General features: G+C 45.4%; 1 protein-coding gene and 1 long non-coding RNA gene across 2 annotated transcripts; both read left to right on the top strand.

Annotated features, from left to right (window-relative positions):
• The first annotated feature begins 27,472 nt into the window (after nucleotides 1-27,472).
• LOC142777418 (uncharacterized) lies at nucleotides 27,473-33,048 on the top strand. Its single transcript, XR_012888078.1, has 2 exons — nucleotides 27,473-27,995; nucleotides 30,379-33,048. It is a non-coding gene; the product is annotated as an uncharacterized LOC142777418 (long non-coding RNA).
• Nucleotides 33,049-34,108: 1,060 nt separating this feature from the next.
• On the top strand, nucleotides 34,109-59,192 carry LOC142777419 (uncharacterized). Its single transcript, XM_075881779.1, has 7 exons — nucleotides 34,109-34,311; nucleotides 36,723-36,909; nucleotides 38,846-39,071; nucleotides 40,606-40,660; nucleotides 47,183-47,295; nucleotides 48,587-48,932; nucleotides 55,320-59,192. Exons 1-7 carry the CDS (start codon nucleotides 34,288-34,290, stop codon nucleotides 55,704-55,706), a joined length of 1,338 nt encoding a protein of 445 aa, XP_075737894.1. The 5' UTR covers nucleotides 34,109-34,287; the 3' UTR covers nucleotides 55,707-59,192.
• Nucleotides 59,193-72,089: the final 12,897 nt, after the last annotated feature.

The following is a 72,089-nucleotide window of genomic DNA, read 5'->3' as shown; positions in this document are numbered from 1 at the left end:
ACACCGGCGTGTCCGAATTTTGTTAAACGAGAAACTGTGGCATCATGCTTATGCATGGCAACTGGTAAAAAAAAAAACTTGCGCAAATAAGATAAGCAGTTGTTTCCAGCTGTGAATTTATCGCCCCAAAGGGGCAGGGTATTGTGCGTATCGCTGCATCGGTTTGCCGAAATTTTTCGCATGGTAAAGATAAGCACTGTGTCTGCTGCTACCAGTAAAAAATGAAGCAACTAGAAATATCGCAGTTATTCTATGTATGTATAGGAAGTGGCACAAAGCGAAGAATGTATACCGAAACGACTTGGAAATCTATACGGAAGTGTTTGTTTGGCCAAATAAGTTTAGCCAAATTTGTTCCGTAGTGCACACAAGATCGCAAAGGTCTGCAGTGTGCAAAGAAAAATGCGGTCAAAGGCATTGTACACAAGTTAAGTGCAAATATCCTTCTTTTGCCCACATGCACATCGACCAGGTCGATGTATTAGCACGCTTCTCATCGAGCATCTAAGTCCATTGAATGGAGCTTCTGATCTTGCCTCTCTAAGTCAATAATGCAAATGTAATCATATCTTCGAAAGCAGTGATTTTGTCACTGTGCTTTCAACAATGCAAAAAATTTCGGAGGCATATCATGTCACAAATAACGGCACAATCTGTCCAAGTCAAACTTCTCTATCATGTAATGATAGAGAAGGTGAGATTCATTAATCAACTGTAAACACGGAGCTTGTTTGTTTGAGATTTGTGCCTGGGGGTGCAGCGTGTGTCATAAAGACACATTGTGCACCCCCATTTTTTAGGTACTTTTCTTTTTTTTAACACATGCAATACTTCTATAGTTGTGAGTGGGTGCTAGATGGTGTGTGTATTCTCTTACTTGTCCGGCTTCTTTCTTTTTCCGCTCTAAGTATTATTCCAACCTGATACTGTATGTACCAGGACGGGGCAGTATCGAAGATACATGTATCTGATATACTATCTTAGATACTCTTTGAGTATCTTGTATCTGTATTGTAATATGTCTCTCAAGACGAGTATCTGTATCTGTATTTCTTTTACATTCGATAATGTATCGTGTACCTTAAGATACAATTTACAGAGGTCGGAATGCTATACCTTGCGAAACATTAATCACTGATCTAACTACTCTGCTCAGGCTGGTGCTGGTGTAACTGAGGCACCTGAATAAAATTAAGGGCAATGACATTTAATCTTTTCGTCCCACTCCGACAGTCAGGGTAGACGATGAGGTGTGCGGGTCCCTTTCAGTGAAGCAGGTCTTGTGTAGTCCTTTTGTTTTTGAAATTTCTTCCCTCGGTAGGTTTGTCAGAGCCATGAAACTTAGCATTGCCACTTAAAAGCGCCGCGTACCTCCGTGCGTGCGGTTATGACAGCACCAGTTCTGGTCCCGCTTTCCAGCGTCGAACTATAGCACCGCTGGCACTGATAATATATCTAAAATAACAAGCACTTACCTTTCAGACGATATCTTGCCGGTCCATGCCGCTTTCCTTCTGCTGTTTCTATTGAAAGAGCTTTTGAAATTTTAATATGATTGTTACCACAAGTGCTTTCTCATTTGATCTTCGCTTGCATCTTATATTCACGTAGTGTTCTGAACTGGTTTTTTTTTTTGGTCCCGTGAATGCAGTATGCCTCTTGTAATGTAAAGCCAAAATAATATCTCTGTTTTATCCTTAAATAGACAACACAGTGGGTCTGAAGCGTTTCTGAGATACACTCGTCCTCTCGCTCAAAAAAATTGATTGCACCTTAGTGAGCATATAGATAATGAACGATTTATGCCAGCAGATATTCAGAATAAGAAAAGTAATAGCAGCCTTAAGCGCTCTATGCAGGCCTCCCTATATACGCAATGTTCCATAAAAATTATCGCTACCAGCATTTTTGCTGCTGTACACCAGTGATTCGGCATTGCAAGACGGTCATTTATGAACAAGCTGAAACTGCACACTGGTATTTGCACCATCGTGTGAAGGCCTCTAATTGAAACTCGTGTGGCAATCCGCAAGCTGGTCGGCAAGCTCATCAGCGGGCGGCTCCCAGAATTCCAGAACTGACAAGCAAGAAGCACAGTCGGCAATTTGTCTACAGAAAAGGGTGGCAGACCAGGCTAGTTGGTACTCCATATTCAGAAACATGATAGCATGGAAGCAAACAAAAGGGAAGAAAAGAATAGGTTCTTCAGAAGTAAACTGTTTAACTATGAGACAAAAGTTTTGATATACCAATAAAAATTTCATTAAAATGAAATAGGACACATTTCAGAAGTCTTAAAGCCATCGTTTTTGTGCACATGCGTTCACTACTAGATTTTAGGGGTCTATAACAAGAATTTGCGAATGTGTTGAAGTATCTTAAACTACTATTCGCAAGTATCGTACCAAATGCAATTTTTGCAGAAGTATCTTGTATCTGTATCTCCAATACTTTTTGTCCGAGTATCTTGTATCGTAGCGGGATACATTTTCAAAGTATCCTTGCCCAGCCCTGTGTAGTACTAACAAAGGTTAGTAAAGGCTTATTGTTCATTTTATACATACAGTAAACCCTCATTAATTTGAAGTTACTGGGACCGTGAGTCGAGTTAACTGGGTCTCAAATATCAGGAACTTACTTTGTGCTCATCGACAGTGTTGATAGACGATTCAAAATTAATGTACGAATCGTAGACCACTCCTGCAGTTCGTAGGCAAATGGGTTGTGTATGTGTGTTGCAAGACATACACACAGACACACACCCCCCAAAAAAAGCAGCTGACATTTCTGAGCCACTCAGCTGGTTCAACAGTGAGGCTGAGGAAAATTATTGAGAGGCCATCACAGCTAAACACTGAAGTTGGTGACTGAATCGTGCAGTAATGTGTTGTTGTTTGTCAAATTCAACGTATCTAAAAAGTTCTGCCACGGCGCAAGTGGAAGGCTTAAACGTGAGGCCCGCGTGCTCATTGTGACGATTTCTGCGGCATACCCACGGTTCTCATGAACGCTTGCATGACCGTTGGTAGCACTCATGTGCTTGAACATAGTCTGTTGTTTTATTGTTTTAACAGTTATTGTGTTGGAGTTGAACGCCGATTTCTCTTTCGTCTACATGTGCATTGGCCAGTCTGTTTGATGTATTAATTGAATGGAGACGACGTAAAGCACAATAAATTTGCACCATCAAGCTCATATGAGTGAAATTTCAGAGGTGATATTCAGAGGCCGGGTTTATAGGCACTAAAAAATCGGGTTTTAAGGCATGAACAACAGGCAGACAAACCTAATTATCGGCCCCCAATATATTAAACGTAGCCACAATAAATTTTTGCAATAATTCCCATTTTCGAAAAAATACGTGTGGGACCTATGTCTGCAACAGGAAAGCAACAATCCTTTACTTGATTATGGTGCAAAGGTGCAGTTTAGCATAACTATGCTTTTTTTCCACAGTATTTGCAGAACACGATCTCTCCTTTTATTGTCCAGCATGGTTAGTTCAGTGTCAATCGTCGATTAAACACACTTCCTGGGTGTCTTTATTTTCGACATGGCTGAGAAGGGCAGCAGGAGCAAATAGCCAGACCGCTAATAGGCCTGAAGGGTGTTGTAGCACTGTATTAACCAGGTATAATAGCACACGATCAATTTCTCGTCTGTCTGTAAACACATTAAAGGGCTCTCACCAGGTTTGAGCATTACGAGCAGGAAAGAGGAATGCATGCACTGGGCGCTCACGGTGTCATCTGCCAAGATTTGCACCACTACGCGCCTCATAAAGAGGTAAAATGGCAGACTCGGCAAGGAGTGGTTCTCCGTACATGAAAGTAGTATGTGACACTGTGAGAAATATTCGATGCTACGTGTGTAATTTATATAATCTGTTGCTTGAATAGAAGTATCAAGGTTGATAGAAATATTAAAACATACAAATTAAATCTGTGCATGTAATGCATTGCCTTTAATGCCTTATGAATACCATCCAGATGTACCCTATGGCAGTAAAGGTATATTAACTGGCACTCTAATAATTGCGATCAGCTGGGGATGGCTAATGCTGCTATGTAAATTTTAACCGTAAGATCCTAATTTTCAGTTTCTTTGAGCTATAGTAATATCGTTTAGTTGTCAACCTATTGAACTTCGAGCTACACTTCCATTATTGAAATGAGGCTTTATGGTAACAAACAGTCAAATCTTTTCAAACAAGCCCTCAAGGTGCTTGGGAGATATGTTCCATTTAACAGAAATTTTGTTTACAGAGACAGATGTACTTTATGAGTACAGCATCAAAGTACAAAGCCAGCCAAATTGGAAGCGGTCTGTGTGAGTGTTCCTTCTGTTTAACAAGCTGCTTACAGTTGCAAAGATTTCACTGTGATTGAAAAGTATCAGATTCTGTTTACTCTGTGTTGTGGTAAAGATAGCTGCGTAGGAGGAACATCGTTGATAAATGCCATTTTAAGATTTTGAAAGCTTGCAATGCCTAGGGGAACAGCACTGATTATACTTTCTAAGCTCTGCAAGTACACAATGTTTTTGAACACAAGATTATTCTGATCCTTGCTGAAACAAATGGCTCTCCACTTTCAGAAAGTCTATGGGCTGTTGCTTTTTTTTTCTACAATTTTAAACCACATATTTGAGCCAGCTATTGGCAAAATTTTCTTATTCATTTGATCACGCATTATAAGAGTTGCCCTTCATTTCACTAAATGCAGGTGCACATTTGGTTTGCATCTAGCTAAAAAAACTTGGACTGACAATGTTTTGATTGGCTTTATTTCATTGTACAACTTCCATTGCTACCTGCTTTTTTAAAGTGGCTGCGATGCCTTAACATTGACTGGTTGTTTTCTCCAACTTTTCCTTGTTCCTTGTGAAATTACCCGGTGCCCTCCAGTGCCTGCATTGACTGTGTATAAGGACTGATGCTATGAATCTGTGGCTTTGTTTCAATAAAACATAGCATCAACAATTTTTTCCACATTATCAAGCTATTGTTGGAACTAGGTCGGGACTTTTTTTAAATATTTGCTATCTTCAGTGTTATATTACTTAGCAATGCTCAAATAATGGTTCATCAACTGCTGCAGAAAAGGCTGTAAGTGAATTTTCAAGACATTTATTAGTATAATGGGCATGTTAGTGAAGCAAAAACACCACTATTGAATTTTAATTTCCATGGCTTTGTCTGTAGAGTTCAATAACCCAGCACTTGTGTTGATTGCATTGCATGGCTTATGTTTGTCTACCAATTTGGAAGTCTAGCACTGGCAGGACAGTTCATGCGCAACTACTTTATATTAATGGCAAGGGTAATTCATATCAATACGTGCACTATATTTATGCGAGAGTTTAGCTGTGCACCAATTTAGCCTCTGTTAGAGTGGTTTCAAGCTTATTCCTCTTGATATTTATGCTAATGTTTAGGTCTCCAGGGCCTTTGTTTGGAAGAATTCATTTCATTTTTAATTCTTTTTATCTCATGTAACTGTACGTGTTCATAATGTTAGACAAAACAAAAAGAATGGTCTTAAAACATAATCTCCAGTCTTTAAACTTGAGTGCGAGAAACTAGCTGCTTGTGTCCAATGAAAATTTCATTTCCATCAGACTGGAATGTTCCTTCAGTTTATTAGCTTTCTCACCTTCTTTTTCATCTTCTCTCTTGCTCTCTCTCTTGTTTTGAAGGTATACTCTTATGCTCCATGATCATTCTATCTCAGATCGAACAGCAGAAAAAAAAAGTTCCGACTCTTGTACTTGATTTCTAGTAAACATGTCAACCAATAAATGGGGGCATTGTTAAGTTCTATGAATAGTAAGAAGTACAAGACTTTTTTTATTAACTTGCCTTCATTTGGTGCCATTTGAGTTAGATGCACAATTTTTTTCTTTCACTTCAAATATTTTGGGACAGTCTTACTAATATTGCAGTTTCTTTTTGAGAGATGGAAGATAGTCAAGTGCACTGCTCAGTACTCGGTTGTAAAATTAAGCAGCTATGATATTTATTTTATAAGTGCTTCAAGGTTTACATTTGTTGCAACAAGAATGTCTAGGTTCAGCTGTTTGACTGCACAATTTCATGGAGAACAGGGCCATTAACTACGATGTTGTTTTCAAGTAAAACAAATTCTGGTGTGCAAGGTGCCAGTCATCCTCCTCACCCAAAGCCACTGCTGCTAGAGAAAGGCAGGAATGTACTTGAGGAGTGTAGTGCCCAGTGGCATATCAACTCTCTTGCGAGTTGGGGGGGGGGGGGGGGGCAAACCTACCTCACTCGTCAGCCGGAATTTATATATATATGATATGCTATAATGACTAGGAGACGTGGCCTGGCTGTTTCGTCATGTGTTTATTCTATTGCTATTCTTCCTTCTCTACTTCTACCATTGAGCTCCTGCAGTTTTCAGAGTTCTGCAGTTGTCCGAGTTCACATGCAAACCTGGGAGCGTAAGTCGGCATTGCTTACAGTCGCGATGGCGAGTATAATACATGCAATGTCATGGTTGTTATAGCAGAGACCTCACTAGTGAAGAAAAGTTGCTTGGCACAGCTGTTTTGCGTGACCTCCATGGAAGAAAACTTTTGAGACACTGAAGGGCAATGTAATTAGGTACGTATTATCGAAACAAAGGTCTAATTACACGGGAAACTCAGACATTTTCTGTGGCAAGCACCTACAGGCGATTTCAAGCACATTTTTCACCACTTTTCATGCCTACTCAAAGACATAATATACTCTCAGTTAACGGAAATCTCTCGAAAGGGACCAACTGACTGGGACGCACGATGAGATGAAGAGACTGTGAATTATAATGACAAACTCAAGCATCCTTTCCTCTATTTGAATACGATTTGTATTTTTTATTTTCATTTAAAGGTATCAGAGAACCGGTATGCCACACAGCCCTGTGAAAGACACTGAAATATGGATCACATCGTCTGTCATCTTGCTTTATACAGTACACTCATTAAATGGGACAAGAAGGGATTAGCAAAGTGTGTTCCATTTGACAGGAGTTTCATTTACTGAGAGATAAATATGGGTGCAGTATCTAAGCACAGGACCAATCGTATTCTGATCAGTGGTTTCATTTAAAGGGACACTAATGTCAAATAACAATTTACGTCAGAGTGAAAGCTCAATGTATGACAACATCTAAAATGACTATATTATGAACAACAGTGCCCTACTTACCGAGAAATTAAGATAAATGCACAAGAACATAAGCGCTGCAGTAGGACATTTTCAAAATGATATCTATGACATCAGATGGACTGTTTACAATTAATCACTAGTAATCGATCTAACTGCACTAAATAAAGAACCTTCTGTGCATAAGGAGACGTAATAAAATGCTGTTAGTTAATGTCTGTTTAATTCATGGAAAAAAGAACCGCCGGACGTTACTATGGGAAATGCGCAAGCGGTTTGGAAATTCAATTTTGGCCTGGTTACATGGGACAGGCGGTGCCTTCTCGGGGCGCAGTTGAAACAAAAGCGTCTGCAATCTCGAAGCCAATGGCGGAAAATTGATCAATAACCGTTGTTGCTGCTATGGCTCTTGCTGCTTTCGGTCTGCTGCTACTAGCACAGTAAAGCAGGGCAACCTTGTGCATGGCAATGTTGTGCACGGGAACAGTGACGTGAGACGGTCCGGTCGGCCGCTTCTTGAGGCAGGTAAATTGAAGTGCGCTAAGCCGATGCGGAGCACTAAAATGTGATTTTATTTCAAAATAGGCCCTTCCTTGGCACAAAAGTAACATTACGAGGTTTCTGGACCGCCATTTCAACAATCAACGTCAACTTAATAGTTGGCTTTAGCGTCCCTTTAAGCAAAAGTTACGCTTAACAAACATCCGTTTAACACGAATCTGCTGCAATTTGATGCTTTTATGCACACCATAATTAGACAGTGTATATCATTATAAATTCCCAATTTTATGCTACTGAAAAAATACAACATCGCAGAAGAAGGCCCTGCAAGCGCTTAGTGCGATTTTTGCAATAGACCAGCCTTTCCTAACGACGCCAGCCAGAATGCCCTTCCTGTGTGTGCATCCCCCCCCCCCCCCCCAATCTCTTTTTTTTCTCCTTCTCCACACCCTCTTTCATGCCCCTATTTCCTTGCTCTAGTGCTGGGTGGCAAACTGGATCTAATATCTATTTAACCTCATAGCCTTCCTCTTCATTTCTCACTCTCTCTCGCAATATTCTTTGTGCTGCTTACAACGTAAAAGGAGTTGCACGCTGAGAAGTGGTTTCGTGGCAACTAGTAGAACTTATCGAGCGCGTGGAGCACGAGCATGCGCCTAGAATTGCCACGCACGTACATTAACTACTCTCGCACTCGCATCTCGCTGTTTGCAACATGCGAGGGTGTGATAATTTCACAGTGGCCACAGATTGAAACGCTTTGATTATAAATTTTTCATCGTGTTTACCGCATTATAATTCCGTGATTAGACACTCTCATAGGTAAGCTTTTCATTGTGCTAAAGAAAAAGAAAAGGTACCATAAAATTGGTTGATAGTTTCTTTAAATGTAATCATTACTTAATGAAACAACCACTCACTAACATGAATAATTTTGTACTTGAACTCTGCACTCCTGTTCATCTTTCAGTAAATGAGACATTTCTTATGCCAGGGGGCAGTCCTCTGAATAAAAAAAAAAGAGACTCCTGTTAAGCAGAAAGCATCTTCCTGGTCTCACCAGTTTTGATTTAATGAGAGCTTACTGTAAATGATTATTTATGTACAAGTAACAACATTTATATTGCACACTTATAAATGTTGAGATCTCTTATTGTTTGTCTTCTTTGTCATGTGACGACCAATGATTATGCTACTGAAAGCAAGTAGGATAAACAGGCACTGACCGAATTCACGATCACAAGAACATCATCAGTAACTGTATTATTCATCACTGCTATGCCCACATCCGCAATGTCGGAAGATGGAAAAATATTTCATGCTCTCCTGGTGTTTATCTGCGGTTGTCTACACAAAGTTTCACTTTCGTCTTCATTCACATGATGTAGTACCTGGGACGCTACACGCCCGCTCTTTAGAACACTGCTTGCCTACATTGATTCCTAGTCTTGTACTGGGCCTAGGCAGCTCTAGGCATCATTAATTATTAGCCATCCTGGACACAACGCCATTGGGTATCCATTTGATTGAACGCTTGTTTTAAAAGCTTGAAGGTCATTTCAAAAACTTTTTGCTTAACAAAGTACGTTTTCAGTATTATACCCCTCCTAGGTGTACTAACTCGGTTATAAACATGATTTGCTGCATCTGTACCCGAGTGCAAATAAGGCACGACACGTAATGAAGTAAAACCAAAGCTATTGTTTGCGGCTATCTTCTTAAATTCATTATAATATGAAAAAAAAAGAGAATGTTTTCATGCTGGATGAGACTGTTGTGACGAGGTTTATGACGTCACCATCACAATGAATGGTCATATGCACTTAGCTCGTGACATACAAAAAAATGGAACGACAGTTGCATTACACTAACTTGATGAGGTTCTCTATCGACCTCTCTTTCATTATGATGTCTGCATGGACAGCGCAGAAAGCCAAGAAAACATCACCAACTGATGCCAATGTTTCTCAGAGCACTCAGCATTAGTCAAGTGACTACTTGATATAGTGAAATAAAAATGTGTACCACAAGTTCACCTGTATTATAACTCACTATAGGAATAGCCTAAAGTGGCACAAGCTTGCACCATGATTGTGAAAGTATTTTCTTGACATCAACAGCATGGATTGGAGAGCAAACGCGTGCAGATGGATTAGGTGAACATTTCAAAGTTGTACCACACAAATATTGCAAAACTTTGAGCAGATAACCGGCCACACATCGTACAAAGACTGGTGAAAGGTGAAGAGACATAGAGTTCATGAGAGATGATGACAGGGAGTGATATAGTTAAGAAAATTCTCCAGCGAACTAAAACACGTTTATGCTAGGAGTAATCAAAAAGGTTGTAGAATATGTTTTTCACAAAGCTAATGGAATTGTGATGACTGTTATGAAGGTGCTTAGTACTAATAGTAGCAATCATATCGAATTTTGTGTTTCGACGCAGCCTGTTGTAAAATTGTAAAATTCACACTAGAGCACTCAGTGCATCAGCTGCACTTAGTGGAGCTGATGCACTGGTTACACAGAGTGATTACATACAGTTCAACCGACGGACGATAAAGTTACAAAACCAGAAAAGGAATTCGTGATTAAAGTATGAATCTGCCTGCGACAAGTACAGTAAAATCTCAAAAGTTAAAACCGTTCCAAAAAGGCCGAATTTTCCTGACTGCATGGCTGGTCCTGACAATCTTGTACAGACTTCAATAGGAAGAAAGGACCACAAATTCGAACTCCAAAGCCACTCAACTGCCTCTGTATCTTTACGATTTGCTACAGCAACTTTGCTTATGGGCTGAAAGATTCCCATGGCAGTGGTCAGACACTGACTTTGTTGCGTGGATGATAAAACGAGACAAACATGCCTTGTGCATCTTCACTGTTAGTGAGTAATACGCGTCACACAAAGGTGTTTTTTCAACTGCCTGGTTATTCCGTTTTTGTTTTTACACTTCTTTTTTTCTTCAGTTACATGACAGAGGGGTATTGAAAACACAGAATCCTCAATACCTTAGCATGGTTGAATAATCACCAGAGTTCCTCTTTAATGCCAAGGAACGTACCACTGGTTATGTTGCTAAAAGAACACTGCTGATTAATCAACTCATCTTCTATTCTCCCTCATGTTGTGATTAATCAACTCACCTTCTATTCTCTCTCATGTTGTTACACTCTAATTACATCCTAAGCATCTGCTTTAGTACTGGGGCCCCGAAATGGCTTGCAAACGCAAGCTGTCGAGTACTTCCTGGGTGCAGTTGGCGAACAAAAGAAAGTGCAGTGAGCAAAATAGATTGCTAGAAGATTGAGACCCAACAACTAGGGTTCTGCTGCACTGAAACTCTCAAATAAGTGAGCACGAGAATGTGACAAGAAGTGGCACCAAGTGGTAGAACAGCTTTGAAGGTCCGCGGCATTTTCTCTACAAAGACAGGTGCACACAAACCTGCACCAACAGGCGTGCACTCCAGACTGATGTCATGAGTTAAGTGGTTGGTGACCCTGCCTTTAGAGAATTTCACCAAGTGCATGCGTGGGACCACTTCTTTAGCCACGGATGCAGTTGACTGCCACGATTCGATCATCTGGATGGAGCCTCTCCAGAAGGTTGTATACGACTACTATAGTAGCACTAGAGATGTACGACCTCATGACTGCAAGACACGCAGCACAGTTCCCTGGCCTGCAGTAGTTTCGATGCAGGTGGCATTTTTTTCTCACCGAGGAGGCTTAGCATGTGGAGACCTCGCTTGCGGTTGGAAGCAATCTTGTCGTAGTAGCTGTGTGGCTGCCACATGTCTGTCTACATGACGATAGATACCGTCTCACCAAAGCTGTACAGCTGGATGGATAGAAGTAGTTAGTTACATCCTAACACCATATATATGCTCGAGGTTGTTTCTTTGGAGATTACCGAGTGCCTTGCAAGCAGTTAACAAAGTAAGACATAAGCCACCACATGTTGTTGTCTCACCTATTCCTTTCCAACTTGTTACAGCCAATTGTTTTGAAAACCATTTCAACTATCTGTATGTTCCAACTGAAATATGAGGAATGACATTTCATCTCTAATCCACACTGGCAGCTTTCTACTGTTTAATATCAATCAAACAGACTTCTGTTTCGGAACAGAAATTGCATTACAGCGACCTCACATTTCTTGCTAGGACTGAAGCTTTGCTGGTACTTCTATGCTCAAACAAGGAAAAAAAACAGTGCACGATTCTGACACGACACAAAACGAAGATGGCACGGCAACAGTTGTAACAACAGAGTTGTAAGTCAACGCTCTTGTCGTTCCTTTCTTGTCTTGTGTCATGTCAAAATTATGGGCTGTCTTTTGCCTGATATTCATATTCCATGTCTGTTATTTAAAGTTTTTTTAATAGTTTCTAATCACTTGTTTACATGCCCTGTTTTAGTGTCACAGCGGGCTCAAACTTTGCATAAATAAAATTTCAGACCAGTGCCTTGTGAGCAGGTCATCTACCACATCCTCACATCTTTTGTCCCTATGCAGATCTAATGCAAACGAGGCGTGGCAAGATTGCCGGGTGCTTTAATCAGGTGACTACTAGTCAATGCACATTACTCACAAGGCCAGCCACACCGTAAAAATGGTAGCAGTCGTGATGAGAAAAAAATAAGGACACTTGGCTGGTCAACCTGGACAATAGGAAGCCCACATCACAATCAGGAAACATACGCACGCACCGTGCCCAAAAACACGGCCAGCAGTTGAAGCTATCCTCCTAGGTATGAACAGTGTGATCCCCAGCCAAGCTTGAGATATGCGATGAAAATGAAACTTTTCCACTGATGATTGTAAATAGTAGACTCTCAGTAAACCTAACAAGTAGACTCCCAGTTCCAATAAAGAAAGCTTTGCAGGATAATGCAGCATGTTTCATATTATTTAATGACTATCGCTCTAGCAATGTCATATTAATGAAATGCACCTTTTCCTTGTGATGAGAACTATGGGACAGTGATGCCAAACAATGTACAGGAAATGGTACTAGCAGTAACTGTAACGTAAATGCAGAAAAAGAAAAGTGCACGAAAAAATAACTCGCCGCTTGAATAACGTGTCCGATGCTCTACCAACCGAGCTACAGCGGCGCTTTTCTCTCCGTCCACTTTATGGACATGCCATATAAAAGGCGAGTCAGTGGTGCACACATTAAAGCTTTGTGTTTGGTGGCACTGCTGTCCCGTTTGCTATTCAAAAGCACTTCTCGATGTGGACTGTGAGGAAGTACTTCACAGTTCTGTGTGCCGATAGGGTTGAAAGTCGCACATGCTAGGTGGTGATAGTTGTACTTGGCAGCTGGTCGTTTTTGGAGCTATCTCAAACTGACACTCAGACTGGTCAGTAATGAACCTGTAACTAATTATCCGTTGCATGCTGTAGCAAACGATGTAACGTGTTATGACTAACAGACCTCCAGCAACATATTGTAGCAAAAAGAAAAAGCAATGCAAGGACACACAGTAGCAAATATAAAGAAAAACAGTTTGTGTCACTACCCCTAGTGCACGTGTTTAGGTGACGACCTATCTTTAACTAACGTGGGCAGACTATTCAGAACAGCCAGGTTGGTGTAAAAAAAAAAAAGCGAGGTTGCCAGAACGCTGCCCCAGTTATAGTCACAAAATTGGTAAGTTGAGAAACAATGTGCTGTTGAAGCAACTAAAGGAATGTTCCTTTCCCAAAGAACACTTATCACACAGGCCTTTCTGTCATGTAGCAGTGTAAGTGCCCACTCAATTATCTCGAAATTGCACGTACTTAGATTTGGCTAGCCGCAGGCGTTGTAGCTCATGTGCTGTTGCATAGGATGGGAACAAGGAATGTTGATGTTACACTACGATTCTCGGCAACAGATTATCTCTGTTGATCAGCAGCCTTGACATTGCTTCTTTTCGATGCTGGTGATAAAGAGTACCAGTACCAAAGCAGGAATACAACTGGTGTGATAAAGAAATGGGCCCAGGTGCAGACACTACCTATCATAGTATTTGTAGGAGAAGAATGTGTGTGATGCGACGTCATTTTATAGGGTGCACTTCGCATGTCTTGGCTGCCAGTCTTTCATGCTTCCAATAGTTGTTGTTGCAGCCAAACAGAGTGCAGTGGTAACCTGTTGACCTGTTCACATCCGACAATTCTGCTCATTTTTGGCGCACAATTGCTTCAGGGCGTTGAAAAATTGAAACACGTTGACCTCTCACATGCCATGCCAAGCAAAATGTGGGAATTCGCACGCTCTAGTAGTGGTGAAGCGGCCGGATATGTGGAGTTGGAAAGGAAACAAAATGCGCTGGTGGGAGGCTACATTCCTCCCCTCTGTCAAAAGCATATCAGCCATTTGTGAATGAAAAATCCCTCACAGACATGCTAACTACGGTTGCCAAATGATGAGCTACTCACTGCCACTAACATGAAATGGTTTCCTACGATACAGTATTTACATTGCTCCTTTGTAAAAACATTTTTCTACTTGTTTTAAAATGCAAATCATCATGATCCTGCAAACCATGTTTTTGTTGTTTAATAACTAATGATCTCATGCTGCTTTTTGCTATGTTGTCAAATAGTGCACACGCCTATGGCGTTCGTCTAACAACATCACTGTTTCGACTTTCGTAATGTCTCCCGTGATGTCAAAATAAATTTATGTCAATGATGTCATCCACAAACAACAAAACATGCCAGTAAGTGTGGCAATTTGGGCTAGTTGGTATGACATGACGATATTTATAGCCCAAGAACAAAACAGAACAGAATGACTTGTTTTTTTGTCGTCGCTCTGTTCTCGCGCTATAACTATCATGATGCCAGTAAGGTAATGTTATTTCGAGTTTCGAACCGGAAGCCCAAGAAACACGTGTCCGAAGCCTAACACAGTTGCACATAACTCAAGGAGCCCCTCATCTGAAGGCCGCAGCAGCCGACTGGTGTCAGAATAGAGGCGTTGTGAACGCCTGCGTCTTGACACCTCGTTCGTGAGCACAAACCATCAGGTCAGAGTGCGTGGTGGCACTGAGAATTGCAGTTCAACCAAAAGAACTTCAAGGCACATCAATCTAGATGGCGACACCAAGGACGCGCCGACACAAGTGGTGCCTTTCTTTTCGACGGTGACTGACCCAGCAATTGCTCGTGCATCTGTATCTTTTTTCTCCACAATTACATTGGAGCTGTCAAAAAAAAAGCTTGGTACCCAGACGTGCAACATTCTGCTGGCAAGTTGTCTGCGACTTCATATTATACTTCAAATGTATTATGCTCAGAAGCAAGCATTCAATCACTCCGAAAGCAGTGTCGCCAATCTAGAAGGTTTCAACTTTGATCAATACTCCTCTGCAACATTTGCTCGAATGCACAGTGGGCCACTAGAGAATATAATTCGGTGCAGGATGTGCATGAACACCAGAAGAAATGACAAATAGCGCATAGTGCCTTGTGTGCTTTGTTCCTTCTCGAGTCTATGTCGCTTAAGTGAAACGTTGTGCCCACAAATGGCGTTCCCTCACGAGCCCAAATATCAATTTTAGTGAGCTACACTGGGCCACCTCGCAAAAAGCGGGTCGTTGGGGAGGATCAAATCACATACCCAAACGGATCACCGACTACCAGAAATGCCACCTCCTCTTCAATGGCAGCTTCAAGCATATCAGCTGGGAATATAGCAAATATAATAGTAGATATAAGAAAAAGTTACTTTTGAACCAAAACAGAAAAATGGGCAAACTACAATTATAACTGACATCCCCTGCTGCCCATGCAGCGATGGAAGTGACTTTTTACTTATAGGAGCAAACTTTGGTGAGAAAAGTATTGCTTTGGAGCAGTCATAAGTGTTTTCCGAGTAAATAAAGATGTGTTCAAAGCATCGTCGAAGCATCTCCTAAATAATAATATTTGTTATAAAATATATTTTACAGAGAACAATCAATGTATATTTCAAGAAGCAAACAATCGACAAGATGATTGGTTTTCAAAAATGTGCCTTGAAATACGCTATATAATTAAAATACTAGTATTTGTAGCAGGAATCAAATCAAACTGGTAGCACTGAGCACCACATTTTAGAAGTAGCCACAGTTCCATATAACTATTGCGAAATAAGCAGTGGCTAATCAGTATGATATAAAAGCAAGCCTGCTCATCTTCCCATTTCATCACACTAGCCTGCAAGTCTAGCTAAAAAAAAACAAAAAAAAACAGCCAAATGAGCTATATGCTTAATACGTGAGTTGTCGCACAAATGAGATCAGAGCCAATAATGCTGCACATTTGTAGCATACTGGGATAATAGTATACGGATTCTTCTAAGTTTTTCTTTAGGCCCTGTCAGCTGGTCGAACAGTGAATGTTCATCATTCTCATTCTCTCAGTGCCATTTCGGAGCAGGTTTGAAGCAAGTATGAACAAAAATTGCTCTTAGGAGCAGAATTTATCTTTGGAGCAGTTTAGAGCAGCACTTCCATCACTGCACATGTAACAAAACAAAGCTATGTTCATACAACCTTAACTATTCATTCTTTGCTTTCTTGTGTCAGTGGGCCTTTTTCAGCAGACGAGTCTGCGCCTGCGCGGCAGCGTCTTGCGCCTGGCCTTGCAGGTTTGCAAATTAGTATCACGAAAAATAGCAGATTCTCCAAGACCGTTTACTGTAGCACAACGGAAAACTTCAGAGGCCACTGACTCCCAGCTTCGATTTCTTTCTACTATCTCCAGTGGGGCAGTCTTCAGACCTGAAAGAGTCCCTTTAATGAAATGTCACAAGGACGTAGTTAAGTGCAATACAGTACTAGTATTAATTAATGTCACTACACAACAAAATCATATGAAGAGCAATGTTACTAGGGTTTTTTTCAAACGCTGCAATAGCATATTACATCTGGCCTCCGTATTAATGTTCAACAATAAAATTCAAGTTTTACTGTCCAATTCGTTGCAATGTGTTTCACAAATGACAAGGTGAAACAGTATTAGTCAGCTGCCACACGCAAGAATGAATTTGCAATCGAAAAGGCACTGAAGATATGGTAGCAATGTTGTTACAAGGCGACGGCTTTGTATTCTGGTAACATTGAGCCTGTTTCTGTAGGAGAATCTACAGCTGATGACCCTATACATTTTGGTATCCTGACAACGACACACACAAAATACAGCTTATTGAGAAGCAATCTGTTAACACTGAGAGTACCCACATTTCAGTGTACAGCCATTCTTTATGTACTCTTAATTATGTAAAAATTATTTGAATTGTATATAACAAGCTGTCTGTAACAAACTGTGTAATTTGCAGTGAGAATTTCTAGTTAGTTTTGAAACATTGGTAAACATCGAATGAATGAGACTTGACAGAAATATACTAGGTATATGTCATACAAGCCTCTATCCAATCTGCAAGTGAATCTAAGAAACATCAAATTAATAAAAATATATCTTTATGTGAAATTGTTAAGAAATTGCTGTTTTAAGAAGGAATCGTGGATGCAAGCGGAGGATGGGAGTTTTATCACTTTTGTAGAAAGCACTGTGTGTGCCCATGAGAGCAGGTCCAAGGGACTTACTAGGCATAATTTTTCCCCAGGTCGACATTCTGGTGTCAAACTATACTGCCACAAGTACAAGCCAAACATGCCACACTGGTATGATGCTTGGCCTGTTGGTAAAGGTAAGCATGTACAGTGATGCGGCCCATTCTGATAAATTACCTAAGAAGGCCGATGTTTACACATGAGTGACATCCTAAAAACAGGCTTGTTAACTGGTAATCGTGGTATAGACGCACTTGCAACTTGCAAGTCAGCAAGTTTCCTCTTGCATGCATGATCTAATTACAATATTGAAGACAACCAGCAATAGAATACTAGCTTACGAGAAATGCTTGGACTAGTGTAGCTTTTGAGAAACTTGTAGCGAACATTTACTGAAACATTTGTATTGCATTCATATATGTAGCGAAAAAAAAAACAGGTGCAGGCACAATTAAGAAACTCGTACACAGTGTGAGAACTGGTTCTACGTATGTGTTCCTGATGTCTGCATCTGCTTTTTTATTTTCTACGAATCAAGTGACTCAAACCAACTAGCCCCCATCGCCGCTTTGGCTGTTCAAACATGTTTTGACATTACGAGCAAGCGCATTCTTGAATGCTTTAGGTAGAGACATTGCTCTCAGAAAAACTTTTCAATTTAACAGTTCACTATAACAAACTATTCTTCAAGAGGAAGGTATATAACAGTTGCATCTTGCCGGTATTTAGCTACGGAGCAAAAACCTGGAGACTTACAAAGAGGGTTCAGCTTAAATTGAGGACGATGCAGCGAGCTATGTAAAGAAAAGTGGTAAGCGTAACCTTAAGAGACAAGAAGAGAGCAGAGTGGATCAGGGAACAAACATGGGTTAAGGATAGCATAGTTGAAATGAAGAAGAAGAAATTGACATAGGCCGGGCAAATAGCACGTAGGCAGGATAACCGCCGGTCATTAAGGGTAACTGACTGGATTTTTAAAGAAGGCAAGTGGATTAGGGGGAGACAGAAAGTTAGGTATGCAGATGAGATTAAGAAGTTTGCGGGTGTAAAATGGCAGCAGCAAGCACAGGACCAAGTTGACTGGCGGAACATGGGAGAGGTCTTTGTCCTGCAGTGGACGTAGTCAGGCTGATGATGATAACAAATAGAGCTGACACCAAATTTCTGTCAATTGATCTCTGTTGTGCCATCACATTGAAAGAAAGTCCCTGTACTGTACGTGAAAATCCGATACCTGGCAGTGTAGCTTAAAATAAGTTAAATGATCGGGCATGTAATCTGAAGATTGTAAGTTTGGTTACTGCAGGTACGAAGCTGTCTTTTCGTCTTTGTTTTTTTTTGTCAAACTTATATCACAATTGACTGGCAGTACACAGGAGCCACTGTGTGAATAGAGCGAGAGAGCTACATCTTATTTTCGCGTCTGTGTGCTATGGGAGGCAGCCCAAGAAGAGCTAGACCTACTTGAGATGGCATCACAAGTTTGACAGAATGACCAGATGGGAGTATATGGGAAATGCCCCTCGTTTCTTGTGTAGGTGAGTCTCGTGAAAATAACATTTGACGGCACTTTCCACAAATCAGTCATGGTTTCATGGTTGCCCAACTGCCAAGAAGTTCGTTGCATGGTACATGTCAGAAGACTTTAGCTGTGTCGTCTCTATGGTTGCATTCTCTCTGCTTCACGAAACTTTCGACATTGCTTCAATCCAGTGTAGCTCTCTCGCTCAATTCACACTGTGGCTGTCTGTGTGCTGCCAGCCAGAGCACACACACATGAAAATAGATTTGATGCCAGTTTGACAGTAAGATTTTGATGCTGTGCTAAGTATTGGTGACTACCTGCCACAAGGGTCTAGTTGTTATGGTACTGAACTGATAGCCCCAAGGACGCTGTATTGAATCCCGACCGTGGCGGCTGCATTCTCAGTAGAGACGAAAACGGTTGAGGCCCTGTACTTAGATTCAGGTACATGTTGAAGAACACCATGCGACCGAAATTCTTGGCACCCTCCACTATAGCATACCTCATTATTGCATCACTGGTTTTGGGTCAGTGAACCCAAACCAACGTCATCAGAATAAATGCATATCACTTATTCAAGGTGGATGGTGTTGGAAAGCGCGTGCGCTTCTGAGGAATGAGCTCCTCCTTAGATGGATGGTCATAGATGAGGGATATATGCCATGGCTTTGCTGCCTTATTGCTTGTAAATCTCTCCTTATATGATGAGAGTTCACGGAGGTCCATGGCATTTTTCAGCAGCTCTTCGACACATCCTGCATTGTGTAGACAGACAAAGTCACTATCATGCCAGGACACATTACAAGATGAAAGTAATTATACCATATTTACTTGATTTTAGGTCAACCTACCTTATGAATGGTATAGTTTGTGGCAGGAGATCTACAACGCTTTAATTACTCGATAGCAACGGTGATCCTGTTTTTTGTCGTGACTGCTGCAGTGTGCTCAATGATGTTTTTGTTTTTCTGGCGCAATGATATCTTCAATACCTGTTGTCAAAGACTCTTCTTTTTGCCCTGCAGACTTCATTTTTGTTGATTCGTCTGGGGTGTGCAGTCTAATAGAAAAACTGAAATTGTCTAGCCCTGCGGGCAACAACAATAATTCAAAGTTTCAAAAAATACAAAGCTTTATTCGTCTGTTTTGCTCGCTGAACTTTTTTCGCACTCTTTGCAGTCTGCCACTTTGCCAGATGATTGGAAGGTGGGTAAGGTGGCTCCACTTCACAAATCAGATAAAACCCATTCCTCCCGATATTACAGGCCAATATCTTTAACCAGTTTACCCCGCAAACTTCTCGAGCATGTCATCTATTCGAACTTAATATCTTGAATCCAACTCGTTTTTTCCCCTTGTCAACACAGATTTAGGAAGCACTTCTCTTGTGAAATGCAGTTATTTTTTTCCACAAACGATCTTTTTCGTGCTTTCAACGACAATTTCATAACCGACTGCATATTTTTAGATTATGCCAAAGCCTTCGATTCTGTTTCACATACTCTCCTTCTCCTTAACATGAGCAAGCTCAATATAAATCCAAGCGTCCTAGACTGGATTCAGTGTTTTCTAACCAACCAACTTCAGTACGTTCATGCTAACAACTACAACTTTCCTACTGTTGCTGTTACATCAGGTGTACCGCATGGTTCGGTTTGAGGCCCTTTACTTTTTCATATTTACATTAATTATTTATGTGTGGGTACAAACTCAAGAAATAGGCTCTTAGCTGACGATTGCGTGCTCTATAGTGTCATTCATAACCTGCATGACGTTTCTGCTTTGAAATCATTGACATTGACACCGTTTCAAACTGGTGCGACAAGTGGCTCATGAAATTAAACACTGCCAAATGTTAAACTATGAGAGCAATGCATCCCAATAAAATTAGCAACAACTTTTCCTATACCCTTAACAGCCTCACTTTAAACCCTGTTAGTAGCTACCGCTATCTTGGCGTACATTTAACTCACAATCTTTCGTAGAATATGCACGTTGAAAAAGTAGTTATTAACGCTAATTCCACGCTTGGTTTTCTTCGACGTAATTTTTCTTCTGCTCCATCAGACTTGACACTTAGACTCTACACCACGCTCATTAGATCCAAATTGGAATACTCTTGTTCTATTTGGGACCCATCTATCTCCGTATTATGTGCAGCTGTTCAATCCACTAACCGTGCCGATCGTTTTGTGCTTTGCAATTACTCCCTCTATGCCAGCGTATCTGCACTGACTATAGGTCTACCAACAAAGTCACGCCGTCAGTACTTCTGCTTAAACCTTCTTCATAAATTTTTTTAGGAAAACCCAACACTCAAAAATGACCTTTTCCTTTCCCCGGACTATGTATCTTCATGATTGGATCATAAGTAAAAGTTCCCTTATGCCGCACTAACACTTGTTATGTTTCTTTTCTGCCACTAACAAGCAGTGACTGGAACCACGTTCCTGCCTCCGTAGCTACGATCAAAGAACCTGCCCCCTTCAAAGCTTCAATATTAACATATTGTTCAACCACTCTTCTCTGTAAGGACTTCAGGCCCTGAGAGCATGAAAATAAATGAATAAATAAATCCACATTTGGGGGGGGGGGGGGGCGTTCGTGTGACAATAAAAAAAAAATTAATCTAGAGCAGCTGGTGACGGCTATTAACACAAGAAGCACGCATGCTGTGGCATGGTTACAACATTATATTTTCCTTGAGGCTCTGTTTTTAGCATATACTTACTGTATGCTTATTTAGGAGAATTTTTTTTTCCCTTTAACCATTATTTTGCCGTAGCTTTCCATCTGGAGTGCCACAGTTTGTTCGAAGCGCATCTCTTTACTTACAGCCAACAGTTCTTACCAGATGTGCACTCCTTTTTTTTGAACTGTCATTACTAGCTGAACCAGCTGAGAGCTCCTCTGCAATGGTGACATTACAGAAAGTAGGGGTCACCTTCAAGTCTCCTTATACGAAATTATTGAAAACGAGCTGATACAGAAGCCAAGGAAGGTATAGAGGATGTTAATTGTACTCTTTTGTTGGTACTGTAGTAGTAATTGGAAAATAAGTGTGACAAAAACAAAACAAAGACAAAAATACAGCTTTGTACCTGCAGTATATAGCCAAACCTACACCCTTTAGATTACATGCCCGATCATTTAGCTGATTTTAGCTACTCTGCCAGGTATTGGATTTTCATGTAGGGTACAGGAACTTTCTTTTAATGTGATAGTATAACAGAGCTGATTTACTATCCGTAACACTTGCTATATTCGGTTGCACTGTCAAGACTATTTCTCGCTACGCTTTTCTCTCCTTCTTTTTCTCTTCATTTTTTTTTTATCATCTTTACTTCCCCCTCCCCACCCATAAAGGCGCTCAGCGTACACGGGACGCGACGCGCGGTGAGAGCTACCACGTAGCTCCATCTGCTGGGAATTTCTTATTGACGGTTGATGTGCTTCGGCTCCAAGGGCTCCACAGTGCCTCCTTAAAGATTCTCAATTTGTAGCTGTTTTCTGTCGCGATTGTCAAATTTCCTTCGGCCAACTTTTCTTCTTCCAAGTACGCCTCCTCTGCTCCGAACTTAAGAGGTGCCACCAAGGAAAAGAAAACTTCGTACTGACCAGCGTAGTCCGCATTGTGCCTTATACGCTGAATAGAGAACACCAAGTCTCGCTCCGCGTGTTGCGCGAGCAGCAGAGGTCCGTCCGGTCGCTAACAGCGCGAGCGCTGAACACCGTTTGGTGCGACCCTGCACAGCGATCTCATTTAACCGCACTGCGCGCCCCATGTTTTCCTCGAAAGGGTTGCATTCCCTCACATCGCAGGTCTAAATCGTCAATCTTCGAAAAGCGAAGGCGCGGAGCCTTCCCACTCATCCCGTGGCCGCACTTAGACGCAAGCCGTCTTCGCACGCTATATCATGTTCGAGCGGCTACGTGCGCAAGAAACGTACGCAAAGAATCAAATCTCACGTACATCCGTGAGTCTAGCGCGCACGACCGCTATGTTCTGCGCATGCGCGCTGCTTACGCGTAGAAGCTCTACGTACGCAAAGCTTCTACGTACGCGAAACTAAAGCCGTCTAATACATGAGGTTTCCCGCCGCAAAACTACGGTTGATTATGAGAGACAGCGTACTGGAAGGTTCTGAAAATTGCGACTACCCGATGTTCTTTAACGTGGGCTGAAATCGCACAGTATGCACGATCCTCCAGCATTTAGCTTCCATTATTCACAGGTCTTCATCGGAGATTATCTTTGGGAGTATGTATATATCTAATACGCTTCAAGCATTTACCGCCCTACTCACACATTATCGTCCCTACTATGTCTTAAAATTTAACTGTGGTGACCGGTTGAACTGTTTCAAAAGTAAAGCATTTCAATCGGTGCATATAAGGTACGTTTGAGATGTGCTGGAACGCACGAATCAATAATTAATTACGACCGTTGTAAAGATTCTACAGTGATCAAACTGTTACAGTTTATTATCCGTAACATTAACTACGTTCTGTCTAAAAGTAAGCAACGTTTCTGATTTAGCTAGCCGAGCACAGCAATAAAACCAAAGACATAAGATGCAACAACACAGATTAATGTAGTGTTTATTACTGGGGCTTCCGTTATAAGTCACGCATAAAGGCCACGCTCAGTTCAAATACATATATCCCTGCTAGCACTTTTAATTAACGGCTTAATCTTTAACATTAGTGACAAATTTAGGCGTCAAAACAGAAGCGTTCCGGAAGGTGCGTGAAAAAGTAATTCGTTGCTACAGCTGCAAAAATCATACAGTATTCAAGTTCTCAAAATTTTTTATCCTTACCATTGAGTACTGTAAATATAAACACTATTTATTCTCTGGCTAGCCGAGTAGAAACAACAGAACCGGTTTCATACCATGCACAATAGTAGAGAGACAAAAGAAGTATTCAGTGATAAGCTTCAGAGACAAGCAATTAAATAATTAAGCTACGCTACTGCGACTTCCATTAGTAATCAAACATAAAGCTCGCACTCAGTTTAACCATTTCTAGCTCCCCTACGTTAGTCAAACGCTGAAAGCGTCTCAAATCACACCTGCGTAATGTCTGAAAAACGAGACCTTTAGCTACACTTTAGTTCAGCGCCCATTAAGTACTCATGCGCTTCATAGTTTGTCAGCACATCCTGGCCAAGATTCCAGATACTCCCTGGCAATGTAAACGCGGTAAATGGTCTAAGCTCTTCGAGGCCTAGCGTATACCCAAAGCATCAATGTACAACTGAGCAACAACACTAGGCGTAGCCAGGTATTTAGCCATGTCGTTTTCTTTCGAGTCAAACTCTGTGGAATACCGCGAAGCTTGATATAACAGTAGAAACTTCAGAAAGAGTGCGCTTTTATTGCTTTTTCTACATTAGTACCGCCGTCAAACAGTCGAACCTCAGCTTGAAAGGCCTCCGCGCTGCAATGCTATACGTTGCAGCCGGACCTTGACATGGACAAACCAGTAAAAAAAGAAAAAATTGTGGTACATAATGCGCTAAGTTGGATTAGTGGGAACTTCAAACACACTGTTTTTTTTTCAGCGTGACCAAAATAACTCAAATATGGAGCAGAGAAGTCGAAATGACAGGACATTGAGAGCGCTCACACTACTGCCATCTTTTGTGCATCACCTTTTATTTTATTGTGAGGAACCGGTTTATTCGGCCAGGCTCGAGCTCAATCACGCTGGTGATGATATTCTTAGATGAAGAAGATGTACAGGTGATGATGATTACAAAGAGAATAAAGAGTCATTTGCTTGTCGCGCTCACACTAATTCCCCCGCGCGGTGAAAGCGGCCGCCTGGTCGCTTGACAGTATTATGAAATGCGTTGCGCATAAGGCTTTAAACGAGATACGTGCACTATCTCTGTTCCTCGGCAACGATGATCAGGACTAGCGCTAAGAGGAGAAACGCGGTAATTGACAGGAGATGTCTGTTCGACCACCGTGTATGGCCCAATGAAGCGACTGATGAATTTGTCGCATAGGCCGGGGACGCGTAGTGGAGTCCATAGAAGAACTTCGTCACCAGGGGAAAAACTCACAACCCGGCGAGACGAGTCGTAGCGAGATTTTCGAGTGTCTTGAGAGAGGCCGGTGTTAACACGGGCCTGGTGACGGCAGTGTGCGAGACGAGATAGAAATTCTTCAGAGAAAGGAGCCGTCGAGGGTGCAGGGGCCGAATTCCTTCTTTGCTGACAAGGTGGCCGAGAACCTTGATTGTCTTGCTAGCAAAGGTACATTTCTTGGTGTTAAGCTGTAGACCGGCTTTTGCAAGGCATGTGAGGACTTCGTCAAGACGTTGTAGACCCAGCACCTCCACCACTTGTGAGGAACCGGTTTATTCGGCCAGGCTCGAGCTCAATCACGCTGGTGATGATATTCTTAGATGAAGAAGATGTACAGGTGATGATGATTACAAAGAGAATAAAGAGTCATTCGCTTGTCGCGCTCACATTATTTTTATTTCTTATTTTGCACATGTAAATACCTCTCTCACTGAGGTACCCCGACTCTAATATATTTCCCTATGTCCAAATCGCTTTCACTTCCCTTCTATTTTCGAGTCCTTCAAAAGTATGCATGCTTCGCAGCTCCAAAGCGAATTCCCCTCCCCCCTCCGAACTAAGTAGGTCAGCCGATGACACATCTGTCAAGTTTCGTATAAGACCATGCAACGCGAAGAAAATGCTGTCAGCGTTCCGCGAAATCAAAATACAACAAGAAAACGTTTCGTTGCCATGGTAAGGGTACCTCAGCGTACTTTTGAAACGAGGAACGCCGACTTGCTTTCCCTATTGAGCAGCTTAGCGTCTCAGCACTGTGCATGAGCGGGAAACGGGTCACGTGATCTCATTGCTCTCATTTGTTCTTTTTGTTTTATTTCCCATGCGCAGACGCGCACTGCGCCAATTATATAGCCAGTGTGGAGGGCATAGCACGCAAGCAGACACCGAAGCTGCGCGGTCAAGGTGAGTGAGCAAACAGAATTTATCGTCTGCTTTCGCCGAACAGACGGCTTTTTGTCTGTTTTGTTGTATGAAACCCTCCTAGGTTTCGGCAAGGATCTGTCCCTGATTTCGTACTGCGCGAGGACCGCCGCGTCCATGTAGGAGAGAATGGAGGAAGACTGCGGCGCGGGCACCCAGGCGTCGTCCGCGCTTATCGAGGACTCGATGCCCGAGCCGCCCGTGCCGACCCCGGGCCGTGGCCGCCGCCGCACAACTTCTGCTCGCGGTCGCCGCACCACAGCTAAGCCTCGCGGTGAGTGTCTTCGCCATCTTGGCATGCATCGGGGTGGTTCTCCATTCTTTTTGAGAGTCTAGATAGCCTGGTAGTGAGTTTTATGAATTATGTACCAAGTTTTGGTGCGCACCAGTGCCCCGGCGGTTTGTTTTTTTTCCGTCGCAGCGCGTGCGCGTTATCGTGCAACTTTAGGGCGTGCAATCGAGATCAGCTGCCCGCTTAATTCTCATGGATCGCGATGGCAGACGTCTCCATGATGGCTTCCCGGATCGTCCGTGGAACGTTCTTTGTTCACTGTTTGTTTGTTTGCTTCCCCCCCCCCCCTTTATTTCGCCTCATTGCGGAACTCTGCGTGGCTATATATTGTGTTATTTACTAGACATTGTTGACTCTCGCCGAAATATTGTCGCAGATGTTAATTCAGGGTGTTTTCGAATCATTTTTTTTAGAACGCAGGAACTTCGCTCCTACCATCAATTTGAAAGTCACCTTGAAACACGCAAGTGCTTCAGACTACGACGCGTAGAAAACTCAGCTGCCGTTGTAAATTCTTGCTGCGAAAAACTTTTCTCACCCAATTTATTTTCGTGACTTCACCTGCACATGACGAAATTATATTATTATTATTATTATTATTATTATTATTATTATTATTATTATTATTATTATTATTATTATGTAGTTAGGTACGCTAGTTCGCTATGTCGACCTCCGCAAAAAGAGTGTCTGCGGAAGCGTAATTCTGGTTTTCCTCGCTTTATTCATCAGTGTGTTATCAGTTGTGTATTGTTATCAGGTTTGCTTGGATCATAATTTAACTGTCTTGATAACAGCCTTCTCAACGGTGCCGAAGGAAAGCACGCTTGTTATTTTTTTTTGTTCTGTATCTTTTGTTCTCCAAATTCTTCATGCTATTGACTTCAATAAAACTCACCGCCAACCTCCAAAGTGTTGTTCGCTTTGATTTACCGCAGCTAATAAATATCTCTTTTTGTTTTTTACGTTATCAACCGAGGCTGTCCTCCGTTATGAAGTGTTTATATACCTTCATTGGTAAGGGCACATTTTGGATAATGTATCAGACTGTGTGGAGAGCCGACCAGTTACATGTCCATGGCTGTACCGAATATAGCCGCATATTACCGGCAACGCCGGCTACCACATACACTCAAACAATACCAGCACTGTTGTTTAGAGGTAACTGACGTTAGACAATGGTGTATGACTAATGCATAGCCTTGGCTGTAAAAGTATGAGAAAATAATTTGAGGTAACACTATTCCAGAGAACACTATACAACAATTACTACTAGACATTGCTACTAGACAATTACTAGAGTGGCCAGGAAAGAGCGGCAGCTATGGGACCGGTTGTGAATTTTTTCTGCTTCATCGTGCAGATTTCGTCTCTTATCTACACGTGGCCATGCGCTGATTCTGCGGCGTCAACGAACGGGTCTACGTCAACGATCATCCTAATCGCTGTCCCCGCTGCTCAACCCGATGCCTGTGCTACAACCGCTTGGATGGCACCGTTCCACCTTTTGGACCAGCCGATTCCTTCGTCGACGTCAGCACATCCTGCTGATTTAAACGTCAGCCCGTCGTCGGCGCCTTTCAGTGGCCAGGAAAGAGCGGCAGCTATGGGACCGGTTGTGAATTTTTTCTGCTTCATCGTGCAGATTTCGTCTCTTATCTACACGTGGCCATGCGCTGCTTCTGCGGCGTCAACGAACGGGTCTACGTCAACGATCATCCTAATCGCTGTCCCCGCTGCTCAACCCGATGCCTGTGCTACAACCGCTTGGATGGCACCGTTCCACCTTTTGGACCAGCCGATTCCTTCGTCGACGTCAGCACATCCTGCTGATTTAAACGTCAGCCCGTCGTCGGCGCCTTTCAGTGGCCAGGAAAGAGCGGCAGCTATGGGACCGGTTGTGAATTTTTTCTGCTTCATCGTGCAGGTTGGTAACCGCCCGTCTTTGTACTCAAAGCGCTCCAGTGATACATGTCTGCTGCTCTTCCCTGGCCCAAGTGTTATATATGACAATGTCTCTGAGTGCTTTCATGTCCTCAAGTTACTTTTGTGCGGGGATATTGAATCAAACCCAGGACCGGACGATAAGGTGCTGACAGCTATTGCTAGCCTTTCAGCTAAAGTAGACTCGCGTCATGCAGAACTTCTTGCCGTACTTAACCAAGTTCAAACCAATCAATCTTTATTAGAACAGAAAGTAACCGACCTTTCTAGCAGGCTAGCGACAGTTGAGACGATGGTAGAATCATATGACTCGGGTCACCATATTCCTGATCTTCCGCAAGCAGTAAATACAGTGATAAGAAACGAAACGACTGCTCTTCATTCCCGACTTGACGAGTTGGAAGATCGCTCTCGTAGAGATAATTTGATATTTTTTGGCATTGCTGACAATGTTTCTGAAGGTTGGGCGCAGAGTGAAAAAATAATCACTGACCTTATATCTCAAAAACTTGACCTCAACCTATCAAATGAAGCAATACAGCGTGCGCATAGGCTTGGTGCCTATGTTCCCAATAAGTGCCGGCCTATTATTGTTAAATTTCAGTCGTCAAAAATAAAGGATAACGTTTTTTATCAGAGGAAGAAGTTTCAACCCTCTAAGGTGTCAGTTAGTGAAGATTTCTCGAGGGCTTCATGTAAAAATTCATGTAAAAAAGTTACATGAATTTGGTAAAAACTCTGGACAGCCGTACTCGCTACGAGTAAACAAATTGTATATTAACAAGACTGCCTATGTGTATTGCCATGTTACCGACCGTGTGTGCGAACTTGAGACACGCGAGGAGCGCAACAGCAGTAACATTGGTAATGCTTCCCCCGTCACTCTTCCAGCTGCTGCCAGTTTACCCGCCCCAGCAACATAGCTAGCACGAACGCAATCAGCCAGTCAGGTGTCCCTGCTGTATTCCAATGTGCGTAGTGTGTGTAACAAGCGCGACGACTTATCTTCCGTTATCGACACGTGTTCTGCGGATGTGGTACTGCTCACAGAAACTTGGCTCTCTTCCGCTATTCATGACTTTGAAATATTGCACTGCGAAGCGGGCTACAAAATTTATCGTTCGGATCGTACTGGTAGTCGAGGCGGTGGTGTGTTGATAGCTGTCCGGGATACTTTCATCTCTAGTGCGATTATGGTCGACACCAACTTAGAATTTGTTAGCGCATGTGTATTTACAGGGCATAGAAAGTTCATTTTCAGTGTGTGCTATAAACCGCCACAGTCTTCAACAGCATTTTGTCAAGAATTACATGATGTCCTAAATAAGTTGACTGTGCGGTTTCCCAAATGTCCTTTATTTCTTTTTGGAGATTTTAACTTGCCTTCTATAATCTGGTCTACTGACCCGCCAAGTCTTGTGGAAAATTCAATAGAATGTTCGTCATTTTTGAATGTTTGTTTAGATTTTAACCTTAAGCAACTGGTACTTCAGCCTACTCGCTGCTCACCTCATTCTGCCAATGTACTAGATTTGCTACTTACGACCACTCCAGAACTCGTCTCACCCCTAGTATTTATGCCCGGTCTAAGTGATCACTGTTTTATTCACTGTAGTATTCATGCCCATTTACCTTGCACGAAGCAAGTTAAATTTATTAAAGATTATAAAAACGCCAATTTTGCTGCAATAAATAATGAACTTGCTAATTTCATCACAGACTATATGCCTGGTTTTTATACACGCACCATTCAAGAAAATTGGTTTATGTTTAAAGAAAAGGTCGCTTTTTTGATTGACCGCTACATTCCTAAAAAACAGATCCTTTCTTCTTCTAAAGCCCCTTGGTTTAACGCCCATTTGAAGCGCTTACTAAACAAGAAGAAAAGGATTTTCCGCCGAGCAAAAGTGGTGATGACGCCTGAGCGTTGGCACGCGTACCTCGTCGCTGAACAAGAGTACAAAAACGCCATTGCGCAGGCTAAAAATGTATTCCACAACATTACCCTACCCACCCTACTGAAAGATAATCCCCGGCAATTTTGGAATGTAGTTCGTGGCAGCAGATCTACAACGTTTCACCTACTAGATAGCAATGGTGATGCTGTTTCCAATCGTGACTGCTGCAATGTGATGAATGATGTATTTGTTTCTTGTTTTTCTGGGGCAACACCCTTTTCTATGCCTTCTGTCGAAGACCTTTCTTTTTTTCCTATGGATTTCATATCTGTTGATTCATCTGGAGTGTGCCGTATAATAGAAAAAATGAAATTGTCTAGCTCTGCAGGCAACGACGGCATCAATTCAAAGTTCTTAAAAAACACAAAACTTTATTCTTCCATTATACTCGCTGAACTTTTTTCGCAGTCTTTGCAGTCTTCCACTTTGCCAGATGATTGGAAGGTGGGTAAGGTGGTTCCACTTCACAAATCAGGTAACACCCACTCTCCCCTCAATTACAGGCCAATATCTTTAACCAGTGTACCCTGCAAACTTCTCGAGCACATCATCTATTCAAACTTAGTATCTTTTCTCGAATCCAACTCATTTTTTTCCCCTTGGCAACACGGTTTCAGGAAGCACTTCTCTTGTGAAACGCAGTTACTTTCTTTTACTAACGATCTTTTTCGTGCTTTCGACAATAATTTCATTATCGACTGCATCTTTTTAGATTACGCTAAAGCCTTCGACACTGTTTCGCATACTCTCCTTCTTCTCAAAATGAGCAAGCTAAGTATAGATCCTAACATCCTTGACTGGATTCACTGTTTTCTAACAAACCGTCTGCAGTATGTTCATGCTAATAATTATAACTCTCCTACCGTTGCTGTAACATCAGGCGTACCACAGGGTTCGGTCTTAGGTCCATTGCTTTTTCTTATTTATATTAATGATTTGCCTGTCGGAATTAATTCTACCATTAGGCTTTTTGCTGATGATTGCGTACTGTATCGTGTCATTCATAATCAACATGACGTTTCTACATTGCAGTCCGACATTGACGCTGTTTCTAACTGGTGCGACAAGTGGCTCATGAAATTAAACATCAGTAAGTGTAAAGTTATGAGAGTAATGCACCACAATAAAGTCAATGACCATTTTTCCTATACCCTCAAAAACTCCTCTTTAAACCCCGTTACTAGTTACCGTTACCTTGGCGTGCATATAACCCACAACCTCTCTTGGAATATGCATGTTGAACATGTAATTAATAACGCTGATCGCATGCTTGGATTTCTCCGCCGTCATTTTTCATCCGTTCCTTCAGATTTAAAACTTAAATTGTACACAACACTCGTTAGATCGAAATTGGAATACGCTTGTTCTATTTGGGATCCATTTAGCTCCGTATTAACTACAGCCCTTGAATCCGTTCAGAACCGTGCAGCTCGTTTTGTGCTCTCTAACTACAACCGCTACGCCAGTGTTTCTTCAATGAAAGCTACCCTAGGATTACCAACACTTAAGTCACGCCGTAAGTACTTCCGTCTCAACCTATTTCACAAAATCTTTTACACGAATCCAACACTTAAAAATGATCTTTTCCTTCCCCCAGATTATGTATCACCACGGTTAGACCATCATCTTAAAGTTAAAGTTCCCATATGCCGCACTAACACTTGCCATGCTTCTTTTTTGCCTCAAACAAGCAGTGACTGGAACCACCTTCCTGCCTCCATTGCTGCAATCGAAGAATCTGCCGCCTTCAAAATTGCAGTTATTGATATATTGTTGTCAGACCACTCCTCTCTGTAATGCCCTCGGGCCCTGAGAGTATGAAAATAAATAAATAAATAAATAAATTGTTTTTCAGCACTTTGTTTACCAAGAGGCCTAATATATTATTGCATAATTTTTTTCTAGCCTTGCGCTGCCGTTATATTTCTATAGTATTATGACCTTCTGATTCGATCATAGTGTACTGATGCTACTGTATATAGGTACTTCGCACCACGTTGCTTTTCGCCAACTTTCACGCATTTCGAGACCACAAAACAGATCATGGATTTGTACAGTAATGTCCTCGTCACTCAATGACGCATACTCATGTGTTCTTTCGATTTGAATGGTACTGCAATTTACAGTTGTGTCGAAGCCTTACCTAGTTTTTATCTGCTTTTTTGCGAATGTCTTACCACCAAAGTATTTATTCATAGATGTCCAAGTCGTTGTCAAGCTATCAAAGGATAGCTTTTACAGCGGGCTCCAGTTTACCATTGATGGCGAAAAAATATCAAATTTTAAAGAAATGTAACGTTAATTCTAGGTTTTATCGCTATAATACCGCTGCGTTCATTCAGTGGTGGCAGTTATTGTTGATTATTTAAACTAGTGCCGTGAATAACTGCCGTGAGTAGCACTTAGTTTTCGTCTCACGTGTGGAATGGAAAATTTGTTATTTATTTATTTTGCATGTTGTGTAGATGCTTCTTTTTTTTTCGAGGGGTGCGGCGAGGTATGCTAAATTGGTGCATTACGTGGCGTTGCTTTATTGCTTTCATTTGCGTCTAGTAGTTGTCACGAGAACGACTCCCTTCTCGACTAATCAGCATACTCTCTTCAAACAGCGGACTGGCATAAATTGAACGGGTGCTCGACGCACTCCAGTTTTCTTTTTGGTCTTTTTTTACTGATATAGTGAGAAAACTTTGCGACTACTTTCCGCCAACTAAAACGGAAGAATAAAGCAAACCTCACAGGGTACGTAAGACGGGTTTAAAGCAAACGTTACCTCCATTATCTATTTCTGTGTCGACTGTGATGACTGATTTTATCCCAGTGCCCCCCCGTCCCCCATTTTATTCCTTAAATCTTTCGCACTTCACGCAGTTTCACGTAGCTTTCACCATTCGCTCACCGTTCATCAAGCCATGACCTCATTTGATCGCTTCATCATTTTGTATTCTTCAAGCATGATTGTCCGTCTCCCTGGTGGTTTGCCACCTAGTGACGCCGTGGAAACCTCGTCAACTGATCGAGCTTTTAATCCCGCACTCTTCCCATCGAAAGGAAATAAAACATTGATTGAGTGATTGAGTTATTGATTGGTTGATTGATGCACGATGACGTCAGGTATTTTGGGGAACTTGGATGTAACGCTGACCTGACACCTTGACATAACGTGCAACTAATCTAGTAGTTTCGCATGACGACATACAATCCTTCTTACCACTCGTGTCGTCGACAGTACCTCATCCAGTTTGGTGAGAGATGAGTGACCGTCAGTCTTTTCGACTTGATATTTGCGCCTTGTGACAATTTTCAAGGATTAGCGCAACACATCCTCCAGCGAAGCGTGCACTCTCTCCACTTTTCGGTCGTACAGGGAATTTAACATTCACCTCTACTTCAGGGCATAGGACTACCTGCACTCCGGGTGCTGATAAGTACGCAGCTTACCACCTGATTTTCGTTCCTGTAAGACTTCGTCGTCGTGAGCGCTATAGCTTTGTACTCGAAAGCATGCGCTTGCATCTGCGTGGCTGCTGTGATCGCGCTGGCGCGTTTATCGTTGCGGGTGCGTTCCCGCGCAGAAAGACTTGCGTCAACACCAGCATGCGTGTGCGCTTAAACGCGTCCGCATACGCTAACGGTAACCTTCCCGCACAGCCGCGAAACGGGCGATATTGAAAGTGTGGGCATGTTCACACAGGGCGGTACAGTGCATGGTGTGAAGTGAGTACTTTTCGCACTTGTTCGCAATTAGACGTTGTACTTGTGAACCGTGACATCCTCAAAACAGGGAAGAAAAATAAATGGTTTGCTATGTCCCCTGAGAAGCTGGCCTTTTCTTTCAACACATGTGCTATAGGAGACGTCCACTCTCATCGCCTTTGCAGTTATGAAAACGAAGGCAGGTTGTGTCGCTACAACTACCGTTCCGACAAGCGGACATGTCATACTGTGACCGCCCGCCTGAGCACGTGCATGCACACTTCCTCGACCTTCTCGGTGATGGAGCTCCTATCAGCGATAGATTTAGAACGACGTGAAGACCTACACAAGAACTGTACGTTCCCGCTGCGTCAACCGCGGGGTGAGCGCCGAATCAGAGCAGATTTGGTGCTGCATTAAGCGTTGGATCGGATCCTGTTCTTTGACGCAGGTGGCAGAAGCAACTCGACAGCCTCCAGTACGAGAGCCGGTGGCAGCACGCCGGGTCGCGCTCGCCGAGCCCTCACCATCGCCTTTGATACCTCCGCCGCCCCCTTCACTGTCAATGCCTCGCCCAGGGAACGCCACGGCGTCCCCGCCAAGCCCGAAACGGCCGGAGAGATGGTGCTCTACGCGATCACTACGGTGAGAATCGGCGTGACGCCATTGTCTCTCGCCTCTTCAGTCGCAATGCTTCGCCATACGACCGCAACGTGCATTTGCGCATTCCCACCAGCGACCAATGTGGGAACCACGCTGTGTGAACACGAAAGACTGACAGCGTCTCTTATGCATTCGCCTAAAACTACTGGAAAGACGAAAGCACTGTTTTTCAGCAGAGCTCTAATTCTACCCTTTTAATGTTAACACAGCCCTTTGATGACATTCCGTTTTGTCCACCGGTGTGCCTTCATAGCATCGGTGGACAAAACAACAAAAGCAACTGAACAACAACAACAAAAGCTTCAGAAAATAGCCCGCCGATTTTCGAGTTTCTTTCCCTTCTTTGCCAAAATATATTCAAGTAAATGTTCTTTTGAGCTACACAAAAATGATGAAACATTCCCTTGTAATTTACGCACGTTACTTTTATGAAAAACGAAAGATAGACTTTCCTTACCATAGAACAGAACTTGAAAATGTGCTTTCAGTTCGGACGTTAGAAGCTGGTAAATGAGGTGACCGGACGTTTTTTCGCGGTACAACGCTTGCAACGTTGAAACCGTCTATACTGTTTCGAGTAGAAAGATGAGTATCATTATCACGAACGGCTCCCAGCTTTCTAGCGCGCATGCCCTCTTCTACCTCTTCTTGGTCTTCTGCTTCCCCCTGCGCGCCCGGTTCGTGCTTGTTCGTGCTAGAGTTACTGCATATGCTACCTAAAGGTAGCATATACAGTAACTGTAGTTCATGTTCTCCAGCAGCGCCCTCCAGCGTGATAGCAGTAAGGCGGAACGAGCAGAAAAAGAAAGAACGAGGCGGAATTCGAACCAGCGTCGACGATCTGAATGCGAACCTCGTAATCCCTCTAGCGCGCCAGCACAGCAAAACATAACGTCGTGTGGCATTAATCAAGCGTAAATCAAGTGATTCGGTTGACTTATGTTTAACGAAAAGCCGCAACTACTGAAATGTGCAGAAAATGTGTTAAGTGACGTGGGCGTGGCGAGGCGATTTAAAATTTCTCACTTCACCTGCGGTTCCTTATGCCATGTACCCTGAACGTGCGGACTGCCCTGCCAGTGGACTATTAGCAACATTCAAGCATGTGTTGCGGAAATGTCAAGCTATCGGCTCCGCTTTGAGCGAGGACAGGTGGGCAGCGCTCTTACGCAGCCGCGAACTTAACAATCATACCCTGGCCGTCCAGAGTGACTGTGAACGGGCCGCCAAGCTCGGCTTCATGGCCCCTACATGGGATTAGTCGGGTGGCGGGGCCTCCCCTGCGTCTTCTCGAGACCAAAATAAAGTTTTACTCATCATCATCATCACTGGAAGAAATCCATGCCTTATTTACATGTATTCATTCCTAGCAATTAAATTTTATGTCAGGGAAATTTTTCCGTAGCAAAACCTTTTTGTATTTTTTTGTTAAGTAGAGACTCATTAAAGAGCCACTGACGAATGCCATTGGTTAACAATCGTTTTCGGTAGCAATGTTCTTCCGAACGCCTTTTCAGCGTCTGGTGAAACAACGGGGGACGCGGGTGCGCATTGCGTTCGCATGTCGTCCCTTGAATGGAGCTCGGCTAAAGTGCCTAAACGTACGTAGCTTTGTAAATCTTCTAGGTTAGCATGAACCTGACAGCAGGTGCCAGCTGCGCGTTAGACGAGGTTGGGAGAGGAATCAGCTGTCGTTATTTATAGGTATCAAGAAAAGTTCTTACGGACTCTATAGACACTTCAACGGTTGTTAGGGTTTTATAGGTTTCAAAACCACAATAAGATTCAAAAGAGCGATAAGATTATGAAGAGCACCGTATAGTCTAGGGCTCGGGAAAGTTGACCATCTGGTATTCTTTAACGTGTACCTATATATATCTATAGGCACACGTGCCTCACGGCGTTTTCACTTCCATCGAAATCAAGCCGCCCCGACAGGGATTCGATCCCGCGACACTATAGGGTTAGCAGTCCGGCAGCATAACCAGTAGTGTCGGGTAGTATATAGGTATTAACTAGCGAGATCACGTCTGTCACCATCATCATCGTTTTCATCTTTTTCGTTCACTCTCCCCTCTGGTAAGGTGACCTGACTTCACGTCGGCTCCTCTTCCTCCTCCTCCTCCTCCTCCTCCTCCTCCTACTACTACTACTACTACTACTACTACTATTTCAAGCGCAATTACAACTACTATGGCTGCTACTACTATTACTACCCCGACAACGACGGCAGAGAGTAGAGTGTAAAAGCCTGCGTTGCACTTTCAACGTCATGTGTGGAAACAGTGTATGGCTGGTCACATTTTGTGCCACGTTGCCGGCAATTTTACTCGCTCCTTGGTGTTTTTTGTACCTCGAGCTTATTGTGCTGCTCTCGCAATGATGATTCGCAGGACAGCGAGTCGGTGATTGACATGCAGGCCGAGCAGTACATCTCGACCATCCTGCCCGACCCGTCGACTACAGTCTACGCCACGGGCCAGACCTCCGGGCACTCGGCAAACGCCCCGTGCAGCAGCTACTCGGCGGGCGATGGCTGCGAAGAAGAGCCGCTCGTCATGCCGTCGCAGAAACGCCCCCGTGAGTCGGTCATTAACTCTTATTAACACGATAGCATTAACGAGCTCATTTTGCGGAATATCAGCGTTGTTAATGGGCTAAATTTCGCGATGTAGTCAAATAACTTAAAATTAAAAAAAAAAGCTTGCACACTAGTGGCAATCAAACCCAGACCACCAGTGTGACAAGTAGGTAATCTACCACAGAACTGCACCATTGCTTGTAACTGCCTCTTCCCGCCCCCAACAAAAAGAAAAAAGTATTAAATTGGCCGCGTATCTTCGTGATCGACTGCAAATGCCGTCGAAATACGACAGAGATAGAGAGATTAATAAAATAGGAAGAGATAAAAAGGACACTATTTTCTGCCTGCCGTCGCGGGAGCACGGCTTATTGCCTTGAAGGAGGGGGAGGGGGACGTAAAGTTGATAGAAATAAGAGAGGAGTGAAAGAAAACGTGAAAGATATGACAAGAGAGAGTCTTGTCAGTGCGGTCGGTAGTACGAAGAGAAAACGCTCCCATATAAGGCGTTGAGGTCCGCAGAAGCGCAGAACTCGCATAAAGCTCTAAGGGCTGGAGTTTTGAGCGCGCGGGACATGGAACGTCCTCCACTGTAGTCGCAGGCAGACCGAGCAGGCGATGACGGCTCACAATCGCGTGACGTTCTCCGGCCAGGGTAGGGCAGGAGGTAGTATGCTGCAGCGCTGCGTCGCCTGCGGAACCTTCGGCACGCAGGCGATGAGCAGCGCTACCGGAAGCCAGGCGCTGCTGGCGAACCAGCAACCACCGCTCACATCTGTTCAGGCCGGTCTTGTTAAGCACAGGCTTGCCACTTTTCACCAGCGTGTCAGGGTGCGCCGTTGGTAGGAAAAGCCGCAGTCGTGGCCGGGAGTCGTCCGACTCGGCTACCACCTTGGTGACTGACGTGTCACAGTGGTGCGCTGCCTTAGCGGTGGGGGTCAACCTCCTCGTTACCATGGCTGTCCTAACGTGCAAGGGAGGCTTGCTATCTTCGATGGTGGTCAGCTTGGCGCGCAGGAACGCCACAGTGCTGCCTGCTTGGTCTGGTTGGAGCAGCGCTTGCATGGCTAGTCGGGAGTCGCACAGAATCGCTATGGGCAGTTGGAGTGGAAGGAAGAAAGCAACAAAGAAAAAGGAGGAACGTTAACCAGAAAGGGCAGCTGGAGTGGTGTCGCAGCGAGGTACTAGGCTGCCGAGTGAAGGAAAAGATGATAGTCGTCGTCGAAAGACGATAGTCTTCTGCCGGCCTTTTTTGGTGCATAGCTTCGCATTATCAGCCCAGCCTAAGAAACACCGTTTAGAATTATCTGTCTATGCGTATTATAATAAAAGAGTACACAACCTAACCCATACGTATTCATGGTGCGCCTCTAATAAGCGTAATATTTGCGTTGTGATCGATAATGTTCCCAGGTATATGAACGCAACGACCAGTTCAAGATGGCTAGGCGCTCAGCAAGTGCTTAAACTTTGGCCGAGTGGTAGAATCGTTTCGTGTGCCAGATAGATCAGAATCTATTCGTATAGATATCCAAAGAAAGACTTTCAGTTTTTGTAAACCTATACGATTCATACGTAATACAATGATGTCAATAACGACTGTAATGTTCCGTGGTAGAAGCATCGACATCCGAAATACACAACAAGCGAGGCAGATATAGGTCCACTCATTGCATCGAATCAGACATATGTAGTCAGCATCAGCAAAACGTGACATCCAAAGGCCACTTGTTGCGTAGAGTTTTCTAAAATTTAGGAAACTACGACTCCGTTGTGCCAACGCTGCCAGCATCAGAACGGATTGGCTTTGACGAGGCTGGCTGCATGACGTCATGCAAACTCTTTTCTTTTTTTTATCCTTGCTCAATGGCTTCTCGCCCCTCCTCTTCGCTTGAAGCAACGATTCCGTAATCCATTGCTTTGCGGTATTCGCAGGTGGACGCCAAGCTCGAAGCGCGCCTGTGCGCCGCACGCGCCGGGTGGCCGTCGACGGTGACGAGCGTGTGGTGAGCGTGCCCCAGACGGGACGCTGGTCGTCGCTGCTGCCCGTGGGCACGGTGGTACGCAGGCCCTCGACCAAACTGGTGCAGCTCATCGTGCAGGCCATCCACGAGAGCCCGCACCGGATGCTACGAGTGACGCACGTCTACGCTGCGTTGCAGTGAGTGTATACACTTCCCACCTACGCCGCCTTTGTCTCTGCACTCACGGACATCTTTGAAAGGTTGCACCGCACACAGACGGAGAAAATGTGATGAGACAAGACAAAGTGATTGCGCCTTCCCGAGTTTCTCCTCGTATGCTTGCGCTGCAACCATTCTATAAGATATGTCAAGCCATTCTCGAGAGCTATCGAACAGTTTCACGCAGAAAGGACTGCTCCCCTGCAGGGTTTCGGTTTGCCTAAGAGCGCCTTTGGTAGGCGAGCCAGGAATCCTAATATTTTAACTAGGCTGAGCTGAGCAGTGTGCATCTGGGTGCCGTGTTCTTGCTGAAGGGCAACAATAATAATTGTGAGGGCTTTACTTCCCAAAACTACGATATGAATTTGAGAAAGTGGCTGATTGGGCTAGATGGTCTGGCATACTTAAGGTTCGACAGCGCAAAAGAAAAAAAATACGTGGCGGATAGGACACATAGCGCTTGTCTCGTCCTCTTCCTGACAACAGTGTATTTTTTGGCGCTGTCAAACCTTAAAAATTTGAGAAACACCGTGGTAAAAAGCACTGAAAGTTTCGGCCACCGGGGGGTTCGTTAACGCGTGCGTATTTGTGCAGGGACCTCTGGCACTTCGCCCCCATCGAAATTCAGGCGCTGCGGTCGGTATTCGATGTCCCGACCTTGCAAGAGCAACGATCAGCAACACCTACAGAATTTTATTGATTAATGCATACAATTCTCTAAGCTAACGAAACGTTGGCCTCGCCACTCAGGAACAGAAACTGTTGTCTGAGGTTGGCACCTCGTAGCCTTTGGGATACGTTTCACAGCCTTTGTATGCGGATTGGGTGACAGTCATCATCTGGCTCGCTTAAGTACCCTTTGTTGGGAACCCTTACGCTTCCCGAACAAAATGCCGGCTATCAACGTTCCCATTTGAAAGGAGCCATCTCGCAAGTCTCAGGTATGGGTGATTATAGAAGGAAATTCTATGTGAGCATTCAAAAGCATCTCGACACGGACATGCAGAAACACTGAAATCCAGATGACGATTCGTAATCCCAGATGTTTGTTGCGCGGATATCTTTTAACATACGGTGACACGCGAAAAAAAAATCTTCACAGCAGTCACATCTGTGTATCTCAAGAACACACATGTTAAAGATATTTAAAATATTTGCACTAACGTGCAGACTGCCTGTAAAGAATCAGTGGCCCACACGTTTGAGACGCTTCACATTCCCTGTTTATTATTTTTTTGTGAAGTTGTGCTTTATTCATTGTAGCACCAATGTCATTCACAGCACAAGTTACTTTCCGTAAAATTTTCAATTTCATACGTCAAAATTTAATTTAAAACTACGAAACTATTTCTTCGAGACCTTCACGTTAAAGCTACACTCGTATTACCATCGGGCTTTCCCGATTACGGCCGTAATCCTGTATCTGTTGAGCCAGAGGAGTTAAAAGGGAACGCGCAGCCGGTTTATACCTAATGACGTTGTGCCGCTTACGTCATCTAATGCACGTTACAGGAGCAAGTACCCGTACTACAAGCTGCTGGAGAAGGGGGGCATCAACAGCTGGAAGGTAAGTGACGCAACAACTACAGCTGTTGCCACCAGGGCAATCCTCCACCACTTACGTCGTCACAGTGGCTTAAATCTAGTCAGCGCGGAAGAACCCGCCGCGACACGGGAGAGACGAGGACAAGTTGCCGAAAAGTTCAACTTGCTGTTTTTAATTTCAGGGAAAGGGGCAGTTTTAGGTTTGAAACGTCAATTAGTCACCCCAGCACGTTGTCAGAGTGGCATTTAGCTTAGCACTCTAAAGCAGAACACAGCGAAAAAAAAAACGCAGATAGGACACGAGGCAACGTTATGTACTACATGTTCCGTTTTCACGCTGTTAAACATTTACTCATGAACCATATTGCCCCCCTAACGCATTCCGATTCTGGCACATTCGGATTGACACCTTATTTGTGCTTTCAAGTGGTTAATTTTCATTTTTATAGGCCTCCATTATTTGGCTGATACGCCCAGAAAGAGTCTCTAGCAGGGGTGGTGAACTTCCTGATAACTCACAATTTCGTTCAGTATGAGTGGCAACACGGTGATCCTGATCGTAAACCCCCCATGTGTAAGCGGCGGCCCCGGCGTTAGGGTATATTTATAGAAATAAACACACATTTGGGATTCTTGCATTGCGTTTGATGAATTTATTGCACATGGGTCCAACCATAGACATTGAAAACCTACGAGCACAGCATCAGAGTTCTTATTCAATGTGACTGTACATTGTATACCCTGGATGCTGTTCTTCTTGACGGAACAACCGGTAAGCCACCTCTCGTAGTCGCTACTCATTTGGCAAACATCAGGCACGAAGCCGGACATTTTTTTTTTCAGGGGGGGGGGTGACCTTTATGGTTTCGGGAGGGGCACCACCTTTATGCAATGACGAAAACAAATTCGGGGAGGAGGAAAGGGGGAGGGGCACGCGCCTGGTGGGCCACCCCTGGCTACGCCCCTGGCAACCGTGTACTACCTATTAGTGTTCGCAATGTCTGCGTGTCCACACAATGTAACCGACGTACTGAAGACCCCAGTTATCACTCTCTCAATGAAGCACACACTAAATGAACAACACAATAAATCAAATGCTCACCTACCAAATTTTTGAAAATTACCATTGTCTTGTGCGTATGGTATTTTTGTTTAGTATATTTTGACCTAACATGTCGTACATGAAGCAGTTAACAAGCAGTCAACTACAACTTGCGACCAAAGAAAATGAGCACATGATCGGCTATCTTTCTGGAGCCTAATATTGCATGTCTTTTGGAAGTTTAGTAATCAGTTGAATTTAAGAATGCTCGAAAGAGATTGTTTAAAGCTGGTGAGCTGCTTGGGTACTTCGAATACTTGTGGTGTACGTGATTATTGAGTGTGCGGGCCTCATATTGTCACGGGCTAAGTAGATGCCTGAGGATGACGACGACGAAGTGCTGAACGTGAACGTGCTCGGACTGCAGCAGCGTTGTACGCATTAGCTCGCCAGTATATTCGCCAGTACGCATGCGCTCGCCGTTGTTCGCCAAGAGATCACGAATATGGGCATTTCGCCACCTCATCAAAATGCCCTTGCTACTTCCAGCTCGGCTCCAGTCGTTGCGGCTGCCACTCCGAACTGCACTTTCGCGCCACGACGAAACCGAGCTGAATGGCGCACTCATGATGATCGGCCCATATGTTTCACGTGCCATCGGATAGGACACATCGCTCGCCATTGCCGCAGCCGTTGGACTTCATCACATCGACCGAGCTTCTATGATTGGCGGCCTCGCTCTGAACGTGCACCTTGTGTCCCGCGCTACCGTGCTGAGACAGGTGCAGAGCATAATCCAGAACGTCGGACCAGCCGCTCGCCATCGCCCGTGCGTCGTCAGTCCCGCTCGCCCCAACCCCGCCGTTCTCGGTCTTTCTACGACCGTCGCTCGGAAAACTAGCCGGTGCAGCCCCCGGAGGTGACGCTGCATACACGACTCGGACTGCAAATCCTCTCGTTACTCCCAACCAGTGGTGCAACCTTCTTACAATTCTCGTTGATGGTTTACCTGTGATTGCTCTTATTGATACCGGTGCACAAATATCTGTGATGAGCTCAGACCTCCACCGCCGCCTCCAAAAAGTTCTGACGCCTGCGATTGCACCTACCGTTCGTACAGCGGATGGGAGTACTCCTGCTGTGCTTGGAATGTGCACTGCGCGATTAACAATTTCTGAGCATCAAACTTCAGTTTTGTTCGCTGTACTGGAAAATTGCCCTCATGACCTCATCCTTGGACTCGACTTTCTGACTTCACACGCTGCGCTCATTGACTGTTCCAAAGGTCTTCTTCGGCTTGAACTACCATCCTTCTCGGAGACCGCCTCTACCAGCCCACCTCGTCTGCGCTCTGTCGATTTCCTCAGACTTCCGCCGCAAGCCGCAGTCCAAGTCCAACTCTCGCCATATCCTCCAGTACCCGATGGTGATTATGTTGCTGCCCCAATTTCTGACGTGGCCATGACACGCAATGTTGCACTCCCCAACACGGTGGTTACCGTTAAGGACAACCGAACTTCATTTCCCGTCCTCAATTTCGGCTTCTCAGCGCAAGTTATTCCTCGCGGCATGTCACTTGCCCATCTGACACCACTGGTCGACCGCACAGTTTCTGCCCTAACCACCTATTCGCCACGCGATTTTTCATCAACGTCGTTCTCGTCAAGTTCCTGTTCCGACCTTTTCAAGCCAATGCTATCTGACAAGCTCACCTCTGAACAAGTCTCTGCTTTCTGCCGTGTGCTTGCTTCTTATCAGGACAGCTTTGACTTCGGCGACCGTAATTTGGGCCAGACATCCGTGGTAACCCATCGCATCGACACCGGTGACGCTCGACCCATCCGCCGACGACCCTACCGTGTGTCAGCCCCGGAGCGTGCTATTATACAGCGAGAAGTCGATAAAACGCTTGATAAGGGCATAATCGAACACTCATCTAGTCCCTGGTCCTCACCCATTGTATTTGTTAAAAAGAAGGACAATAGCTGGAGATTCTGTGTTGATTACCACCATATCAACCATATTACCAAGAAAGATGTCTATCCCCTACCGCGCATAGATGATGCACTCGATTGCTTGCACGGTGCCAAATATTTCTCTTCAATAGACCTTCGCTCAGGCTACTGGCACATCGCTGTGGACGACAAAGACAGAGAGAAGACGGCCTTCGTGACTCCTGATGGACTTTATCAGTTCATAATGATGCCTTTTGGAATATGCAATGCCCCCGCGACATTTGAGCGCATGATGGACTCTCTCCTTCGAGGCATGGAGTGGACCATCTGCCTCTGCTATCTTGACGACGTTATTGTTTTTTCGACTACTTTCGACGACCATCTTACCCGTCTGTCCACAGTGCTTGATGTTTTTCGACGTGCCAACTTGCAGCTTAACTCGTCCAAATGCCGCTTTGGGCAACGCCAAATCTGCGTACTCGGCCATCTTGTTAACGCTGCGGGCGTTCAACCAGACCCTGCGAAAGTCCGAGCAGTTCGCGACTTCCCCACACCCCACTCAGCGAAGGACGTCCGAAGTTTTCTGGGACTGTGCTCCTATTTCCGTCGTTTTGTCGAGAAGTTTGCTGAAGTAGCCCGTCCTCTAACCAGCCTCCTCAAAACGAATGTCGCATTCACCTGGGGCCAACAGCAAGCAAACGCCTTCTCGTCGCTCGTTGACATTCTCACCAATCCACCAGTCCTAGCACACTTCGACCCATCTGCCGCCACGGAGCTTCGTACTGAAGCCAGTGGCCACGGCATAGGCACAGTGCTGGCGCAGCGGCAACAAGGCATGCAGCGCGTCGTCGCGTATGCAAGCCGACTGTTGTCGCGCTCGGAACAAAATTATTCCATCACAGAACGCGAGTGCTTAGCTCTCGTCTCGGCCATTGCGAAATTCTGACCGTACCTGTATGGCCGACCATTCTCAGTTATTACGGACCACCATGCGCTTTGCTGGCTCTCGTCACTCAAGGACCCTACGGGACGCCTTGGTCGCTGGGCGCTGCGCTTACAAGAGTACACTTTTTCCGTATCCTATAAATCCGGACAACTTCACAAGGATGCCGACTGCTTGTCCCGTTACCCAGGCGATCCCCCTGACACGAGGGAAGATGAGCAAGAGGCCCTCGTTCTTTCAATTACCGACCTCACCGACATAGCTGCTGAAGAACGCCGCGACCCCTCTTTGCGTGCTATTTTCAATGGTCTGCACTCCCCCTACCCTGACCACTCCTTACAACTGTTCGTTCTTCACAACGACATCTTGCACCGCTACAACGCCCGCCCTGATGGTGCTGAGCTTTTACTCGTTGTTCCTGTGCATCTTCGCTCAGACGTTTTGGCCCAGCTGCATGATGCCCCCTCCGCTGGACACCTAGGGGTGTCACGCACGTATGACCGCATTCGCCGCCGATTCTTTTGGCCTGGCCTCTACCGTTCTGTGCGACAGTACGTTGCGGCATGCGACCTCTGCCAGCGCCGCAAGACACCTGCTCTGAGACCTGCTGGTACCCTCCAGCCCATTGAAGTACCAGATGAGCCATTTTTCCGAGTCGGCCTCGATATTCTAGGGCCTTTTCCCGTGTCAGCCACCGGTAATAAGTGGATTGCTATTGCTACCGACTACGCAACGCGGTATGCCGTTACACGCGCCCTCCCCACCAGGTGCGCTACTGATGTAGCCAATTTCCTTCTTCATGACATCATTCTGCGTCATAGTGCTCCTCGTCAGTTTAGCACTGACCGCGGCAGCTGTTTTCTATCTAAAGTAGTCGACGAGCTCCTGCGATCCTGCTCTACCCACCACAAGTTCACTAGAGCGTACCATCCGCAAACCAACGGCCTCACGGAACGCCTCTACCGTACCCTGACGAATATGTTAGCGATGTACGTCTCCAAGGATCACAAAGATTGGGACATCCACTTTCGTTACATTCGCGTACAACAGTTCACGTCATGATACAGCTGGATTTTCACCTTTTTACCTACTGTTTGGTTATGACCTACCTTTGCCCATGGACACCATGCTCCAATCTGACGCCACCTTATCGATTGCTTATGCACGTGATGCCCTGGCCCGAGCTGACATCACCCGCCAAGTCGCCCGGGATTGTTTATGTGCCTCGCAGCTTAACCAAAAGAGTGCTTACGATCGCCGGCACCGCGACGTACAGCACTCTCCGGGGTCACTCGTGTTGCTGTGGTTACCATCACGTCGTGTTGGTCTCTGCGAAAAACTAATGTCCCATTACGTTGGCCCCTACCGCGACATACGCAAGGTCACCAGCGTGACCTATGAGATAGCTCCACTCCATACCACGTCAGTGCCAGCTTCAGTCCCGACCGATATAGTGCACGTCTCACGGCTTAAACCATACTTCTCACGCCTTGCGAATTGATCGCACCGGGACGGTGCTTCTGCCGCCGGCGGGTAATGTCACGGGCTAAGTAGATGCCTGAGGATGACGACGAAGTGCTGAACGTGAACGTGCTCGGACTGCAGCAGCGTTGTACGCATTAGCTCGCCAGTATATTCGCCAGTACGCATTTGCTCGCCAGTGTATACTTTATTCCCCGTAACATCATTATGAACCAAGGACATCCTTCAAAGGTACCAGTACATTATTTTCAGGTCACGTATGGCGTCAGGGTACCAGCCAGCCACAAAGATAGTGGCTGTAAAAAAACAAGCAAAAAACTATTGTTTCGCACCATCACTTGAGGCACCGTCATCATTACAGATAGAGGGTTGGACGAGGTGGGGATTATACTCTCTCTCCTCTGCCTCGCCTAAAAGAAACTGTCAGGCTAACGTTAAACAAAGTTTACTCACACGGTGGAATAAACTGATGGGTTGCTCGGAGACTTATTAGACTCGTTCTTCGAGAGTGATGCAGAGCCCCTATAGAGATCTAATTTTATCTGAAAATCGATATCAAGCAAAAAAAATAATTTTAACACAAGTGCGCTATCAGCACAGCATCTGGCTGTGCAGTGTTGCTAGTACACTGTGGAACAGCTCGCGCCCTACAACGCTTGGAAAAAGTTTGTATTTGTCGATCGCTGTTATTCGCGGTTACATTCTATCAGCTAAGACTCGTGAAAGGAGTTTAGAAAGTGTCGCACAGCACAATGCGTTGCGTTAGAATCTGCGTTTCTTTCATTTGTCTCATTCGTTCATGCTTATAAATATTGAACGGACTAGGCAGTGTTTCAGGTATGCATGGGTGTTCATGTATACGGTCCTTTTTGTACAGTGCAGAGCACTTTGCAAGCGCCCTTTTAGCTTTACACCTTAACTCCCGACAAACGCCCAGAAGACGATTACACCTTATCACCGCCAATAACGCCATGCCTAACGTAGTGCGTGACGCGGGGGGCACGTTGCGCCGAGCGATGCGAGGCCAGTAGTTGCGATGCGTCTGACCTCTTCTCCTGTCCGAAGACAGCGAGATGAAATAAGTGAAGCGGTCATGTAAGATCACTCGCTCACACCTCGCAGAGCTCGGTGCGCCACGCCCTCTTCCAAAAGTGGTTCGTCAAGGTGTGCCCGACGTCCATGTGCAAGAATGTTCGGCACAAGAGGTACTTCTGGGTACTCGACTACTACCTCAGGTGGGTATGCGCGCGGCAGTGCGCTTTTGTATGTGTGTAGCTGTGTGTGTACTTGTGTGAGGTTAAACGCAGTCGGCTGACGTTTGGGAAGCACACGCGAGTTCCTTGTTCACTGAGATAGACTAGAAGTGGCAGTCATGTTCAGAAATTGTCATTCAATCGACGAGAACTGGTAGTCCAGCTCAGTGAACAAGGAAACAGCATGCGGTTCCGAAACTTACGACCATGATCAGACTTGGCGACTGTGTTTCATATCGTCCATCCATCCAGTGCCTGACCAGACGAACTTTCGTCGTACTCATGAGTGCTTATGTTAGTGAATCTGTGTTTGTGTGTGGATATGTATGTTGTGCGCGCGAAGGTACGCTATTGCACCGCAGTGTGTGTACGTGCGCGCGCGCGTGTGTGTGTGTGTGTGTGTGCGTGCATGCGCACGCTCGCTCCACATTTAGGCAATGGTGTCATGTGCAGCAAAAGCAATGCAGATGATTTCAGCTCATCGAAAACTATGTGGAGTGTTACATGGTCGACCATATCCAAGCTAAACACATCGTCGTTTTTTACGGTGGTTAAGCTAGAACTTTTTCTTCACTTTCCCCGTAGAAATGTCCGTTATCTATCGCACCCGGTTATGGTAATGATAAGCACAATAATAACTCTCCCATCTGTGTATTCAGCCTCGGCTGTCTCAGCTCAGTAATGCGAATGATGTACTCCGCTGCTTCCTGTGACTAGTCATTATTCCGTATATTGCTTCTATAGTGTTGCCTGGAATTACTTTTGGACTAACAACGTAGCTTGCGGTGAAATTGGCTGATTGTGTGTTTGATTGCAGAGTACCAGTAATATGGTAGGATGATGATCGACAGAGAGAAAAACAGTTCGCACCTCTGAGCCTTCATCGTCCTAACTAGAATACAGCACGAGGCAATGTCCGCCGCCTGAGTTTTGTGTTACGGAAACTCGAAAGAAAAAAAGAAAACTCGCTCCATACGCGGTGCGAGACTTCAAGGCATCAATCAGAATGTGCGTTCATCCCTGACCTCGAGGAACGAGACTTCTCCGTTGTCGATTAGCTCGAAAAAAAAAACAGGACAATAGCAGTCAGATCGAGTCCAGCTAGGCCTTGTCCGAATTAGACGCAAGTTCAGACAGCACAAGTTGACACAGACGAGGGACGGGAGAACAAAGACGCAGCTCTTGTCTTCTCGTGTTTCGTTGTCCGTGTTTTGCTCTCACAACCATTACGAATGGTATCCGACTTACCGACTTTCTTACGGTTGGGTCGCAGGCCACGGGAGTGGGTGATGCCCCAGCTAGAACTGAGGGCCTTTTCGTCGCCGGTTCAGGTCGAAGCAGGTCATCGAGGCGATGATGACGAGCCGCGGACAAATACGGCAGTGCTGTCCACCTTCCAGCTCGAACCGGAGCGGGAAATCTCGCCGCCGGAGACTAAGAAGCCATTGGGCCACAAGCGGAGGCAAACTGCAGCCCGCGGCAGTTCCGACTGCACGCCTTCGGTTCCTCAGCCGTCCGCGGAGGAGCAGGCCGGCCCTTCGTCCACCTACCCGCTGCCCCACATGAACCTGGGGAAAATGGAGTACATGAAGATGGACGCCTGGCCTGCGGCCTCTCAGGTAGGAGGCTGTACCGCAGCGCCTGTCTACCTATGTGGCGTGCAGTACTAAAGCGTTTTTGGTGATGCGTTCCAGGGCAACTCCCCCTCCAGTGTAAGAGGCGCTGGTTCAGGGTATGTGCGCGTGACCAAATCCATATTCAACTTGCTCCGCGTCATGCACCTACAAGTTGTAGACGCATTTAATGTATTTCGCGAACGAGAAACCTGACGTGCGGCAAACGCCGGTATACCGGCATTCGCCGTAATATATGCGGCAATATGTGCGGCAATATATGCCGCAATATATTCCGCGATATATGCCCCATGTATTTCCGCCGACCGCGTCATAAATTGGCGACCATATATGGACGTCATATATGTACTTATGTCATATATTGGCCGGTCATGTATTGGCGAGGTATACTGCCGCCGACCACGTCATTTAGGCACCCTGCTGTCGATATATTCATTAGTGACTGCAGCACCAGAAGCCAAAGCCAAGCAGATAGAACAGCAATAATGAGACGGGGTCGGTCGAAATGATGCACGCGTCTCCCTCCATGCATTACCGGGCCGACTGGGGAAAATTGTGGCCAGGCTAGATGGGGGACGCGTGCACACGTCTTACTTTCCGCGGGCCCCTAACGGCAAACCTTATTGATAAGTTTGAGACGGGGGCAGTGCGAGCAACGCCGCTTGACCTGGTGGCTGTCTGAGCAATTTTCTCTCCCCCGACGATAGATATCCGCTGCTGTCACCGGGCCGACGGAAGACACCGACACTTTATCTAGAAGAACGCGCCTCGCAAACAGGACGAGAAGTATACCCCGTACAGTTGCGAGACAGCTTTTAGGGCTGAAACCCCTATAGAACTACACATTGAAGCCGTTTAACGGAGTTTATTGTAAGGCACACAAGATCATGCGTTAATAATAATAATAATATAGAATAATAAATATGAACATTATTATTATTATTATTATTATTATTATTATCATTATTGTTATTTGGTGTACTACGTGCCACAGCCGCGATATGATTACGAGAGTGGAGGCCTCCGGAAATAGGACCATCTACTGTTCTTCAATGTATACGCTGACATCGCGCAGCACACACGGGCCTCTGGCATTCTGCCTCTATCGAAATAGAATCCCCGCAGCAAAGAAGTAAAAGAAATAAATATCCAAACAAAAAATGCTTTCACAATATGATTGGTGCGGAAGCATTCACTGCTGGAACTCACCCTATAGTACCGAAGGCTTTGCGCCTGAAGCATGAAACAAAATATACACAGGTGAAAAAAAAATGACATTTACGGCATGATTGGGAAGGCTGGCGATTGAGGTACGCGTTTTTGAATCACAAGCACGTAAAAACGGAGGCGACAGAAACACACCTTAAAGAGTGCAGGCGCTATCATACCACGTCTTTTTCGTTTGCCTGGGTTTGAGCTGAATACTTCCTAGTGGTTTAGTCCCTCTTGCAATACCTGTCTGCGGAAAGATGCTATCGCAGAATAGCTGGTACGCGAGACTCGAACCTTTGCTCCAGGCCATACAGTATAACGTCGCAACGTTTAAACATGTACGAATGAGTGGATGAATAATTTTGAAAGTTTTACGTGCCAAAATCACGAAGTCATTATGAGACACGACATCGTAGGTGAAGGGGGAAAGAGGTGCTACGTGAATTTCAATCACCCGGGGTTTTATACGTGCCCACGCACCTAAAAGAATCGATGAGTGAATGTTAACGAGACCAGTGTGTGGAGGCGTTCGTGAGCCCAAGTGAATCTGCGACCAAGTCCGCGGTGCCTACAATGGCGTCGCGGGCACCGGCATTTGTGCCAGCGGCCGTGGACAGCTTCCAGAGTTCGTGGAAGCCGGAGTTTTCACCACTTGATCAAAACGAGCAGCAGCAGATGACGTGGCCGGAGTCTCCACAGAAGTCCCAGGAGTCCCAACAGAGCTGGGGAGAGTTCATGGCGTCGGAAGCGGGAAACGGGCTCTGGGAGATGATGAGATCGGTTGACATTGGATGTGAGGGGTGTTTCCACGAGAAACACAAGTGACATCTGTTTATGCAGGAACCTGATATGTTTCCCTTGCATATAGGGGCCCTTGAAAGAGTTTTCAGTGATCTCGTAATGATCTTGTCACCGTTCATAATGCAAAAGATGTCATGCGATGACAATGAAAGCGTACCATAGCATGATCATCTGTAAGATGTAGTTATGAGCTATGAATGCGAAAGCATTAAAGAGGCACTAAGGAGGAAGACAATTTTTCCAGTATTGGTAGGAAGAAAACTGGCCACAATTCGCACAAAGTGTATTTTGACGGGAAGGGTACTGGAATCTTAGAAGAACGCCAACATCATCTTAATTCATAAGGAAAGAGACGCCAAGGACTTGAAAAATGACAGGCCTATCAGCTTACTAACCATTCTCCACAAACTATCTACAAAAATACTAGCTAATAGAAATAAGGGGACATTACAGTTCAATCAACCGAAGGACCGGGTAAGATTTCGTACAGGCTACTCTACAATAGACCATATTCATACTGTCAATTGGGTAATAAAGAAGTGCGCGGAATACAACCGAGCCCTATACCTATAGCCTTCATAGATTACGAGAAGGCTTTTGACTCAGTTCGAACATCGGCAGTAATGCAGGTACCATGGAATCAGGGCATCGAAGAACCCTACATAAACAAACTGGAATGAATCTACAGCGGATCCGCAAAACACAGTTCTCCATAAAGAAAGCGACAAAATCCCAATAAAGAAGGGCAGAAAGCGGGGAGACACGATCTCACCAGTGCCATTCACCGCGTGTTTACAGGAGGTTTTCGGAGCCCCTGATTGGGAATAGTTAAGGATAATAGTTAATGGAGAGTGTCTTCGTAAGCTGCGATTCGCTTATGACATTGCCATGATGAGTAACTCAGGGGACGAATTACAGCTCATGAATACTGGACTGGACGCGGAAAGCAGAAAAGTAGATCTGATATAATATTAATATACCCAAAACGAAAGTAATGTGCAACAGTTTCGGCTTTAAACGGCGCTTCGCGATAGGTGGCGAAACGCTGGAACTTGTGAAGGACTTAACCAAAGTATATAGTTACCACGGAGCCGAACCATGAGAGTGGAATAACTAGAAAAATAAGGATGGGGCGGATCACTTTCGGCGAGCATTATCAACTAGAGTATGAAGTTGGGTGTGTTGGTAAGACGTAGGCTTATGACGTTGCGCGTAAAATATGCGAGACACAGGACCAGGGAAGGGACAAAGGGGGGCACTTTGTACTCTTTGTCCCTTCCCTTGTCCTGTGCTTCGCATTATTTTACGTGCTACGTCATTAGTTAAGCATTCTCAAATCGTTAATGGTATTCTGCCACTAACCCTCAAGAAGAAGGTATATAACATCTGCATCTTGCCGGTACTTACTTTCGGGCAGAAACCTGGAGGCATACAAAAAAGCGAGCGACGGAAATGAAAATGATAGGTGTAGCCTTAGAGACAAGAAGAGAGCAGAGTGGGCCAGAGAACAAACCTGGGTTGGATATCATGGTAGAAATCCACAAGAAATGGACATGTGCCGAGCACACAGCACGTAGGCAGGATAAGCGCTGGTCATTAAGGGTACTTTATTATTAGAGAAGGCAAATGCATAAAGGGAATACAGAAAGTTAGGTGGGCCGATGAGAATAAAAAGTTCGCAGCTATAACGTGGCAGCAGAAAGAACAAGACCAGTTTTATTGGCAGACCATGGGAGAGGCCTTTGCCCTGAGGTGGGCGTAGTCACGCTGATGATGATGATGATGACACGAATTTGCCTAGTCTTTGTACTTGCGGGTGGTGGATCCCACTTATGGCCTCATTATTTTTTTATTTCTGTATCTTTTTTTAAAGAAAAGAACGAACCCTTTTGAATATCGTTACCGGATTTGAAATGGTAAGGCCAAAAGATCAAGCTGGTGAATTGCAACTGCATGCTGCACAGTTGCCAATTGTTGGTTCGTGATAACGCAGCTTTAAGCCACGCGAAGCCGAGACGAACGTAAGGTACGAAGACTAGACAAATTCCCATAATTCCCAGGTTCGCTGAAGCGCCACGCGTTTCAGCTCCCACAGAGACTAGGGCCAGAGTTCCCTCTAGTGTATATTTAGGAAACTCTATGGCGTGTGATGCTTTCGCCTAAAAATTTTGTCATGCAAGGGCTTAGCTTGGAATAGCGATCGTGATTGTCGCTGCCAATAGCGATCTTCGTAACAGCGATATTAACGCCTCCGCAATTCTCGCTGCGTTTCCACTCAGCTGAATGTCATTTGGTGTTTCACGTCACTACCCTTCTCAGTTGTTGTGGCACGCCCATCACAGGTCCCGCATAACCGTTCGATGACAAGTACAAGTTGAGCTTTGTGGGCGAGTCACAAGGCGAACACTCACACGGGGCCATGACGTACAGCGCCAGTGAGTGTCGCTGTCAATAGCGAACTTCGTAACAGCGATATTAACGCCTCCGAAATTCTCGCTGCGTTTTCACTCAGCTTAATGTTATTTAGTGTTTCACGTTACCACCCTTCTCAGCTGTTGCGGCGCGCTAATCGTCAGTCTTGCTCAACCGTTTGATGACAAGTACAATTTCAACCTTGCGGGCGAGCACTCAGACGGGGCCACGACGTACGGAGCCAGCGGGAAGTTTTCGCCCCGGTCTGTCCTCTTCTCGCCAACACACCTCCCGCAGATAGCTTCGTCTCCGAGCTACACGGATTTGCCTTTGAGCGATGCGAAACCGCTCCTGCTGTCACCCAAGCCACAGATAGTTAACCGTAGCTTAAGATCTGCATTTAAACGCAGATGGTTTAAACGAACCAGCACTCCCTCACATTGGTCGGCAAACTCGCTCATCAGTCGACTCGCTCGAACTCACTCAGAGTCGTATCGAATAATGAGTGCGAGTCTGAGTTGAGCGTGGGTGAGTAATAGTTTGTGGAGCTTGAGTGCGAGGGAGTCCGGTTGAAGAAAGGTTTCGTGAGTGTGAATCCGAGTGCGTCCGAAGCACGAGGCATATTTCATGAGTGACACACACAAGAAAAGGAACACTCAAACGACAAGCACAGGCGGCGTGTTGAGTGTTCCTTTTCTTGTGTGTGTCTCTTTTGCGGCCAAATCATGCCATTAAGTAAATACCAACTAGGCCAACAATCAGTATTATTTCATGAGTGAGTCTGGGCGAGTTGCCCTTTCTTTTGCCGATCCTTTGTTTTGCTGCTCTCTGGTCCGAAGTTACTGCCGATCTGTAGTCGAGGATCCTCTGAACATGTGCGCCAAAAACTGGATCGCAGTACACCACCTGAATTTGAAAATTACGTTTAAAGTCGGCTGAAAATCATTGTTCTCTCGACAAGTGACGCCACAAACCGATGCCAAGCCATAAGTCCACGGCCATTGGTTGATTTGAGCATCGTAAGCTATAAGTTTAACGCAGTCGCTCGATGTCTCTCTGAAAGTAAAACGCACGTTAGAAGAAACGAAATTAAAAAAAAAAGTGTTCAAGGACATGAAGCGCGTTTCCTTCTTATGTGATTCTAAAGAGAAAAGAAGACAAAAGTGAGCCCCGTAACTGTGTGCATCGTAGTGCGACACCTCAGCAGTTGCTCACAAAGGACCGGGGTAAGGAGGCATTAAAATGATAGGTTTAAAATGTATAGAGATAGAGGGAGAAGGAGAGAGTGATGCGCAGGGACAGCCACATACGGAAGTAAGCAGAAGATAGGAAAGATGGACACGGTCGCAGGAGTCCAAGGACGGGGCACCACTCGGCGAGAGCTCTTGTCGGCGTCAGGAGATAGCGTATAGGCAAACCAGTCAGCCAGAGCTGCGCTGTCGTCAGATATAGCGGGGGCACAACCGGTCGGCACGACGATACCCAGAGAGCGAGTCCAAGTGCATTTACGAACAGATGTTGCTTCTTGACACCTTGTCATTCTTTCGAAGTTCCTTTCGTAGCTTGTGCACACTTGCTGTGTGAAAGCTGAGCACAAAGACCACGTGACAGATTCTGTGTCGCCGCGCGCACTGGACGACTTATAAGTATTTTTGCGTCCAGCCATTCGCGAGGCAATAAACGGCTCTAACCGAACCATTCGATGATTACTTGGCATAGTGTTGCAGGGCCCCTTCAGGTGAGTCAAGATTTGAGCTCTGTGTAGTTTACAAAGTTATCCCCATCTGTTGATACCTCCGAGGGGCGCTGCCTGTCAAGTGTGCTTTTCCGAGCGCACATATCCGAAGCGCCAACCAATGTACCAAATCTTGTTGCTTACGCCGCCTCTCTAGATCCTGTGTGAAGTCGCCACTTATGAAGCTGCACGATCGCTCTCCCTCTCTGCAGAATGCCCACTTCGTGGAACCGGTGGCGACGGTGCCACTGCACTGCCTAGACGGCCTCATATCCGGGTTCGGGCTCCCGCCGGTTGACTACACAAATGGCGTCGCCGTTTTCGTACGCACGTCATTGCCTTTGTGGAAGCGACTGATGCGGCGGTGGCGGCGTTACGTGGGAAAGGATGTCGCGCGAGGGCAGCGGATCACCGAATTCGCGGCGTTTCCGATGCACTGGCCAAAGCTTGAGGAGTCTCCTACACGTCGCGACAACGGTGACGCCGCGAACGACTTTCACGACGGGCTGCCCCTCCCTTTAGAAGAACTGGACAGCTGCTCGGCACATGCTCCTACTGAACCCGACCCGTCGGCGCCCACGGACCAAGGCGACATCTAGGCTAGTGCTCATTGGAATGGCGTCCCCCATGTCCAAACGTCCCAAAATTGAGTATACTGTGCATGCTAGAGTTCTGTAGATTTTTGGGATGGCAAACGTCGGATGCAATATCGAATTCTGGTTAGCGGTCCGCCTTTTGGCTCAATCGCCGCGGTGATCCTGAAGAGAAAGTCGTGCCGCGTTGAGTGGAAGATTTCATTTGCACGTGAAGTTTCCGCTGTATACTTTAATTCTTGCTTTCGGGGAAAGGTTAAGCAGAATGGATGTTATGTACTCAGTGAGGTGCGCGTGGTGCAGCCTTCAAGCCACGTCTGCAGCTCTTGAGGAATAGGCAAAGAGCATCTCTCACCCAAGCCATCCTTGCATGACCTCTCACGTACGGCACGAAGGCACGATGCCCTTGATAACCCCCGAAAGGAATCAAGGTGTCAATTGTGCTGCCGGCGACGTACAATCACTGCGCACCATCGCTGACATGTGCCCTTCACTGGGAATAAGTTCATGTTCTGCTAAACTCTGCTATTGAGGCTAACCGCGGTGCTTTGACGACGTTAGGCATAATTATAGCTCTCTCCTTGCACGTTCATCAATCGCGTGTTTCTTTTTTTTTGTCTTTCCTCGATTCGAACATCCAGTACAATGATGGAGCCTCCTGCCTCGTTTGAGCCCCTTAGAAGTATGCAAGTTTTTCGCACTCATCAGCCGAACAGGCACTGCTTCTAGCGTCAAGGCAAGAAAGTGAACTTCACTTCTTTTAAAGGATGTCGCGCGAGGGCAGCGGATCACCGCATTCGCGACGTTCCCGATGTGCTGGTCAAAGCTGGAGGTGTCTCCTACACGTCGCGACAACGGTGACGACATCAATGACTTTGACGACAATCACTGCGCACCATCGCTAACGTGTGCCCTTCACTTGGAATAACATTCCTCTATTAACGTTGCTGCGTCGAAAATGCAGTAATGCGGACCGATTACTGGGGTAAAGATGCCTTGGCGTCATTTTACTTTTGTTTTTGTTACTTCGCAGGTAAAAAAAAAAGCTGTTCGCTTGTGCAGCATCTCTAAAGTAGCTTCTCTGTTAGCTTGTATAGCCTTCTTTAAACGTGTGACGTGTTCTTCCCTGACAAAAGATGCCACGGCCTCTTCAACGCAAATTCAAGCAGTAGGCATGTTTTTTTATTTTTATGTATAACTCGTGCTTTTACTAGGCGGGGCCACAGGACGGTTGTAAACGCAGTGTCGAATTCAGCTCTCTGCTACGTTTCGCGTTGAAGATTTGGTACAACGGTTGTGGTTCAGTACTAAACGGACGCGAATTCGATGTCATAAAGGTCAGCAATGCGTGAAACAGTTGTGAACTATTTAGTTTCTTGGCTGTTACGTGCGACAACTTCGCTTGAGGTAACGGACACGGAATATGGGAACATAAGACGAGATCGTCCTCCCCAATGGGAACATGTCTCAGACGGTTTATACTGGGAAGTTCACCTAGAAAGTGAGTACAAAGTGCAAGAACGGGATTAAGCGTCCCTTTTGCGGGATGTTCGGACATAGCTTGACGAAACGGGTGTATACTCCTACAGCGACGGCACTCGAGGCGTGGTGCGCTCTGAAGGCAAAACGGGGCATAATTCGCAGTTCAGCACCATCGCTCTTCGCGGTGTTCACATAAGGCCTAGTTGTATTGTTTCTGTACTTCGGACGGCATACTTATTAGTCTTGAGTACCTGGCTTCTGCCACGTTCTTTCGTTCTCTCACGTTCCTGAGAGTTCATACTAGCGGCCGATCTGATCTCTTTTAGCGAAGTCTGACCGGCCTCTCGCGTCTCGATAAGCTACCAGAGTACAAGAATTGCTTTCTAGTCTGTGATATGAGCAAAATGTGATGTTGCGTCCGTTTTCTTAGAGTGACAACGGTCATCCGCTTTTTTCAGACGGCTGCATTTCATGTAAACGAAGTGGCCGATGCCAAACGTCGCCCCACTTTTTTTTTTTCGTCCGTGTCACCTGGTTCCTGCGCTTCGCACGGACTGACATTTTCTGTTGTTGAAATAGTGCTAATGCGTCATATCACGTTTTCATTTTTGACTGGAGCAGCGTTCACACAATTATCGAGTGTCGACATATGCGCGTTGTGGCTGCCAACTCATTCGTGTGCTCAGCAATGGGTTTCGTGAAGATGGAACCAGTAGGCCTTTAACAAAGTTCCAGTTTATTCATGCTGCTGTATTTCGTGCTGTCCCAGCCTTGGGCGTCAAGTATTTTTTCTACCTTGCTGAAGGCTGTCAGCAGACATTTTGTGTTGTTTGGCAACGGCAAAGATTAACTCCCGAAAACTTTCGATTATCGATAAGTTTTTCACACTTTGTTAAACATAGTCAAGGAACACTACCCCAACTCGGGTGTTCTGACAACACAATTCTTTCATTTCATTTGTTAACCAAAGCTTTTTTCAATTCGTTTTTGGTGTCTGTATTGCGTTCTCATTATCTTGCTTTCTTTCTTAAGACTTCTCGAACCTTGAGCACACTTTTTTTTTCACATGCGAAATACCATGTATGTTTGTCGTTATGTATTTGTTTAATTCTACTTGATTTTGTTTGCTATTGTCATTTGTTCCTCTTACAATTTCGTTCTATATCATAGTTGTTCATTGTTAGATTTGGGCGTATCAGAGTAGGTGTAATCAAGTGAAGTGTCCGAACCAACAGAGACTATAAGGCAGTACATTCTGGATTAATGCGCTAGTATAAGCGTTAAACGCCGTAAGTTACACGCTGATACTAATCTTGGTGTTCCACAACAAACTGCATGCAAGTGTGACGTAAATTTGATTTTATTACAGTAGCTTGACATGCCTTTTCGATTTTATTCAAGTGCTATTTTACGTTCTTGCTTCCAGTCTTTCTTGATCAGACGAAGACTTTAAATAATGTTTTGGAATTCAAGAAGTCAGCTAATTTAGAACATCCTGAATGAACGTTCAGGTCTGCGCTCGCCTACGTTTGATCTCACCAACCTAACGACACTTATAGGGTACACGGGTGATACCAAAGCTGTGACTGTGATAAGTTGTGAAGAAACGCCACACGCGAATATTGCTGTGTATTGTGCCAATGCCGACAAAAGGAAAAATGCAAACCAAAGAGCTTGCAAAAAAAAGTCTGTAGAAAGTTTATTGCCACGTGGAATCTGTACCATGAATCATGTGCATGACAAATATTGCATAAATTTTGACCATCGTTTTGGTATATAAATCGGTTGGTTGTAGCTCCAGATACGGACTACAAGAAATGTACTGTTGTGTAAATGTATGCATATGATATATGAAACTGAATCAGTTTTTTTTCTTTTTCTGTTAGTAATTGCAGTTGTTAAAGACAATGTAATTTTACTCATCAGTGTGTGATCCGCAGTGTGTCATCGTCAGCTAAACCATAAGCTGGTGTTCTTAGATTCAATAAAAAGTTGAAAAAACGAGAGAAACGCTTACTGCTGGTGCCCTCCCTGCAGAAGGTGTTTCCGATTCACTAACATGTTTCCACTGCACTGACAGTGTTGTGGCTCGTGATAACACTGAAATAGAAGCGTCATCGTCTCTATCACTGATGTGATTAAAAAGGCAATATAAAAGCCCATGCAACGCTTGGCCGCAAACACTTTTAAGTCCCTGTCACAGATTGCAACTAACCAGATGACTCATGTATTTGAATCACCAGGAAAGTCGGGCATGGCTTCACAAAATTCAGAGCTTTCGCGATCATCCAACGACGCCTAATCTGAAACCAGGCCCGTATATATAGAGTTCTCAGTCAGCAGGACGCTCTCTCTATAGTAGGTATACAGAACCAAAGTTAGGATCGAAATGCAGAAACACCACCCACTTGCCCAGAAACTTTTTGTGGAATAAAAATAAACTTTCTTCTCTTTTCCTCTACCTCACCGAAACAGTCAAAGAAAGACAAGTATTGGACGGACAAGGAGAGCCTCTCAAAGAGCTTTCTGGAAAGAAAGCGCTTTGGATACGCTCAAGAGTCTCCATTGGAAGGGTTGATCTATTCATTCTGCAACAACAGATTAATTATATTTGGCTTCTAAATTCGCCCCTGATATTACTGCATAATAATTTACATGGCAGTCTATTACATAATTTCACATAATTGGCAACTGGTCTTTCCGACTAGAATATCCATCTAGAGGCGGGGGGCATTCTTTATTAATAATTACTATAAAAGCCAATTGCATACATAAGTACGTCCTGCTCATGCTAAATTTTTGCAGTGGACATTACATTACCAAACTGGCTTACTTTAACTTTAGTTATCTTTTTGTCGGGGAGTACAAGACACACGGCGCTTGCCATAGGAATATAATGAACTAGAACGTTCTAGTTCACTAAAGTCGCAGGCGAGAGGGCGTTTAGGTTCGTTTCCATTCATAGCACAACGCGAATATGTAGCCTGAAAGACGCCTATTCTTCATCGTGATCAACTACAGCACATACAAAGTTCGCGTAATGCCAAGTTGCAGATGTCTAGCAAGTACATCATCAGCCCCCGCCGCCATGGTCTAGTGGCTAAGATACTCGGCTGCTGATCCGAAGGTCACGGGATCGATCCTGGCTGTGGCGGCTGTATTTCCGATGGAGGCGGAAATGTTGTAGACCCGTGTGCTCAGATTCGGGTGCTCGTTAAAGAACCCCAGCTGGTCGAAATTTCCGGAGCCCTCCATTACGGCGTCTCTAATATTCATATGGTGGTTTGGGACGTTAAACCCCTCATGTTATCATGTACATCACCTGAATGGCGAATGACACAGTGGGTACTTCATGAAGGAAGGCAGGGGAAGGAAGGGAAGTGCAGGGACTCCTACTTCATGAAAGTTACGGCGGGCGTAGAGAGGTTATGTAGCGTGCGCTGGACACACAGATAACGGAGAAGCCTAAGCCCTTGAAATTCTGGTTACGCTACTGCGTCCGGCTACTTTCCGCGAAGATCATTATCAAGAAAAGGAAATGTACGAAGGTGATTCGGTGTTTTTGTAACGCAGAAGTACGAAAAATATAAAAACTCGTAATTCGAGGGAGGAAGCTCATACAATTTATTTTCAAGCGCATTTCTAAACTTTACACAAAATATAAAAACACAATGGTCCTATTACGCATAGTTCGAAATGGAGCATTCACTTATTTCTCTTCAAGGCTTAGCCGCCCTCGCGCCACGTCGCCTTCGGCCTTCGTGGTGACATCTTCCCGATATGTCTGCCGTCGGCGTTCTGCGTCAGTGCACGTTCACCAAGCGTCACCGAAAGTTCGTAGGTCGTCCTAGACTATCTCGACCCTTCGACGTCCGCTGGAGCAAGGGGCGCCATACAGCTAACCGTGGAATAAGATGTACCGCACCGCAGTCGACTCGGCGGCGACATTTCACGCGACGTTCGGGTGGTACCGTGCCGGAGGTCCCGAATAGCACGCGGATACTCGAGGAGGAGAGCGAGCGAGGTCACCGCAAGTGTATCACCGAAACTCTCTCCACAAGAACGTTTGGAACTACGAGAGAGAACGCCCTGCTTCGAAATCGCGGACACTGTGCGCAGATGGTGGCATCGTTCGTAGATGGTTCCATGTGGTCCATACGGAGCGTCTACTTCGGCTCCTACCCATCTGGTCTTCCACGCAGTCCTCTGGAGCATCGACTTCGGTCGGTACTCTCCGGGCCTTCCCCGGAGTCCTCCAGAGCGTCGACTTTGGTCGGTGATTTTCGGGCCTTCCAAGGAGTCTTCTGGAGCATCGACTTCGGTCGGTACTCTTCGGGCCTTCCCTGGAGTCCTCTGGAGCATCGACCTCGGTCGGTACTCCTCGCGTCTTCCATGGAGTCCTCTAGAGCATCGACTTCGGTAGGTACTCTACGTGCCTTCCCCGGAGTCCTCGAGAGCGTCGACTTTGTTCGGTACACTTAGGGTCTTCCCCGGATGCCTCGAGAGTGTCGACTTCAGTCGGTACTCTTCGGGTCTTCCACGGAGTCCCGGTAGTCTCGGTGTTCCTGGCGGTTATGAATGGCAGAAACCTTGGACGACGCCCGAGTCGTGCCAGCATTGTATGCGGCCGTAGCTTGTTTCGGTTTCGACGGGGTGAAGTCTTCAGAGGTGGGTGTGGCTGTCGTTCGCTTGACATCAATCGGAACATCCGCGGTCTTTGGCCTAGATATCGTCGAGAAGACGTCGTAGTCAGCCGCAGTTATTCGAGTTTCCCTTATACCCTGGCGGCGTTCTTTGCTTCGTAGTGGCAAGTCCTCGTGTGTTCTAGTGGTCTTGGCTTTCACTAGACAACCGTCGTCGATTTCAAAAGACCTGCAGATCATGGAAAGCAAGCACAAAATGGAACGACCACCGTAAACGCACGAAGCGTAGTCGACGTGTCTCGCGCGCACGCGTGCTAGTGTTGTCTCCATGCGCATGTGAGCGAGCTGGTCAGTGATGATAATGATGGTGCTTATTGGATCGGTTGGTCAGTGACTACTCCCTGGGCATGACCCTTCAGTAGAGATCAGTGATGCCAGCACCTAAGGTGGCCTTGCCGACACGAGGGTGAATAACCAACCCTGGTAGATCGATCGGTCGTATACAAATAAGGCGGTTTAGAAAAATTGAGGACAAATTTAAAAAGGTGAACAAACCATGAAATTACCGGATTACATGGGCGGGTACACGGTGCAGGAACAAGCAGTTAGCCGCCCCTCCCCCACTAGTTACATAAAAGGGAGGGGGGCGAGGTAGCGCAGTCTGTACCATACATTGAATAATGGGGGAGAGGAGGCGCAATAATAATAAAAAAGCTAACCGAGCAAGCACGCGTTCAGACTGTCAGATCGAATTTACGACGAATGCACGGTGTAAGAAAAGTAATTTAGGCGTGGACGCTCCGCCCGACGGCGCGTCCACATAATGTTCGCCTTTTCCCTCCTCTCGGCCCCAATGTCACAACGCCTCCCACGCAACAGCGGCCGGCGTATGTACTATAGAAGACGAGCAGCGTGCGTAGCGTCTGTAACGGCGTTGCACACGTGAGAAGTATAATCTTTTTTTTAGAGGTGAAGCTCCTTAAAGCAGCACCCGTTCATCCCTCATCGTAGTACGTAACATGTCTTACGCTTTGACCTGCAAGGTGGTGCCGTAGGGAGATTTCTCCTGTGCGTTGTTGAACAATAAAAAATTTGTAGTGTACGCGTTAACTAAAGGCCGAATTCTCCTGTCTCTCATTCCCCATTAGCAGCCATTGGCATGTACAATGAGCACTATCTGACAAGAAAGGGTTGCTACGTTTTAATCACTGGGCGTAACCTCCTTCGTTTTAAAAAGGTTTAGCGAGCGTTGGGCCGCAGTGCCATGAAGTCAGTGAACTGGTATATACCATGAACCTAAGGTGGTTAAAGGAGGGAACTAGACGCGAAGCGTAAGTCATAAGAAACTGTGGCTGTGCCACCTCTCGTTTAGTCCTTGGAATGTCCGCTGGATGGCGGTGCTTCTATATGCGGAATATATTATGAAAAGATGCGAGATGGTGGTACTTGGAGTGTTGACTAGATGGACGAACGGACACACAGACAGATCCATGGACGGACGCGCGGCTGGCTGCACGGACGAATGAACGCATGGACGGACGCAGGGGCGGATGCATGGACGAACGCAGGGACGGACGAACGGGAAGAAGTGCGGACGCACGAACAGACGCACGCATGGACGGGCGCGGCGCGGATGAACGCACGGAAGGTGACACGGACGGACGCATGGACGGACGGAAGCAAGTACGAATGGACGGATTGATTCTTCGCCCCACTCTCCATCATTCACCCCGCGGGTATGCCGCCAGTTTTTTCTTCTAACGGCATGCAGCCAATTCCGGCGTTCGCCGCACGTCGCGTTTTTTGGTCGCGAGAAACGAGGTATGCGTTCGTTGCTCTAGTTGCCTGCGTGCACGGTTAAAAAACGCAATGAGGTGAAAAAAATGAAAAAAAAAAACACGCGTTCGCCTCGTTGCAATAGGTTTTTTAAGCCCCCATGTTGCAGCGCCCCCCACGAAACTGCGACCGGCGCATGTATTAAAGGCGAACATTATCTAGACGCGCTCTCCTTAGCGGCGGGCTGAGAGTGTCCACACCTAAATTATTTTTCTGACACCGTGGTCGCATCACAGGCGAGTTCAGGAAGGTGGATTGAGGGGCAGAAGGGCGCCCACCCTCTAATATAAGGGGTGAGGGGCAAATTCTGTCCCATGCTTTTATAAGCTGGACCTTTCGTGCCAATTTTAAGTAGCTGCTAGGATAATGACCATAAGCGTGCTTTTCGACAACAATGGCGACCAAGGGCCCTTTGTGGCCAATTCAAAGAACAGTATACTCTTTTTATCCACGGAAAGGCTTGACATACGCCGCATGACAGGCCATTGTGAGAGTATACCTGCTCCATCACTTCATTACCACTTTTGCGTCCATGTGAAGTTTTCTTTTTTCGGACTCTACAAACGGGAATGGAAGGCGGAAGTAATTCTTATTCCCCTCACCACCCTTCCTCCTTAAGGGTGCAATGTTTTGTACGAGTTATTTCAATGAAATGAGAAAAGATTGATAATAAAGAACAGGAAACATTCGAGGGCATTTGGATATCATAGTGCAACGTAGAAGTACGAAAACAGTACTACAGGTAACAAACTTGACCACGAAAACCCTTACAGTATATCTCAATCTCTCGTTTGAACATAACACAAAACGTGAAAATACAATTGTTCCGCCTAGGCCTACTTCAAAAAAAAAAACGACGACAATATAAAGAATCAGCATTCGCTTATTCGTCTGCTGGCCTCGGTCGCCATCGTAGACCGTCGTCTACTGCCTTCGCAACTACGCCTTCCTGAAACGTCCGTCTTCGGCGTTCCGCGTCATTGAGCGTTCACCAAGCGTCGCTAAAAGTTGACACGCCGTCCTCGACTGCCTCGATGACCTGTACAGCAAAGGGTGGAATAGGATTGCCGAATCGCAGGGTGACAGCACACCGCAATCGACTCGGCTGCGGCGTTTCCCGTGACGGCGCGGACGCACCATGCCGGTGGTCCCGAGTAGTGCACGGATGCTGGAAGCAGCGTACGTGGGCAGGGCCAGCAGGGCACCGCGCATGTCTCGCCGGACTGCACTCCCTAACGCGTTAAACCACGAGTAGCAACAGCCATACTTCGGAATCGCGGTGGCTACGGGCAGAAGGCGTCGCCATTCATCGTTGAATCCATCCGGTCCTCTGTGGAGGACGGAGCGTCGACTTCGATCAGTACTCTTCCGGTCTTCCTTGGAGCGATGGATACAAGTCTCACTCTTCTGGCACATCGGACACGGAAGGATAGGCGCAGCCCCTTGGAGCGCGCCAAAGAAGAAACACTTCGAATTACGGGGCTTCCAAGAGGCCCTGTAAGCGAGGACAACGGCTTTGGACACACAGCACCACACAACTTTAAAATGGCACAAATACTAAATTGGAACTTCATAGGACTGCTCAGAAATCTCTAAGATGTCCAATAACATTTACACAAACATTATTCACCAGAAGTGCTGCGTGTGCAAAAAACGCACCTGAAACCAAAACACACCAACTCTTTACGCCATTATGTCGTTTTTGTAAAGGACCGGGATGACACTGTTGCCTTCTCCGGTGGTGTTATAGTTAATCAAAGAACTGTCTCTAGACGGTCGCCACGTACATCTCTTGAGGCGGTGGTTGTTCGAGCCGTTGTTTTCAACAAACTCATTTGCTCTCTCTACGTACCTCCGAACCACCAAATGAATAAACACGAATTACAGTCATTAATAGATCAACTACCCGAACCCTATCTCGTCCTTGGAGACTCAAATGCACACAGTATACTCTACACGGTGACTCTCGCTGTGACGTGCGAGGTCGCCGTGTAGTTCTTTTTCACTTCCGGTGCGTGTCTCCTGAATCGGAAAGAGCCCACATATTACATCCTCGCCAACAATACCTACTCTTTCATAGGCCTAAGCATTGTGTCTCCATCGCTTCTACCCCTGCTGCAATATAAAAGCGTAAATAATCCTTACGGAAGTGACCATTTCCCTATAGTCCTGAGCACATCAATAGCAAATCAATGTCCTCCACAGGTTCCTAAGAGGCTAACAGACAGAACCGACTAGGAACAGTTTTAAAACGTTGCGCTCTTAGCCCTGTAATGCTCACGAACAGATATTCCGAAAAATTGCGAGAAAATGCTGACTGTTCTCACTGCTGTTGCAGAGTTCAGCTAAAAATATAAATAAAGTTTGTTTAAGGCATAACTTAATTAGCACTCAGTGGAAACAGTTAGTTACTATCGTATTATATGTAAGTAACTGTACCGCCTTCATAACATATCAAATCTGCAAACTTGACAACTCAAGTCCGGCTGTAGGCATGTTTCGCGCTGTTCATGTGCTGGAATATTATGCTGATTTCTGTGAAACGTCGAGAAGACCTTTCTCGACAGTCCGGAATGTCCGCAGCACGTGCAAAGCAAACTACGGAAGCAGCTTCATCAAGTACGTATTATTGCGATTGAAAGAAACACAAACAGTGGAAAGCGCTGCTTTCGACTCAGTCGAACTGCGGCGTGCCTTGGCTATGACAAGGCAGAATTCGTGCCCTAAGCCGGCGTCAATATAGCGCTAGAATCTGGCTCGAACTTACTCTCATGCACCGCGTATCAATTGCCAGTCCTGCCGGGCATTCGGGACACACATGCGGTGGGAAAGTTTCAGTCAGAACAAGATTTTAAAATGCTACGGTGACGCCGGCCGAAAGCACATGCGGATTCGTCTAGGGACAGTCAAGGCATGTCGCAGTTCGACCGAGTCGAAAGCCATGATTGCCGCGCCATTCACGTCTTTTTGCATCAGGATAGTAGGCCGTTACAGTTGCACTAAACATGCACGGTGCGTGCATCTACGCGTGAGTCGTAATACGTATATCCTAGTATCGACACGTGGCCTGCGAAAGAGTACGGCAATAGCTTTGTTCCTCATACTACAGGCATACTGCATGTAAATTGCTGCTATAAAGTGAAACAGCTGGAGTCGCGCTTGAATAAACGCAAGAAGTATACTTACTTGTAAACTTCACTGAGCACGTAGTCTTTCCTGCTGACTGCGATTATATCCTAAGGCACCGGAGCTCAGCATTCTTCGTTGCGGACGGAAATCTGTTCAATCGCAAAACACCGCACCGGCACGAATCCCGCGATGCGCTGTGAACTTCACAGGCAGTGCTCAGCAATCGCTTCCTCTTGCGCTGGTTGTTGTCGTATCAGATGAGAGCGCAGTGGCAACCAGGTGACGTTTTATAAGCGGGCACAGGGTGAACCTAGGTGCTTTTTCGCATTTTAAACTCCCAGAGCCACTGCATTCCATGGTAGCGAGACGCGCCTTCGCAGTTGCAAACAAATTATGACGTCTCTGGGAGCGAAGGTATACCGTCGAAGGCGTCTGGGTGCGCGACAAGCATGCTCTCGACTATAGGGCAGGTGGGAGTCTGCCCCCTGTGGTCATCAAGAGGGGAAGAACGCGACACATTCCCAACACTTTTACTTAGTACGGGGAAGGGATCTCACTCGTCTCTCTCTCTCTCTCTGAAGGGGAATCCAGGGAACATCTGTATGTGTCTGCCGTAGTGCTCGCCTGCGTTTTCCTGCACAATGTAGCGTTTCTATCATACCAACTCGTAGGCGTTGCCGATCTAAATCTTGTGAGCATGAGTACTCTTTTATCCTAGCACTATAGACAGCTTCGCTGTGAAAACGAGCTTGAAACTTTGGAGTGAAAAGGGAATAAATCATAGATGTACTGTCCATTAGCGTAGATGTACTGCCAATTAGTCAGCCTATAGCTGCTAAACCCTATAGAAGGCACCCGACATGAATAGCTGATTCCATTGTAAGACAAGCACAAGAACCGTTACAGAACACGTGGAATACAAGAAATACATGCAGCTTCTAGAATGCATTAACGGGCGGTGATGGGAGGCTCAGAGGTCACGCGCGCTCGCGATGTTGTTGGCGATTCGCTCGTATCACACTAAGGTATTCGACAGTAGTACGATACCGTCTATACGTTAGATTTATACGTGAAATCTCGGAGCCAGTGAAAATGTGCGGCACAGGGTACCGCTTGAATGTCGTGGAGGATTGGGGACAGGTGAGTGCACAAGTAGCTTAGCAAGGTGTGTTTGTTGACGGCATGCGCACACTGAGTTTCGCGGAGGGTTCAGGAGGAAGGTTATGGGAGGAACGCTACCTAAAATATTTTCGCCACCAGTAGCCGACCATTACTTGTCAGTCAACTCGCTGCCGAATGCTATCCGCTAATTTGCAATGTGGTAGGGCATGTGACGTTTTGCACATATGAACAATATTTTCTACTTCTCCACGCTCCACTACCTTTGGCATTCTCTGCATGTCAAGCTACTTTTGCGGTGGTCGAAATACTATGTGTAAGGCCTAGCTTGCAGTCCAATAATCTATCTATCTATCTATCTATCTATCTATCTATCTATCTATCTATCTATCTATCTATCTATCTATCTATCTATCTATCTATCTATCTATCTATCTATCTATCTATCTATCTATCTATCTATCTATCTATCTATCTATCTATCTATCTATCTATCTATCTATCTATCTATCTATCTATCTATCTATCTATCTATCTGTCTGTCTGTCTGTCTGTCTGTCTGTCTGTCTGTCTGTCTGTCTGTCTGTCTGTCTGTCTGTCTGTCTGTCTGTCTGTCCGTCTGTCCGTCTGTCTGTCTGTCTGTCTGTCTGTCTGTCTGTCCGTCTGTCCGTCTGTCTGTCTGTCTGTCTGTCTGTCTGTCTGTCTATCTATCTATCTATCTATCTATCTATCTATCTATCTATCTATCTATCTATCTATCTATCTATCTATCTATCTATCTATCTATCTATCTATCTATCTATCTATCTATCTATCTATCTATCTATCTATCTATCTATCTATCTATCTATCTATCTATCTATCTATCTATCTATCTATCTATCTATCTATCTATCTATCTATCTATCTATCTATCTATCTATCTCCAGCCGACTGCATCTGGGTGTTTTTGTTATCACTTCCTTGGGATCGACCACAATTCGTATGGGATGGTAAGAGGGTTGGACGAATATGTTTACCTGGTCATTACATCACAAATCGAAAATCCCGTCGGGTACGTCGTCAAAGCCTTTCCTCAGCATACGTGTAACACAGCAGCAATGATCAGGTATGCACCGGCAGTGATTTAAGTCTTCTCGACCAGGAACGGCGAGAACAGACAATGTTAATTGAAGTGAAAGATCATTAAGAAAAAGTCACCGCTTTGGCACAAGGCCAAAGCACTGCGTGCGAACGAACACATTGGGCTGCTTTAGTAAGTAAGGCTAGGAGATTTAGGAACCATATCAATTTTGTGAACACAGTCGATTGTGCTTGAATTGGCAGTAGTGCAGTAACCATGCACATAATCTAAACATGTGTTGTGAATAATTGACTGTGTGACGTCCGACAGGAGGCGAAGTCCGGGCCCGGCTTCGAGAAACGCGACAATCCGATGGTTTTCGCGTCGAAGTACATTAACGTTCAAGTCTCCAGTGACTATCACCGTCACAACCTGTAGGCACACCACACAGAAGCTGTGCAACAAGAAGTTCATGAAATCCGCAAGGTACCCTGTTGCGTCGACAAAGCCGTGCGATGTTTTAACGACGCAAGCATCACCACAACTCATCTGGGGCAGCGAGTTTTAAAGCGAAAGTGGCGGTGCGCAATTTGATGGTATCCAAATTCATAGGCACGACAGGACCAGCAACTACCCGAAAAGTCCTGGACTTGATGCGAGCGACGTTTCCTGCTGCTTCAAATTGAAAGTGGGGCCAAGGACATTTTCTGGAATGCCCCTCTAACTGTAGGCATGCTGAACCCACTCCTCCATTGATCAAGCCATCGCACACGTCAATCCTTCGGGAAAGCATGTATGGCTTCTACAAACAAAGTGCATGGCTTGTTCAAGAATGTTTAAGTTCAGCGACAGTAAGCCAGTTGCCAATGGTGCATATACATTGCGGACCGTTAGTGTAATGAACACTTTAACACTTTCATGACCACGACAAACTTAGCCATTCTTGGGTAGTGTAGAAAACCTTATTTTTTATGGCACCCAAAGTGATTGATGTTAATGTTTATGGTGTCAAATCGTACAGCTAGGAGTTGTCTTTCAAACACGGTTAGTTTGAAACCACAAATTTATTAACAATAGTACGAAAAAAATCAAATCATCAAGCCAAAAACATTGTAAACATGAACTAAGAAATTTCGTAGAATTATCAACACTATCTGAACAGGCTAAGCACAAAAACATAATGAAATATACATGTTAAGCGCAAGGAGCACATACAATTATCCTGTAAATATAAGCGCTGTAAATACATAAGTTTTTGTGTACATAAAATAACATTACACGTAGTGTATTTCATGCCACCATGTGAAGCAGTTTCGCGATGCAGTAAAACATGGGTTTGCTACACATGTTTCACAGACAAACATTTGCTTCTGTTTAACTTTTCTTTGTTCGTGGCATAATTTACAGTTCCTGATATTTTCGCGGCAATCCGCCCCCGCGTCGACGCCCCGAAACGGGCGTCGACGCGGGTGCCGGAAGAACAGTTTGAAGCGAAACTTGGTGCAGCCTTTACTGGAGCAAACATTTCTTTGAAACACAAAGACACGGGAGGCGGGTCGGGTTTTGTGTAAGTTTCAACGCAGATAAACTAGCCGAAAGAGAGTTTTTACTCGACGAGGGGTCGAGCGTGTCGGGCGGAGGAAAGCGTAAAGCGAGAGAGAAGTGTGTTGCGAGCGGGCGGAGGAGCAACACCATCTAGGTTTGTTGGGAAAAGCCCGCAGCTGCTGCGGGTGAGGCAGAGAAGGAAGTCGATGCGCAGCTGCGAATGGACTTACTCGGCATCGTTCCAACACTGAGTTGGGGACAATGCGGCGCGGCGCGTTGGAACGGATGCACGAACGGACAGCGTTCCACACGCTAGTCAAAGAGCTGCTTCGCATCTAATAAAACTTCTAATAAAGGAAAAAAAAACGCTAACCGCGCAAGCACGCGGTCAGGCTATCAGATCGAATTTACGAAGGAGCACAGGCGTGTTCAGGAAGGGAGATTGAGGGGAGCAGGCCACCCCACCCTCTAGTCTAGAGAGGGATGGGCACCAATTCATATATCCCATGCTTTTATAAGTAGTAACACCTTTCATCTCATTTCTAATACGCTTCTAGGATAGTGGTTATAAGCGAGCTTTTAGACAACAATGGCGACCGAGGACCCTAGGTGGTGAATATAAAAAACAGTATACTCTTTTTACGCCTGAAGAGGCGGGACATACGCCACATGACAGGTCATTGTGAATAGTATACCTGCGCAATCACTTTATTATCACTTTTGCATTGCATCCACGTGAAGTTCATCCACGAGTTACTTTTAAGAAAAAAAATGGCAGCATATCCACGGAGTGAATGATGGAGAGTGGGGCGAAGCATTCGTCCGTCCATGCGTCCGTCTGTGTGACCGTCCATGCGTCTGTTCGTGCGCCCCTCCCTGCGTTCGTTCATGCATCCGCCCCTGCGTCCGTTCATGCGTCCATCCATGCATCTGTGTGTGTGTCCGTTCGTCCATCTATTCAACACTCCAAGTCCCACCATCTCGCATCTTTTTATCATATATTCCCCATATAGAAGCACCGCCATTCAGTGGACATTCCAAGGAATAAACGAGAGGTGGCACACGCACACTTTCTTACGGCTTGCGTTTCGGGTCTACTTCCCACCTCCAACCACCTTGAGTTCATGGTATATACTAGTTCACTGTATTCATGGCACTGCGGCCCCATGCTCGCTAAACCTTTCTAAAACCAAGGAGGTTACGCCCAGAGAGTATAAAGTAGCAACCTTTTCCTGTCAGATAGTGCTCAATGTACATGTCAGTGGCTGCTAATGTGAAATGAGAGACAGGAGGATTCAGCTTTTAATGTCTTACGGCTTGCGCTTCGTACCTGCTTCCCCCCTTTAACCACCTCGAATTCATTCATGGTATATACTAGTTCATTGTATTCATGGCCCTGCGGCTCAACGCTCGCTAAACTTTTCTAAAACTAAGGAGGTTACACCCAGCGAGTATAAAGTAGCAACCCTTTCTTGTCCGATAGTGCTCAATGTACATGCCAATGGCTGCTAATGGGGATCGCAGCGTGCGCGTTGACTAAAAGCCGAATGTTCGTGTCTCTCATTCCCCATT

The sequence above is a fragment of the Rhipicephalus microplus genome, chromosome X (genome assembly GCF_043290135.1).
Source record: "Rhipicephalus microplus isolate Deutch F79 chromosome X, USDA_Rmic, whole genome shotgun sequence".
Taxonomy (NCBI): Eukaryota; Metazoa; Arthropoda; class Arachnida; order Ixodida; family Ixodidae; genus Rhipicephalus; species Rhipicephalus microplus.
Note: the sequence above shows the minus strand (reverse complement) of the source record. Positions and strands in the feature narration are given on the sequence as shown.

What these genes read in the sequence shown, in the direction of transcription:
- LOC142777419 (XM_075881779.1), top strand. Translation starts at nt 34,288, where the DNA reads ATGGTGCTCTACGCGATCACTACG. An exon ending in CACGTCTACGCTGCGTTGCA is followed by an intron (nt 39,072 to 40,605) that starts GTGAGTGTATAC and finishes TGCACGTTACAG; the next exon opens with GAGCAAGTACCCGTACTACA. An exon ending in GGGGCATCAACAGCTGGAAG is followed by an intron (nt 40,661 to 47,182) that starts GTAAGTGACGCA and finishes CACACCTCGCAG; the next exon opens with AGCTCGGTGCGCCACGCCCT.